The sequence below is a fragment of the Quercus lobata genome, chromosome 3, assembly GCF_001633185.2.
Source record: "Quercus lobata isolate SW786 chromosome 3, ValleyOak3.0 Primary Assembly, whole genome shotgun sequence".
In the NCBI taxonomy this organism is placed as follows: domain Eukaryota; kingdom Viridiplantae; phylum Streptophyta; class Magnoliopsida; order Fagales; family Fagaceae; genus Quercus; species Quercus lobata.
The window spans coordinates 23,065,812-23,137,900 of NC_044906.1; the positions used below are offsets into that span (position 1 = coordinate 23,065,812).

At 36.7% G+C, this 72,089-nt stretch overlaps 1 pseudogene; it reads right to left on the reverse strand.

Moving 5' to 3' along the window:
* Positions 1-7,847: 7,847 nt before the first annotated feature.
* LOC115980581 lies at positions 7,848-52,522 on the reverse strand (annotated as a pseudogene).
* Between the last annotated feature and the right edge of the window lie 19,567 nt (positions 52,523-72,089).

The window sequence follows — 72,089 nt, forward strand, 5'->3', positions numbered from 1 at the left end:
ATTCAAACATTTTAGTACAACTAATCAGAGTAATCACAATAATCAACAAATTTAAAGTGCACCAATAATGTAAGAAATACAAAAGTTTATTATTGGTAAAGTCGATGATAATTCTATAATATAAACCGAAAAGCAAGGTGCTTCCGAAAAACTACTATAAGTACCTGCATGCATCATCATGATTTGCAATTTTGCTTCTGTAGTAGCTGAAATGCAACTTTTTTTTTTTTCCCCAAGTGGATAATATCTAATATCTGAACTCTACTTTTGTTTGTGATTGCTTGTGCGGCAGAAGGGGGGGGGGCGGGGGGACTATTCTCTAAATGTTGTTTGTAGTTCTTTTAAAATACATAGAGAAAAGTATGAGAAGATATATAATATTATTTAAAAATTAAAAATATATTGTTCAAGTAGTCAACCAAACAGGGTCCAGTCTTTCTGTTCAGACACCAATGTTACCAAACAGGGCCCAGTCTTTCTGTTCAGACACCAGTCTTTCTGTCCAGTATCTTCCAGTAGAGTCTTACATGTTCAAAAGTTCTTGCATAAAATATTCCATTCAGTGTAATGACAAAACAAATTTCACATTTTAAAATAGTGATATGTAGGATAGAAATGACATTAACAATAATACCATGTGGAAATTATTTTATACTAATTATAATTAAATTTTGTTAATATGTGTCTTAAGGTATATAATAACTAACTATTTTCAAAAAAAAATTCGAAAATTAAAAAAATATTCTAAAAAAATATTTTTAAAAATAAATAATTTAATATATATCTTAAAGACACGTGTTAACCAAACCCATCATAATTTGATGTTCGATAAATTGCATGATGAGGCCTTCACAGGTCAAAACAACGGGCCACATCGTTACAGTACTTTGATAGCGCTCTCTACGCTGATATGGAACCTTTTTCTTTCCCCTACAAGAAAAAGTAGTGAACCTTTTCCCAAAAAAAAGAAAAAGTAGTGAACATCCGGTTCTTTGTGCGTGGATTCTCTATAGCGACAAGAATAAAGGAAAAAAAAAAAGTAATAACTTGCTTCTTAATGCTTGACTTGATTTCACATTCCTAAAATCCACCGACAATTTATCGAGAGAATTAAACAAATAAAAAAAGACCGACATTTGACCACTCAATGCAATAATATATTTTTTGTTATATTAATCATTTAAATTATATCTTAAGGACACGTATTAACCAAACCTATCATAATCTGATGTTCAATAAATTGCATGATGAGGCCTTCACAAGTCAAAACAACGGGCCACATCATCACAGTACTTTGATAGCGCTCTCTACGTTGATATGGAACCTTTTTCTTTCCCCTACAAGAAAAAGTAGTGAACCTTTTCCCAAGAAAAAGTAGTGAACCTCCGGTTCTTTGTGCGTGGATTCTCTATAGCCACAAGAATAAAGGAAAAAAAAAAGTAATAACTTGCTTTTTAATGCTTGACTTGATTTCACATTCCTAAAATCCACCGACAATTTATCGAGAGAATTAAACAAATAAAAAAAGACCGACATTTGACCATTCAATGCAATAATATATTTTTTGTTATATTAATCATTTAAATTTTTTCTTGGCAAAAATCACATTTTTATTTCTATATTTTTACGTAATTTCCCTTTGGTCTCGAACTTTTTTTTTTCATAGTTTTTAGTTGCTATTCTAAAAAACGCGTCTCATTTTTGTTCATACCGTTACATCAAAGGTGAAAATTACACAAGTAGCAAACAGAGTACACTATTAGTACGCTAAAAGCTGACGTGGTCATTAAAATAATAATAAAAAATGTTATTTGGTATTAAAAAATCCCGCGTTAGTATCTAAATTAAAAAAAAATTATTAATTTTAACTAAATAAAAAAAATTAAAAACAGAATTAAAAACTAAAAATCATATGAATTATGATCTAAGTGTGATCATATGAATTGTGAACTAAGTGTGTCTTGAACAAGAACAACAAAAATACAAACCTAGATCTAAACCCAAATCTAAGAACATAAACCCAAAAATTAAAATTCAAAAATTAAAAATCTCAAAATCACAATTTTCTCAAACCTAGCAAAATCATCAAATCTTAAAGCTCCAAAGTACCAAAATCAATCCAAAAATACAACACAACCAATCCAAAAAAAAAAAAAAAAAAAATCTCAAACTAAGAAAAACCTATCTCAAGCAAGTTGAACCTAGCAAACCCACCTCAAGCAAACCCAGATCCAATGGCCATGCTCCCCGTCGACGAGCTCTTCTCCGACGAAAATCTCGTTCCAAACTGATCCCCAGCCGGTTCCCCCATGCTCGGCCTGCCTGACCGAAAGAGTTGAGCACCCGATTGGCCCCGACCTTCGTGGTGTCGCCGGGCTCGAACAATTTGACTCCGACATCGAGGTTAGAAGCTCCGCCGCCTAGAGCTTCTAGGAGGTAGTTGCAGCCGGTGAAGAAGGTGAGGTTGTCATTGAGATTACAGCGGCTTTGGCGAGCTTCTTCGTCGAAGAGGTATTAAGGGGTGGTGGGGAGTTGGTAGACGTTGCGAACTGGGATCGGGACTTGGATCCCTTGGTATGGGTCGTAGAATCGGGTCTGGGTATTATTTGGAACAAGCTTTCCGTCGGAGAAGAGCTCTTTGGCAAGGAGCATGGCCACTGGATCTGGGTTTGCTTAAGGTGAGTTTGCTGGGTTCAACTTGCTTGAGATGGGTTTTTCTGAGTTGAGATTTTTTTGTTTGGATGGGTTATGTTGTATTTTTGAATTGATTTGGTACTTTGGGGTTTTAGGATTTGATGATTTTGCTGGGTTTGAGAAAATGATAATTTTGAAATTTTTAATTTTTGGATTTTAATTTATGGGTTTATGTTCTTAGATATGGATTTGTGTTCTTATTCAAAACACACTTAGATCTCAATTCATGTGATTTTTGGTTTTTAATTCTGTTTTTAATTTTTTTTATTTAGTTAAAATTAATAAATTAATTTTTTTTAAATTTAGATGCTGACGTGGCATTTTTTAATGCCAAATAACTTTTTTATTATTATTTTAATAGTCATGTCAGCTTTTAGTATGTTAACAGTGCACTCCGTTTGCCACCTGTGTAATTTCTGTCTCTGATGTAACAACATGGACAAAAACGAGACGCATTTTCTAGGATAGGGACTAAAAGCGATGGAAAAAAAAAGTTAGGAACCAAAGTGGAAATCGCGTGAAAATGTAGAGACGAAAATGTGGTTTTCATCTTTTTTCTTTCATTAAGACTCATGACAGGAAGAAATAACTGGGTAATAACTAATAACTTCATTCAAGTTGGTATTTTTTTTTGTAAGTTTCAGTTAGCTTAATTAGTAAAGTTTTTAATGGTTGAATAAGAAATCTGAGATTCAATTCCTGCCTACACCCAAAACCAGTTGATATCTTGATATGATGATAAAGAACAATCATCAGGAACGAACGTTATAGATTAAAGCTCTCTAAAAAAAAAAAAAATTTGTTGGCATTTCTTAATCGCTATTGTATTATTGTTCCTAGAATTTATAGTTGAGTTATTCTGCCTGTACAATTATTGATAATTTTTTTATTTTTTTTTTAAATTTAAGTTATGCATACTTGTTGGCGAGGTTTATGGTGGATTATAACGTACGTGGTTAATCCACTGAGACAGCTACAGCTACGTAATATATATAATCCACCCTTGCAACTGAACTATTCTCCTCTGAAACACAAAACTCATTCATTATAACGCAAGCCTTAATTAACCGCCATATCCATATCCTCACTGAAGCTCGGCTGCGGTGTCAACTTCCCAGCATCTCCAGCAGCTCCAACGTGTTTGATTGATTTCGGTAATCTTTTAATTCACTTAATATATGCTTTTACATGTGGCTACTCATTGCCTTGTTATTGTAAGTAACTTTCCTGAATATTTGAGTTTGATGCTACTCATTGTATTTTTTTTTTTTGGTTTATTCATACCTGTAATTAGGTCTTTTTACATTCGCGGACCATAAACATTTGGGCTTAATACTAATTGGGCCCGTTTATTTTTATGCCTAAATTTTAGATCCACAACTACTGTTTTTTCTTTTATTTATATATTTTTGTTTTTGGTCACACTTTGTTTGGGAGAGGATGAGGGGAGAGTTAAAAAAAAAAAAAAAAAGATGGGGATTTAATTATATTACATTATTTGGATGAGATTTTATAGGATTTATCCATATTTTTTTTGAATAAACAGTAATACTTATTAGAACACACATAAAATATGGATATAGGTGACATAGATCCATACTTAGTAAAGTATATATACTGTCATATTATACCATATATTACATGTACTTATGTATTTTTTAATTTAACTCCCATTCAAGGTTGTTAAACCCAGACCGGACCGTACGGTCTGACCGGGAAACCCGTGAACCGTTTAGTTTCACGGTAAGTTTAAGGTAAGGAATCATTCCATGCGAAAAAAGCATGGACTCGTCTAGACTGCAGTCCAACTGTCCGGTTCTGTGAACCGTGGCCGGTTCACACGGTTTGAACGGTTGCATTGTTTCAGCCTTAAAACGACGTTGTTCCACCCTTTTTTTTCCCCTCCTATACGGCGTCATTCCACCTTTTTTTTTTTTCTTAACCCTCTCTCAAAAATCACTCTCGGCCTCTTCCAGTCTTCCTCACTCTGAAACCCTCTCTCAAATCTCAATCACTTCGAAACCCTCACTCTCTCAATCACCCTCTCATCTCTGCCTCTATCCCTCGTCGCCGTCGCATTGTCTCAGCTCGGCCCAGATCGTCGTCGTTCCTCACTCTCTCAAAGTCTCAATCACTCTCTCGTCACTGCCTCTCTCCCTCGTCGTCGTCGCACTGTCGCAGCTCAGCCCAGATCACAGCTCACTCTCTCACGCTCATCTTTGCCTCTCTCCCTCGTCGCCATCGCAGCTCATTATTACTTCTACTGCAATGACCAAAAAGGGAAGCTGAAAACTCTTTGCCATGGATGCTACGACTCTACCATTCTCATTTGGGACAATAACTCTAGCACCAGCAAGATTATCATCTCTAAACACTGAACCATCAAAATTTACCTTGAGTTTCGGCCAAGGTGGGGGTTTCCAGATAAGATGAGGTGGAGTCTAGCTGGGTTGATCAGGTGGTCATGGAGGAATGGTTCGGACAAAGGAAGCTCTGGCATTTTGCTTGGATCTATGCTTTATGCTTTGAGTTTCAAGGCTGTTTAGCAGTAAGAACCAAATTAGCATTTAGGGAAGCATGAATCTTCAATAGCACTGCATTCCTACTAAAGCTGAGAGCCATGTGACACCGTTTCATTTAATGAAAGAATGATTTAAGAGAACAACGCCATTTCAGTCTTGGATATTAATTAACTTACAACACATGAGATCCACGCGTACTAACTAACTCTAAGATTACTGTTTCAGTCTCTAATAGTATGTTAGATCTGTAAGTGACTGTAATCCTGTAAATGACTATATAAAAATGAATCTAACATAGTTTCTGAGCTAATATAATCATTTAGATATTTTCTTTTATATTTCCTTATTCCTTCGTTGAATCTCACATGGTAGTAGAGCCTTCAGAATTCTCTTTGGTGGTTGGAATCAAAAAATGCTAGTGATGTTTGGAATACTTTGGAGCAACGATTTGCTTCAACTTCGAGGGCTAATATCTTGAATCTGAAGATTGAACTACAAAATATAAAGAAAGGTACTAACACTATCAATGGATTCTTACAGAGAATCAAAGCTGCAAGAGATCGATTACTAGTAGTTGGTGTTACAGTGGATAACGAAGAGTTACTCTGCATAGTCCTTAGAGGATTGCCTAAGGAGTATGCTCATTTTTATTTTATTTTTTTGCAATTAGGACTTGAAGTTAATCAATTTCATAAGAAAAAACTCTGATTGAAACACTGAAGGAAATTTGCATTCTATGGCAATGTATGCCTCATCAAACCAAAAGCAAAATTTGAATCATTCACTGGCACAGATGTGTTTGAGTTCAGGAGGAATTCAAGGTTGAGCAAGAAATTCACATAACCATGGTAGAGGAGGAAGGTTCATATAGGTAATGCCTCTCTTAGCACTAAATACCATAATTTCCAACTTAGAAATGGGTTACATGTGCCTAGTATTGCTTCTAATCTACTCAGTTCACAAATTATGCTCGTGTAAGAATTGTCATTTTGATGCTATAAATTCCAATGTCAGGATATTCTGACTGGAAAATTTTCAACGAGAGTTTGTATGAAAATGGAGAATATCAAATCTACTTAAAACCCTAAGCATCAACTGCATCTTCATCACCTTCACATCTCAATACATGTCCTGGTTCATCTACCCAATCAGAGAATCAAAATCTGCGACGTTGAGTAAATTCTGTAAATAGGTTTCTTTCCAAAAAGTGGATGCCATGGCATCACAGACTAAAACACCCTAGTGATAAAGTTCTTGCCCCGACAGTTCCTTTTCTTTCAAAATCATGTACTGCAAATAACTCTAATGTGCATTGTAGACACTGCCTTTTCTAAATCTGATTTTTCAGTCTTCTAACCTTTAGAATTAATCCACACTGATGAATGTGGTCCAACTCCAATAAAATTATCAATAGTTTTAAATACTATCTTGTACTTGTTGATTGAAAATCTTCTTGATCATATAATCAAAATTCTTAGATCTGAATTGTGGGGGTGAATTCACTTCTAATGCCTTTAATGACTTTTTCTTTAATCATTGTATTACTTACCAATTATCTTGCCCTCACACACCCCAACAAAATGGAGTGGCTGAAAGGAAACATAGGCATCTTGTTGTGTGTGCTTTGACCATGCTTTCTCACTCAAAATTACCTACCACTTATTGGTCATATGCTATTTCTACTGTTGTGCATCTCATAAACAGACTACCCACTCCTTTCCTTCATAATCTTTCACCTTGGTAGCTCCTCTTTAAGGCCAAACCAGATTTATTACACTTGAAAGTTTTTGGGTGTACTTATTTTCCTCTTCTTAAGCCTTATAATACACACAAATATCAACCTCACACTTCTCCTTGTGTATTTTTAGGTTACCCTCCCTACTCAAAAGGTTACAGATGTCTTGAACCTCACTCTCACTGAATTTATGTTACCATGCAAGTTTTATTTAATCAACATGATTTTTCTGCATTAACACAAGTTTCATCCTCACAATCTAGTGCTCCTCCCTCAAATTCTCCCTCACCTGCTCTTTGGCTTACTTTTTATTGCACTCTTGTTCTCAATCAATTCTTCAGCCCTCTACTCAATCTAATTCCACAGCACAATCCTCTTCTACTCTACCTGACTGAAACCTTCACCTTTACCTACATTTCCACTAGTTTCTGCAGAAACTAGTTCCCAACATGCCTATCCTTCTCCACCAGCCACTTCTGCACCAGATATTTCCCCACTAGAACCTTCTCATATTACATCCTTATCTGGCACATACACACATCCTACAGTAACTGGATTACTATACCACATAACCTCCCTCATATAAAATTGCAGCCCAATTCCCACATTGGTTTACACCTGCGAATGAAGAATATGATGCCCTTATGACATGGCCTAAGCAATTATCTTCTTGCATTCATTCGTTTTAGCAAATATTCGCATAAATATTTTCTGAACTTTCTTAATATGGGGGATTGATAAAGAAAATAGAATTGATAAAATTTGGCATATGATCAAATTAACTGGCCATTAAAGAGATCCTCATATCAATTTGCATTTTCTAATCATAAGAATTTATAGCTTCAAACAGCTTGGGAAACAAATAGAAATACACAAAATAGATTTAATGCAATGCGTCATCCAATAGAACATCTTTTAATCTCCTGCAACTTCGATAAGGCTTCTCTCATAGGAAAACGTTCTTTCAATGAATTAGCAGCACAAGACAGTCCAACTCTCACCATAGAAGCCACACACTTGTCACCTCTGAAAGCAATGTTGTTTTTGTTCTTGCTGCTACTATCTTCACTTAGTATTGCTGCTTTATGAAAAAATATTCATTATCCTTGAAAAGCCTTGGATCAGCAATATCCAATATTTTACTCTCATGCACTTCGGAGATGAACTTGTTTATGCTTAAACCTTCCTGGAAAATCCCATCTGTGGGCTTCTTGGCAATGATCATCTCAAGTAGCAGTATCCCAAAACTATTAGACATCCCCATTGGTTGAAGCCTTTCCACCGAAGCCATACTCTACAACAGAATTTCAGGATATTATTATCAAGTATTTCCAACCAGAAATGATAAAAGCTTTAGGAAAGCATGTAGAAACATAGGGTGTTACCTCCCCCCTCAATCCAAATGGGCCCTAAATCCTTTTAAATTTCATAAAGTAAGATCCACAACATACTTGGAGCAATATAACCAATTGAGCCTTTTAGTCCAATTGTGCTACTCCCATTCTGTGATGAATCATGGGAGAGAAACCTTGCTAACCCAAAATCTCCTACATGAACAATCATATCTTCATCTAAAAGCACATTTCTAGGTTTCAAGTTGCAATGGACTACAGGTAGGTCACAATCATGATGTAGGTAGCCTAATGCAGAAGCTACATCAATGGCAATATTCAGTCTCTGGGTCAAGGTCAGAGTTGATCCACACTCAACATCCTCTGGGTACAACCACTTATCCAAGTTACCATTAGACATGAATTCCATAGCTAAAGCCTTAAATTCAGCTCCTGTGTGATCAATGCTGGAGCAAGAAGTGAAGTCCTTAACAAGGTTCCAATGCCGGATGTTTTTTAGAGCTTCACATTCTACATCAAAACTCTTGGAATCTTTGCTTCGTGTCAAGTCAAGAACCTTCACTGCAACTGTGGTGTGGATTCCATTTTCACCAGTACTGAAAACAGCTCTATACGCAGACCCAAAAGCACCCCTCCCTATCAAATTTTTTGTGTCAAACTTTGTTGCAATCTGGGTTTCAGAGTAAGAAAGCCTTGGTGGTAAACCCTTCAGTTCAAATGATGAACTTCAATTTTTTATTGTCTCTCTCTTCTTTTGGGTGATCACTGCACATACTGAACATAATGCACATACAAGCACAATGAAAGAAGAGGTTGGAATAATGACTTTGAGCACTAAATCTGAATTCGACTTTGTTATTGTGACACAAGTAGTGACTCTTAGCTTTTCTACAGTCTCATGGTCAAATGCGCCGAGCTGATTGTTTCCCTGGAGAGAATCCCAACTGATGTTGGCAAAGACACCATTTTTCGGTACTTCTCCTTCCAAGCTATTGAAAGACAAATTTAACATCTTCAAATCAATAAGGTTCTCCAATTCTGTAGGGATTAGGCCAGAGAGATTGTTGGAAAAAAATATCCAAGCTCTCCAGCTCTGTTAGATTTTCCCGTGACTTTGGTATTGAGTCAGTTATCTTGTTTCTTGCAATGTTGTGATGTTGGTTATTGCAGGAATATTTCCGAAGAGCTGGTTTCCAGAAATGTCCATGATGTCAAACTATCTCAAATGGCCAAATTTGTTGGGCAGAGAATTGCTTAAAGTGTTATTTGCCAACAGCAAAAATTTTAGCTGGGAAGCTAAAAAAATTTGCTTTGGAATGCTTCCATTGAGTGCTGTCCTTGCTAGAACAAGCATCTCTAATCGCTCGCATGTTGCTATACTCATGGGAATTCTACTAGATAATCGATTGTCTGTCATGTCAAGCTCATATAGCCGCGTAAAATTGCTAAAGATATCCTGAATTTCTCCAGAGAACAAGTTGTCAGTAACCATAAGTCTTTCTAGTTTCTGAAGTTTTCCAATGAAGTTTGGTATTTTGCCTTTGAAAAAAACTTTTCTCAGTTGATAGGTACACAAGGTTTTGATACTTTTCCAATAATGTTGGAGATTGACAGAGAGATTTGCAACAGAAGGGGGAAGTTCATCAGCTAATTGGTTAGAATTCAGATGGATTTCTGTTAGCAGGGTACAGTTTGTAAGGGAATCAAATACTTGGTAATTGAGCTTTGTTGTAGAAGATAAACTGTTCCCACCAAGGAGTAACTGGACAAGGTGTTTCAAGTCACCAAGTAAAGGAGGCTTGCGTAAATTTTTCTTCTCACGACTGGTGAGCTTTCTCTCCCACAACTGGTGAGGCTTATTCCTTCTCACTATAGGTGAGTACGTTCCTTTTCTTTTTCTTAACTATCTCAGTAAACAGTTTTCCATTAAACTGGACAATCAAACTCTCTTCTGGGGTAGCATGGACATGGATTTTATTGAACGGATACAGAATATCACTCTGACTGAGGAAGAAGGGGAGGTGATTAAGGTTGGAGGAACACACAGAGACAAAATACTTGAGGAATGTTCGCTCAATCTACTTGGACACTTTCCAACAACACGCTCTTACTACCAAGGTGCTGCTAAATCCTTAATTAGGTCGGTGTGGAAGATGGGACCTGATCTGAAGATTGTTGATGTGGGAGGTGGTCTGTTCCAATTTAAGTTTGCACTAGAAAGTCAGCTGAAGTGGGTAATCCATAACGGCCCGTGGAGTTTTGAAAATCATCCTCTAGTCCTACGGAGATGGGAGAGAGGCATGACGGCCAGTACAGTTACATTCATCTCTATCCCACTGTGGGTTCAAGTGTGGGGATTACCATTTGATTTAATTTTTGAGGAAGCTTGTAGGGACATCGGTGGTGGACTGGGGAAAGTGGTGGAGATAGACACAAAGGCTCTTTCATCTGAACAGGCCCGTTTTGTTAGGGTGAGGGTCGAAATTCCTCTTAATAAACCACTACGACGGAGTGGAGTAGTAGCAAACCCCGAAGGAGATAAGGTTCGCGTCAGTTTCAAGTACGAGTGCTTGGTTGGGTTCTGCTATCAGTGTGGGAAAATAGGCCATGAAGCAAAAGAATGCTCCTGCCCAAGGGACCAAAACCAGCGTGGATACCCCTACGGAGAGTGGCTGAAGGCTGGTTTCAAGTGGCCTGCAAAAATCTCAGATAGAAGGGAAGAGCAACCACCATACAGAGACTTTGGTTATGACGGCATTCACGGCACCAGGTCTCCATCTCGCACCACACAGCCACCTTCGTCTGGCGCTGGTAGTGATCTAGCTGGCACCGAGTGTAGTCAAGGATACGTTACAAACATTTCTAAACCGTTGGGTGCGGTAATTAAGGAGAAGGAAAGTCATGTGGGCACAACAGTCTTAATGGACACTTTAATATCGGGATTTACCTCACCCCAAAAGGAAATCGATCTCTCTCATAATGAGGGAGACGTTAGCATGACAGCAATTAGTCCAGAAACTGATCCGGTGAAGACGGTATAGCCATGTGTAACGGACAATCTGATTAGTGTCCCTGTGGGTTACGATTCTGGGGTTTTGAAGCAGTGCACAAACACTAAACAACCCCGTGAGGCAGCACGTGAGTTACATAAAAAACAAGTAGGGCAAATGTGGAAAAGACTAGCCCATAACCCTACCTCCTCCACCTCTGTTTCTTCTGTGGTTCCAATTGCTGTGGGATCAAAGAGAATGTACAAGGACACTGTATCAACTAAGGATGAGAGCTTGGTGGAGGGAAGTTGCAAGAATAGTAAGCGGGGCAGACTTGTGGGAGACAACCATGATACCATTTTTCCAACAGCGGAGGCTGAGGAGTAGCCCTGCCGAGTCCAATGATTCTCTTAAGCTGGAACTGTCGTGGGCTTGGGAACCAAACGGTAGTTGACGTTCTCTCAAATCTAGTGAGGGAAAAAGCTCCTAGTGTTTTGTTTCTGATGGAGACAAAACAATCTGTGGAAGAGATGAGAAAGGTGCAAGCTGATTTACCCTACCGAGGTATGTTGGCTGTCCCAAGTATTCATAGAAGGGGTGGATTGGCTTTGTTATGGAAGGATGATGTTGAGTTGCATGTACAAACTTACTCACCACATCATATTGATGCGTTGATTAAGGAAGAAAATTTGTTTTGGAGATTTACCGGATTCTACGGGTGGCCTGAAGAACAAAGAAAACATGATTCGTGGCAGTTGCTCAGGCACCTTCATGCTAGGAGTCGCATCCATGGTTATGTTGTGGGGATTTCAACGAAATTTTGAGCATGGAGGAAAAACAAGGCCGACTCCCTAGGCCTCTAAGGCCAATGCTAGACTTTAGGGAGGCACTCTTGTTTTGTGGATTAGCAGATTTGGGTTATCAAGGTAATATCTTCACCTGGGATAATGGACGGATGGGCGAGAATTTGGTGCAAGAGAGGTTAGACAGGGCATGTGCAAACATTGAGTGGAAAGCCCTTTTTTCTCATGTCAAGGTTAGCCATCTTCAGGTGTCTTATTCTGATCATGTGCCTATTTTGATACCAACAGCTGAATCACCCAATCTTAGGAGGAATAGAAGGCTGCCAAGGCGATTTGAAGAGAAGTGGGTCGCTCCAAATTGTGAGAGGGTGATCCGTGAGGCTTGGGGGCTGCCTATCCGAAATGGGAGCCCAATGTTTACACTTTTTGAAAAAATCAAGCAATGCCGACATGCTTTGGTGGATTGGAGCAAATTACTTTGGGGAATTCTAAAACAAAACTAGAGGAGAAAAAAGCAGCACTTGAAGAGCTATCAAGGGAGAATAAGGCCGAACATATGCAAAAAATTAGAACATTGAAATCGGAAATTAACAGCATTCTACACAGGATGAACTTTTTTGGCAGCAAAGGTCTCGGTCCATTTGGTTACCTGCAGGAGATAAAAATACTAAATTTTTTCACCAACGGGCTAGCCAACAGCGCCGTAAAAATCATATATCAGGTATCCAAGATGTAGATGGTAGCTGGAAAACATCTCAGGATCAGATAACACAGGTTGCTGAAAGCTATTTCCAGGATCTCTTCACTTCAGAAAATTCCATGAATATGGAGAGTGTACTAGATGTGGTGGACAAGAGGTTTACATCGGAGATGAACACTTCCCTATTACAGCGGTACACAGCTGAAGAAGTCAGACAAGCCCTATTCCAAATGCACCCATCAAAATCCCCGGGCCCTGATGGTATTTCCCCTTTTTTCTTTCAAAAATTTTGGAATATTGTGGGGAGTGATGTAACTGAAGCTATCCTTTCAGTATTAAATTATGGGCATATGTTGTGTAAAATGAATTTCACTCATATAGTTCTTATTCCAAAAAAGAATGATCCTTTGTTGATGGCCGACTATAGACCCATTAGCTTGACTAATGTTGTATCTAGAATTTTATCTAAGGTGATGGCAAACAGATTAAAGCATGTGCTGCCAAATGTTATCTCGGAGGCTCAAAGCGCTTTTGTTCCAAATCGGTTGATCACTGACAACACCACTGTGGCTTATGAATTATTGCACCGGATGAGGAATAAACGGAGAGGCAAGGTGGGACAAATGGCAGTAAAACTGGATATTAGCAAGGCTTATGACAGGGTGGAATGGGGTTTTTTGCGAAGTATAATGTTAAAGCTTGGCCTAGACCACAGATGGGTAAATATGGCTATAGAGACAGTCACTACAGCATCCTATTCAGTCCTTATCAATGGGGAACCGAAGGGTTTTATTACTCCCACAAGGGGAATAAAACAAGGAGACCCGCTATCACCATATTTGTATCTATTATGTGCCAAAGGGTTGTCTGCTTTATTGAGGAAAGCTGAAGAGAGCCGAGCACTCAAGGGTGTACTGTCTAGCCAACAGGGGGTACGTATATCTCACCTTTTATTTGCCGATGATACTATGTTATTTTGCCAAGCCACGGTTGAAGAATGTCAAAGACTGCTAGATATATTGGGCAAATATGAAGCGGCTTCCGGTCAAGCAATAAATAGGCAAAAAACAACATTATTCTTTAGCAAGAATACAAGGCGAGAGGTGAGGAATGACATCCAGCAAATGTTGGGGGCTAGAATAATGTCCGAATGTGAGAAGTATTTGGGCCTCCCAATGCCTAATGGGAAATCAAAGGTGGGGACTTTCAAAGAGCTCCAAGAGAAAATCACAAAGAGAGTCCTAGGGTGGAAGGAGAAATTTATTTCAAAGGCGGGACGTGAAATTCTCATCAAAACAGTGGCACAAGCTATCCCTACATATTCAATGAGTTTATTCAAGCTTCCTAAATCAATATGCGATAATATCAACTCCTTGGTGACTAAATATTGGTGGGGTCAAAACAGGGAGGAGAGGAAAATCCATTGGATAAATTGGGGTAAGTTATGCCCATCAAAGAAGAAGGGAGGAATGGGATTTAGAGACCTCCATGCTTTTAACCTCGCAATGCTCGCCAAGCAAGCATGGCGCTTAATCCACAACAATGGATCGTTGTTCTACATGTTTTATAAGGCAAGGTACTTTCCAAATACCTCCTTCTTGGAAGCTGAGTTGGGCCATAATCCATCATTCGTGTGGCGTTCATTATTGGCTGCTAGGGACATCATCCATGCTGGGTCACGTTGGACAATTGGAAATGGCAGGAGTATCTCCGTGGCATCTAGCTCTTGGCTATCTCACTCACTTGGTTTCTTGAGTACACCCTCACAAGGGATGAAAGTGGCTGAGTTGATAAATAATGACTCACGGCAGTGGGACAGGGGAAAATTATCAGCTACTTTTGATAGAAGAACCTGTGACACCATCCTAGCGCTGCCCCTCAATAACCTAAATTCCCAGGATAAGCTGATTTGGAAAGAAAATAGAGCACGAAAGTTCACGATTTGTTCGGCTTACCAGGTTGCTCTCCGCTTACTACATCCAAACCAAGCTGAGCACTCACTAGTACAAGCCCACGGGTCCACTTGGAGGAAGATATGGAACTTAAATGTGCCACCAAAAGTTCGCAATTTCCTCTGGAGGGCCTGCTCAGGATGTTTACCCACAAGGGAGAATCTCTACAAGAAATGGGTACGAGTCGACGAAAAATGTGAGCTTTGCTGTCACCATTGCGTGACAATTTGTCATGTGTTGTGGGAATGCCCGTTTGCGAGGAACGTCTGGTCTTTGTTCAAAGGTACACTCCAGAAGTGCAGCAATGAAACAGAAGATTTCTTTCTTCTGTTCAGAATGCTGCAGTGGAAGCTTGATCAACTTGACTTGGAGAGGTGGGCAATAACGACGTGGAGTATCTGGAATGCTAGGAATAGGTTCTATTTTAAGCATGTCCAGGCACACCCAAAAGCTATGTTTGACAGTGCAATGGGTTTACTGGAGGAATACCAACGCCTTAATGCAGCGCAACGGGTTTAGGAAAAACTGATATCCATTTATGTATGCAGTCAAGTTTTTTTGTTTTCTTCTTGGGACATCACGGGGTTGGCTTTGCTGATGTTGATGTTCCCCACAATACTAGATGTGGTTTATCTAGTATATACTTGTACCACCCAATTATTTTAATAAATTTCTATCGTCTCTTGCTCAAAAAAAAAAAAAAAAAAAAAAAAAAAGTCACCAAGTAAAGGAATATGCCCAGTGCATTTATTTGAAGAGTTCAATATTTGAAGCATTGGATAAAGAACTTGGTATTGGTCCTTCCAGAAGATTGCATTAGTTTAAAAGAATTAAGCCTTATTAAAAATAAAAAGTTATTGGGTCTTCTCTTATTTACTAAAAACAAAAGTTAGCCCATGTTTCGATTTGATCCAAATGACAAAAGGTGGTCATTTTTTCTTCGCAAAAAACATGGAGTTTGGTATTACTATTAAAAGAAAGGAGCGTGTGGGCTGGTTCAGGTTGGGTCTCATTTTGAACTTCAAAATTGGAAGCCCGACTATATTAAAGTCAATTAACCAACACTTTATTTAAGTTAAAAAGCAGAAGCCCATCTTAGTTTTCTTTTTGTGTTAAAAATTTAAATCCCATGTTTATTGAACCTTTTTTTTTTTTTTTTTTCTTTAAGAAAAAAATATTGAACCATTATTAAGAGCATGCTAAATTTAATAAAGCTTAAAATTTGGTGAAATTGTTTGGTACTTTTTGGAATATTACACATTTCTCTCATTTCAAAATGAACATTACATATAGGTCTCGTTATCATCATATCTAAATTTTACTTTAGATACAAACTAACTGCTACACACACACACTTAATTACACTCTCACCAAGTTCAGACTCATTACTTAACCCAATGTACAACTACAACCTGACATAGAAGGAATTGAATGGCAAGATGGTGTTATTATTTTGGCTCACAGGGCATGTATTATCACATTTAAATTTAATCAATTTGAATGTGTATGTTCTAAACATATATTAATGGGATTGGTGAATACACTTTAAAAAAAGTGCATGACTGTGTGGTGGGGGGGGGGTCCAAATTTTGAAATTTAATGGAAATTGTGGTAATTGGTGAATACATATCCTTGGTCTCATGTTTTATATTCCATTTTATGTTCCACCAATTATGGTAAGCCATTTCTAAAAGAAAAAAATTATGGTAAGCCATGCGTTTGATATTTTTCTATTTTAAACTTTGGTTATTTTATATAAAAAAGTTTAATAAATACATGTCAAATTGTGATTGGTGAAAAATAAAGTGAAATATAAAAAGTGGGGTAGAATATTTGTATTCGGAAGTGGCTGTCCACAGTTTAAATAGCTATTTTTATTTTTTTCAAAAAAAAAAAGAAAAAAAAAAGAAAAAGAGAGAGATCTGAGTTAGGGACTGGGCTACAAGTCACCAACTATGAAATTCGTATGATAACAGTTTAGTTTTTTTTGAGGATAAATGGTAGATTCGTATGATCATAGTTAATACCTTTATTACGCCATTCCCATTCTTATTTCTCTCTCTCAAAAATCCATTCAGAAAAATCTCACTTTAACGCTTACAATTCCTAGTTCATCTTATATTTCTTTCTCTTGTTCTTTTTTAAATCTTTTCAACTGTCTATCCAAATCACTATGCCTTTTCCTCCATCTATTTTTTTTTTTTTCCTTAGTAGTTGAAAGTTCAAATAGTGTAAAAACACCCTTGAACATTTAGACCCCCAATTTACAAATTAACCAATTCAAGCTTTATGTCAAACAACTAGTATGCGGAAAATGAACAAAAGCTATAATATAGAATTGGAAAAACTATCTAAGCCAAATTAAAATCACAACCCACAGCAGATAATAAAAGGCAAAGATAAAAAGGGAAGGAAGATGCAAACACAAAGACAACACGCGATGTGTTATCGAAGAGGAAACCGAAGCCCTCGGCGTAAAACCTCTCCGCCGCCCTCCAAGCGGTAAATAATCCACTAGAAAATGTAGTTGGGATACATGGATAGCAATAGACCCTCCAAACCTAATCTACCCAGTGCACCTAAGCCCTCCAATCTTCTTGCTCCAACGAGGTTGCGCCAAACCTTTTTCTTTTCTAGCTTCCCGGATTCCGCTACTAGACCACAGCATCTACCAATGTAGATTGGTTCCTTCCTAACTGCTTCCCAGAACACCAAACAGCCCTCTCACAGTGATGAATATGGTGAGAACAAGATTTTGGTAAAATGCCTCTCAAGGATTTGACAATGGAGAGGAATAGAGTTGAGGAATTTGAAGAGACTCTAATGTATAGATTGTAGGTGAATCAATCTTGTTTTTGTCTAGGGTTTCTGTAAGGTTGAATTTATTCAACCATCTAATTGGCTTTATTCCGTGCCAAATTTGCTTGTAATTCAGCATTTAGTAACCCTGTATTTAGGTGGGTTTGTTGTAAGGGTAGTGAGTGAGATAGAGTGAAGTTTGCTCAAGAGTGTGCAAGAAAACAGAGACTCGCGGCTTGGCCTCGCGGGTGACTCGCGGTTGCAAGCCGCCAAACGCAGCACACTTGCCAAGCATGCCAGAAGGTGAACAGTCATGCTAGCTGGAGCACTACAGGACAAAACAGGACAACTGGCCATACGGTTATCTCGCGATTGGATCTCGCGACTTAGTCAAGCCGCGAGCCACCCCTGTTTTGTAAATCCTGACGTTTCACATTCCTCTCCCACTCCAGTATAAATACCCCTTTTACCCACAAATGTAAGAGAGCTTGCAGAGAGAATTTTGAGAGAGAAACCCTAAAGAAAAACAAGATTGATTCACCCATAATCTATACATTAGAGTCTCTTCAAATTCCTCAACTCTCTTCCTCTCCATTGTCAAATCCTCGAGAGGTATTTTAGCAAACATTGTTCTCACCATAATCATCACTGTGAGAGAGCTGTTTGGATTTCTGGGAAACAGTTAGGAAGGAACCAATTTTCATTGGTTGATGCTACGGTCTAGTAGCGGAATCCAGGAAGCTAGAAAAGAAAAAGGTTCGGCGCAACCTCGTTGGAGCAAGAAGCTTGGAGAGCTTAGGTGCACTGGGTAGATTAGGCTTGGAGGGTCTATTGCTGTCCATGTATCCCAACTATATTTTCTAGTGGATTGTTTACCGCTTGGAGGGCGGCGGAGAGGTTTTACACCGAGGGCTTCGGTTTCCTCTTCGATAACACATCGTGTGTTGTCTTTGTGTTTGCATCTTCCTTCCTCTTTATCTTTGCCTTTTATTTTCTGCTGTGGATGTGTTTTTAATTGGCTTAGATTGTTTACCAATTCTATATTAAGCTTTTGTTCATGTTCTGCACATTAATTGTTTGATATAAAGCTTGTAGTGGTATTTTGTATATTGGGGGTCTAAATGTTCAAGGGTGTTTATACACATATTTGAACTTTCAATTGGTATCAGAGCAGGTACACTCTTATTGGTTTCAATACCATTGTGTGATCCTTGACTCCCTTTTGAGATGGATCGGTCTCAATCCCTAAATGCACCTCTATATTTTGATGGTAGTAATTATGCTTTTTGGAAGGTTCGCATGAGAGCTTTTCTGTGTTCTATTGATGAATCTGTTTGGGATGCTGTTGAGATTGGTTGGACCAGACCTGAGGCAGCCAAATCCACATGGGATAAGGCAGCACGTGCTGCATCTAATGCTAATAGTAAAGCACTCAATGCTATTTTCTGTGGTGTGTCTCCAGATGAATTTCACAGGATTTCTCACATTACCGTTGCCAAAGAAGCATGGGAGATATTGGAAACCACCTATGAAGGCACGAAGAAAGTGAAAGACACCAAGTTGCAAATGCTGATCACTCGGTTTGAGGAGCTCAAAATGAGTGAGGATGAGTCCTTTGACTCTTTCTATGGGAAGCTAAATGAGGTGGTTGTCAGCAAGTTCAATTTGGGGGAGAAAACGGAGGACTCTAAAATTGTAAGGAAGATCCTTCGATCTTTGCTGGAAAGTTTTCATGCTAAAGTGACAGCGATTGAAGAGAGCAAGGACCTTGATGACATCAAAGTCCAGGAGCTGGTTGGTTTTCTTCAGACTTATGAGATGTCGCTGCCCAATCAACGGAAGAGTAAATCTCTTGCCCTTAAGACCATTAATGAGAAGGTGGAAGATCAAGACTCATCGCGAGAAGATGTGGTTGACAAAGATGTTGCATACCTTGTCAAAAATTTCAGAAAGTTCTTGAAATTCAAAAATAATGGCAAATTTGATGATAAAAGAAAATTCCAAATTTCTGGAAGGGAGAAAAGGGAATTCAAAAAGAAAGATGGAAAAGAATCCCAACCTACACAAGGTGTCACTTGTTTCGAATGTAACGGGCATGGACACTTTAAGAAGGAATGTCCGAACTATTTGAAATCGAAAGGCAAAGTGTATGCCACGACATTGAGTGACTCGGATTCATCTGACTCAGAATCTGAAGAAAGCTGTGATGGAGAAGGGAACTATTCAGCTTTTATGACTATTGCTCATGATGAGTCTTCAGATGAGTTGAATCTGCTTGTACGAGACCTTGGAGAACATAGTGATGATGAATCACTGGGAATTGTTGAAGAATCAGATGCTGAAGAAGATGAAAGCACAGCAAATCTTCAAGAGAATTATAACTCACTTCTGGAGAAGTCGGGTGAGTACACAAGGGTGGCCAAGGCTGCTGTGAGAAAAATGAAGAAGGCAGAGGAGGATTACAAAAGTATCCTAATCCGATATAGGGAGGCCAAATGTGAGATAGAAACACTGAATGGTGAGCTGTTCGAAACTTACACAAAAGTGAGATTTCTTGAGCAAGAGGTTGTGTAAGCAAATGCTAAAATAGAGAGGGTCACCACCAAGAAGCTAGATAATGTTATTTCGTCTCAAAAGAACTTTTCAGACAAATCCGGGTTGGGATATACTGGAGGAAGTAGTTCATCTGGAAATGTCACTAAAGAAGTGAAGTTTGTAAAGGTCAAAGATCCAGTTGTAGTTGACCTTACTGATGAGAAGCTCAAGATGGAGGAGAAGAAAAGTGTGGTGAACCAACGGTTGTTGAATCCCTGTAATCAATCTGTGGGCAGGTCTGAATCTCGTGCCAAGTCACGCCCACGACCACAAAGAGGTCCTAGAGTAACTTATGTGTGTCATTATTGCGGACTTCAAGGGCATACTCGACCAAATTGCCAAAAGCTGAGAGCAAAGAATGGTGCAACTCCTCAAAGGTCAGGAGGACCTAGAAATGATAGAAGAAATTGGGCAGGTGAACAATCTAGAGATCAGAATGGTGATCCCGGAATGATGAACGTGATGAAGATGATTGGTGCATTCACCAACTGCTTGGAAAGCTTCTCACGAAGGTTTGAAAGCCCTAACTCCCGTACCCAATCCTATAAGGAAATCACCCCAAACGCAAGTGACGTGTGGGTCAAAAAGGGCACTCATGCATAAGCATTACAACATGTCCATGCATTAATACTTCCTATGCTTTGTGACGATGTTTGTTTGTTTGCTTGGTGTTTTTGCTGTTGGTTGTTTGCTTGTCTACTTGTGCATACTTTTATTTTATTTCGTTTCTGATCAATCTTTTTCTTCTAGTGTCAAAAATCCAAAAATCACATAAAAATTAGAAAATCAAAAAGTTTGATTGACATTGTCGAGTTTTTGTCTCAAAACCTGTTTTGCCTTGTACCTTTGTGCTAATGGCTTTGTGCATTTTCGAGCATTGCTTGTTTCTTTGCACTCATATCTCAGTGGGAGAAATCTTGAAATCTATGTGATTGTTGTAAATAGATCTTCAAACTTGTCATGAATGATTAGTGAATGGTTATGTTGATCTTGAGACATGCATAGACTTGTGTCTATATATCTTCCCACTATTTATTTTTGTTTTTGCTAAAAAGAGCTCACCAAATGTAAATCTCCAAATGAAAAGAGATATTGAGCTGCAAAAGCCTGTCGCACATTCTAGTATTCTACTAGGAAAAAGGGTAAGCGACCTTATATTAAAGAAAATGTTTATTCAAAAAGCCAAAGGCTTGTTCATTAAAGTGAAATATCAAATATCACTCTCACAATGAGAGGTGATTGCCTCAAAAGATCAAAAAGATCAAATGTTATGATTAAAAGTGGAGTCAAATGTAAAGTTCCAAGTTATGTTATCAAGTTTTGTGGGAGGTCATATATACATATTTCTATAATTGAGATGGGTCACATGATTTAGTGCTAATTGTGTATGTCTTGGTTGAATTGATCATTGAATCTTTACATTAGACTAAGGACTATCTCGTTGTTGATATCCACACACAACACACAAGTTTATGTTCAATAAATGCCATATTCATTTGTGTGATTGTACTTGATGAAATGTGTTTTCACATGCTCAATCTTTGTTAATTCAAGCACAAAAAGATTTTTGAGTGTTTTAGGTGTTTTTGGAAAGTATTTTGTTTGAAAATTTTGAAAATTTCAAAAATCCAGTTTTGCCCTGTTTTGGCGACTCAGTTGCAGGTAAGTCAAGTCGCGAGCCTCAGTCGCATCTTCGCGGGTCATTTTTGGCGACTTGTTCGCGAGTGGAAGGTCCAGTCGCTAGGGTTACTCAGAGATTTTCGCGGCTCAGCTCGCGACTCACTCGCGGGTAGACCTTCCAGTCGCGAAAAACACTTAGAAAATTTTTCAAATTTTTGTCCTTGAGTGTGTTGGCGGCTTGAACTGGCGACTTTGTGGCGACTCACTCAAGTCGCAAAAAACGCGTGTTTGGCTAAGATCGGGGCAGTTTTTAAATCTTTTTCAGTTTTCCCTCGAACTTTTGTGACTGTTCATCTTCTCTCTAAACTATCTCCTTTCCAAACACTCCGGGTATCCATTTTCAAATCTCATTGGTGCTTCATTTCTTATCCAAATCATCAAGAAAAGTTATGGGTCTTGTTTTCTTAATCTCATTTCCCTGTTTCATAGATGTTTCTACTACCATTTGGATTGTTATTGTGTTCGAAACATTCCTCTCTTTGTGTTTTGGGTATGGCTTGTTATGATTGTTGTTGTTTTCATCCGTTTTCATGTTGAGTGGTCACAATGTGTTTTTTCATTGTTCTGATATTTGCCTGGTGTTGATTCTGAAAATCTTTTGTTAAATGGGTTTGGTATTTATATGACTTGCTCATTTCACTTGTTTATGTGTTGATGTTGGTTTACGGCATTGGTTTACTGTGCTTCTATGTTAACATAAGGTGTGGGTGCTGGCATCTTGAAAGTATTCCTTTACAAATTTTTTTTTTTAATGTTGTGTTTCACAGTCATGTGCTCTAGTTTGGGTGTTCTGTTACTTCATTTTGAAATTTTTTTTTCCATGTTCATATCTTATGTGGCATGTTTTATGATATCTACTATTAATGTTCGAATGTTGTATTTGTTTGCATATCATGGTCATGGTAAACTGTCTCATTGACAGTTCTGTTTGAATTTGTCTCTTTATGCCTTTTTGCGCTATTTCCATTTTGCTGCACCTGTCATATTGTGCTCCTTAGTTTCGATGGAAGTTTGGTTGGGTCTGCACTATCATCAGTTTGTATTTATGTATTGAAAACTCTGTTTCTCTCTTCTATTTGCATCGAATCGTGTTGATATTTATCTTGTGTGGTACTGTTGTTGGTTCTTTGCTGTGGGCTTATTCTCTTGCAGATGTCTCGTCGATCTTCCAAGGGTAAAGACATTGTTGCTGACGATCCAGCAACACCAGTTGCTAAAAGGACTCGACTATCATCACAGGCATCTCAAGACCCCAATGAGGAGAGGTTTAGAACTCTGTTTACCTCACACATCTACTCAAACATCTTTGACAAGTCAACTCCTATAGTGGAACGGGTGGTGGAGTTTAACACCTTAGGGACCACTTTTATCCCTCGAATCTTTGAGAAACGAGATTGGGCAAACTTGTTCGGGAACTTTGATGATCCAATGGATGAGCTGGTCAAGGAATGCTTCTCTAATGCAACTGATCTTGGAGCTGAACTTATTTTCTAGGTCAGAGGAAAAGAGTTTGGCATTTCCCCAAACTCCATCACAGATCTCCTCGGCATCACCAGACCTCAGAATGTGGATCTAACTCCTTACGATGATCGAACTCCAGAGGTTGAAGAAATTCTACAAATCCTAGGATCCGATCATGAAGTATCCAATACAGGAACATCCATCAACACCACAAAGTTTGCACCAGAGCTGACCACACTGAAGTTGATCATGTTCACCAATCTCTACCCACTGTCCAACACTACATTCATCAATCTTGGGAGAGCTCTATTCCTTTGTGATCTTATTACAGGAGCCCCCATTGATATATGTGCTCACATCTATTACACCTTGAGGAAGACCGTGGTTCGAATTGCAGCTCGAGGAATCATTCCATTTTGCAGTCTCATCATGAAGCTCATTCTTCGTGAAGGCATTGTTCCTCCTACAGATGGAAAAATGTTAACCCGTCAGCGTCCTATTTCCATGTACACTCTTCAAGCTAGCAGAAGTCACTCCTCTAAAACACCAAAGAGTGCACACATCTCTCCGGTTACTCCATCTGCCCCTGAGTCAGAGACACCTGCACATACCACATCTACTTCGCATGCTGCTCCTGAAGTTCCACAAGCTAGTACCCCGCAAGCACAGACTGCTTCTCATACTGATAGAGTGGGCAGTTTACTTGAGCATATTCAGAAACGCATTGATGAGATTGTGGCACTTCTCTACTCCACAAACAACCATGTCCAAATGCGTCTTGAGACTATGGAGAATCAGCTAGACGCTATTCAACAAAAGTTGGACGACAGCCTTTAGCTATTCGTGCCAAAAAGGGGGAGAGCATTCAGTAAGGGGGAGAAAGTTCAAAGGGAAGTGTGCATAGTGATAGGGGGAGTACACACATACTTTTGTCATACTTTTGTTTTAAGTCTTATCCTCTAAACTTATAGGTTTATGTTTTTGGACTATTTTAGTGTTTATATGGTTTTGATACACTGTGGTTTTGGTGTATAGTTGTTTCTAACTCATAACTTATACTCTTGGTTTAATCTTTTATATATCTTGATGATGATATTCAGGATGTATTGTAGTTTGTACCCATGTGCTTAAGTAAGCTTTTAGGGTTAATGTTTTATGCATTTGTAGGCTTTATGGTATGTACCTTGCTTAATGCAGCCTTTTTTTGCTATGTTGAAATCAGTACTTTAATCTAAATGTCTTGCATTTTGATTTATGTACTGTCACTCTTGTGCCCTTGTAGGATTGTTCCTAGATGCATATACTTAGTGTATTATGCATTGGTTGAGTGTTGAGCATACAAGTATCTTGCCTTGTGCTTGTTAACTTGTATGTCCTTGTATTCATTCCAAGTGTGAATGAGCACTGTGATCACTACCTTGTGGTGTTCACTTGGTTGATCAAGCCATGGTTTGTTTCTTAACTCCATCTTTGCTTGATCACATATTGCATGTTTCATATGCATTTCACGATTTTCTGCTTAACAATGATCATGGTGTATTGTTGTGTTTCAGGAGTCTTATGTTCATATGATTCAAGTGTTTCACAGCTTCTAGAGTTAGGTGTGAGTGAGTTTTGTTCAACTGTTCCCAACTCACATGTTAAGTCTAGAGTCTGTTTTAGGGTTTTGTCACGGAATAGCCAAAGGGGGAGATTGTAAGGTTGAATTTATTCAACCATCTAATTGGCTTTATTCTGTGCCAAATTTGCTTGTAATTCAGCATTTAGTAACCCTGTATTTAGGTGGGTTTGTTGTAAGGGTAGTGAGTGAGATAGAGTGAAGTTTGCTCAAGAGTGTGCAAGAAAACAATGACTCGCGGCTTGGCCTCGCGGGTGACTCGCTGCTGCAAGCCGCCAAACGCAGCACACGTGCCAAGCATGCCAGAAGGTGAACAGTCATGCTAGCTGGAGCACTACAGGACAAAACAGGACAACTGACCATACGGTTATCTCGCGACTGGATCTCGCGACTTAGTCAAGCCGCGAGGTCAAGCCGCGAGCCACCCCTGTTTTGTAAATCCTGACGTTTCACATTCCTCTCCCACTCCAGTATAAATACCCCTTTTACCCACAAATGTAAGAGAGCTTCCAGAGAGAATTTTGAGAGAGAAACCCTAAAGAAAAACAAGATTGATTCACCCACAATCTATACATTAGAGTCTCTTCAAATTCCTCAACTCTCTTCCTCTCCATTGTCAAATCCTCGAGAGGCATTTTAGCAAACATTGTTCTCACCATAATCATCACTGTGAAAGAGCTGTTTGGATTTCTGGGAAACAATTAGGAAGGAACCAATCATCATTGGTTGATGCTACGGTCTAGTAGCGGAATCCGGGAAGCTAGAAAAGAAAAAGGTTCGGCGCAACCTCGTTGGAGCAAGAAGCTTGGAGGGCTTAGGTGCACTGGGTAGATTAGGCTTGGAGGGTCTATTGCTGTCCATGTATCCCAACTATATTTTCTAGTGGATTGTTTACCGCTTGGAGGGCGGCGGAGAGGTTTTACGTCGAGGGCTTCGGTTTCCTCTTCGATAACACATCGTGTGTTGTCTTTGTGTTTGCATCTTTCTTCCTCTTTATCTTTGCCTTTTATTTTCTGTTGTGGATGTGTTTTTAATTGGCTTAGATTGTTTACCAATTCTGTATTAAGCTTTTGTTCATGTTCCGCACATTAATTGTTTGATATAAAGCTTGTATTGGTATTTTGTATATTGGGGGTCTAAACGTTCAAGGGTGTTTATACACATATTTGAACTTTCAGTTTCTCTCTCAAAATTCTCTCTAGAAGCTCTCTTTCATATGTGGGTATAAAAGGTATTTATACTGGGGTGAGAGGAGAATGTGAAACGTCAGGTTTTTCAAAACAGGGGTGGCTCGCGGCTTGGCCTCTCGACTTGACTGAGTCGCGAGATCCAGTCGCGAGATAACCGTATGGCCAGTTGTCCTGTTTTGTCCTGTAGTGCTCCAGCTAGCATGACTGTTCACCTTCTGGCATGCTTGGCACGTGTGCTGCATCTAGCGGCTTGCAGCCGCGAGTCACCCGTGAGATCAAGCCGCAAGTCTCTGTTTTCTTGCACACTCTTAATCAATCAACACTCTATCTCACTCACTACCCTTACAACAAACCCACCTAAATACAGGATTGCTAAATGCTGAAATACAAGCAAATTTGGCACGGAATAAAGCCAATAAGATGGTTGATTAAATTCAACCTTACAGTAGTCTTGAGATACTCATGAATATTTTGATTGAAAAAAGAAAAAGAATCACTATTGTGAATTCTGAAACTACTTACATTGTTTTATACACCCATTTACGAAATTGTAGGACTTCCTTAGGGATTTGACTCTACCTTGGGGTCTTGATGCATGGAAATGCAGCAGTAAAATTATTCACAATTCTATGTGTTGTACTTGGATCTATGCATATGCTACGAGTTTCAAGGCTGTTTAGTCAAGAATCAAATTAGCATTTAGGCCTGATAAGCTGAATAAGAACTTGACTATCAACGGTAATGACGATTACTACCATTAATAAAAACTTGACTATAAACGGTAATGAAGATTTGTTGTGGACTGTGTGTTTGTATTGTTTTAGAATATGACAACAATTTTGAACAGAGCAAGAATCTAGAAGGAACAGAGAAAGAAAGAAAATATTGGTGACTAGTGACCACAGCATTTTATCGGTATTTTAATGTATGAAGAGTTAAAGACACGCGCAGATAAAAAAGAATATTAGAAAAAAGAAAAAGAAAAGAAGAAAGATATTACATCATTTAAGATTTGATTTTCAATAATGGGTTGGGTATCCTCAACCCAGAATGGCAACTCTGACTATGATTTTCATTAATTGTGATGATGCCGAAAAATCAACATTAAGTCACACGGCCTTATGTGCTCGAAACAATACCTGCAAAAAAAAAAGAAAAGACCTAACAGAGAACACCGGTGTGGTGTCGGCTAAATACCCTCTAAAGGTTAAGTTAGAACTTCTCACAACTTTAGAGTGCTAGAGCTAGGGTGAATTATGTGTACCTTGGTTAGTGAGGGTATTGGGGCTTTTATAGTAGTAAAGGGTTGACATGTTTTCCTTGATTTAGAAGTCTTTTCGTTATAGGAGTCCTTTCCGAGCGTATTTTACGGAACCCTTTCCTTGTAGGAGTATTTCTAAGCGTGTGGCACAAGATATTTCCTTACATATGCATAAGTGGAGGCCAAGTTTAGGTTACGTCGGGACCGTCACTCTCATGCATACCCTTCAGCTTAATGTCGTCAGCTTTCCATCTTCAACCTAGGTTGACCTTGTCAGTATGAAGTCGTAGACTCCATACTATTGCCATGTGTCAGTGGATACAAGGCCGACAGGTTTGTCTGGAATGTTGCTCTACACCTTTATATCAGTAAGTATATTTACAATATTACCTCTATCAAATCGGGACTAAGATTTGATTCTCAATAATGGGTTTGGGTATCCTCAACCCAAAATGGCAACTCTGACTATGACTTTCCAATTAGTATTTTCTTAGCCTCCACGTTTGGGCCATCCAGTCGCCAACTATGAAATTGCAATCTCTAAAATGTGAATCGGTCTACCAACAGTATTTGCACAATAATAGACTATCATATTCTTATTGCCCTCACAGGAACATAAATTCAATTCCTTTACTCTGCCATTCACTCTCTCTCTCTCTCTCAAAAATCCATTCAGAAATATCTCACTTTTACTCTTACCATTCCAATTTCATCACATCTTTCTTTCTCCTCTTCCTTTAAATCTTTTCAACTGTCTATCCTAATCACTATGGCTTTTCGGACTAACAAAGGAGACTCCTCTTCCACTTTCTTTCATCGATGCAGATATGATGTGTTTTTGAGTTTTAGATGTGAAGATACCCGCAATGGTTTTTCAAGTTATTTGAATGACACTTTGCGTGATAGAGGTATTAACACCTTCGTAGATGATGAGCTCCTTGGTGTTTAGATGAACTTGTCAAAAGTGTAAGAAAAAAGGCCAAATTGTGCAACCAATCTTTTTCAAGGTGGATCCATCAAAAGTACGTAACCAAAATGGAAACTTTGGAGAAATTTTGACAAAACACAAAGAAAGATTCAAGAATAACATGAAGAAGGTGCAAGGATGGAGGATAGCGCTACATGAAGCAGGCAATATATCTGGTTGGCATTACAAAAATGAGTATGTATTTAATGACAACTTTTTTTTTATATCACCAATAAATTTTTCCGTTTAAAAAAAAAAAAAAATCCCAAGCTTTATTGTTTGTGTTCTTAGATGGTTTTTTTTGGTTGTTGAAAGTATAAAAGTATTATATTTTGTTCATATTTTTGAAAAGTGAGCTTTTTGTTTTTTTTTTTTTTTTTTTTTTTTTTTTGGAGAATACTAAGTATTTTAACACACACATACAGGGAAAGAAGAGAAGGTCTTAAAGAAAGTGACAGTGGTGTATATCCAAAAAAGCCTAGTTAGGAAATGGAAGAGTATATGATCAATAATCTTTGTCATCAAGTAATTAGAAAGTGCAGTATGAAATTTGGTTTTTTAAAAAAAGCAAAGCATTTTGTAAAAACTATCAAAAAGTGTTTTTTTTTTTAAAGTTTAGTGTTTGGCTAGCACTTATGAAAGTGGCAGTTTGAGTTGTAAATTACCAAAAATGACAATATATATATATATATATAAAGAGAATTTGTTATGTTAATTACCTCAATAATAATAATAATAATAATTATTATTATTATTATTATTATTATTATTATTATTATTGTGGGGGTGGCATTTACAAAATGAACCAAGGAGCCCATACCAATGTATATGTTGGGCCAAGGGCCCAGTCCAAGGAAGAACTCCTTCTCGGCCAAGTACGGCCGAGGACAAAGGGAACGGCCTATCATTGAGAATGACACTCCGGACCATTCCATGGAATAGGATAAGTACTAAGAAAGAAAGGACAAGGGAAAGCATGGAAATATCTAAGAGAAAGCTGCTACTATTGCATTAAGTGCTCTGCAACTAACAGAACCATGCTTTTCAACCTTTACAACCACTCCCAACGACTTTGGGAAGGGGCTGATGGGACAAGTATCAACACTATCAATCTAAATTTACATGTGGATGGTGGAAATGGAAAGAAGATAGTATAAAATAGAGGACCGGACTGGTAACAAGAGAGAGGTGGGGGCGGGGGGGAGAAGAGATTAAGCACCAACCTCCTCGGATGAAATCCAAGGACGTCTCTCCCTAGTAAACCAATGTTATCCTTCTTTTTCTATCACTTAGACTTGTTGGACGATCGTCTGATTCGGTAAGATCCAAGTTCCCAACCCATTCTCCATAAATTCATTGTATTGGGCTTATTGGACCAAGACTCCATACATTTTGGGCTTGGGCTTCAAATTGTGACCCTAAAATTGGTGCCGTCTGTGGGAAACCTGGTGTTTTTGCAAGTTGAATGCTCAACATACAGAGGCAATGCAACGATATATTGACCATTGGTAGAGGAGACCATTTTGGCCATGGCGCATGCTACCCAGAGGGTTGCTCCATACGAAACAATATTGGGGGCTTTCAACGTCAAGTATACATCTTATGGCTCTGTTAAGGGCCAGTCTCTCATGGACCTGGCAGCGAAGACCGCTGAACGCTTACCAGATGAAATGATAGAAGCACAGCACGTAGATGGAAAATTAGTTGACAGGGTCTTACGGCATGGAATCCTTTGCCCAGAATGGTGCATGTTGATAGTACTACAAATCAAAAGATGATCCGAAGTGGGGCTAGCTATAACACCTCTATAAAGTGCTTAAACGGAACCCAAGGCATGCCTGAGTCCTTGGACCAGATGCTTGGGGGAAATTAACACTTTGACACCTCTATAAAGTATTTAAACAGAACCCAAGGCATGCCTGGGTCCTCGGACCAGATGCTTGGGGGAAATTAACACTATGACACCTCTATAAAGTGCTTAAATAGAACCCAAGGCATGCCTAAGTTCTCGGACCAGATGCTTGGGGGAAATTAACTATGACACCTCTAATAAAGTGCTTAACAGATGCTTGAGGGAAATTAACACTATGACACCTCTATAGAGTGCTTAAACAAAACCCAAGGCATGCCTGAGTCCTCGGACCAGATGCTTGGGGGAAATTAACACTATGACACCTCTATAAAGTGCTTAAACAGAACCCAAGGCATGCTTGAGTTCTCGGATCAGACACTTGGGGGAAATTAACACTATAACATCATCATAAATGTTGAACAGAACCTTAGTACACGATGGTCCCCTCGGATCACTTACTTTAAATTCCACATTCTTTGATGGTTGCATTGTTCGCAGCATAGAGCACACGGTTGTTTTCCTGATTAGTCCTACATAGTTAACTTATTTAAAGTTAGCGGCCGGGTGCCACTATCAATTTCGATAAAGTCAAGGTGACAACTTTTCATTACCATCCACAGCATCGATTCTAAGTCCTATTTGAAGGAAAAATACCAACACACCCATTCATGAAACAATTATTGCAAAAAAAGGAACGACTCATAAAGTAAAAATGTAGTTCTCTTTGTATTAAATAAAGGGAAATTACATCATATAAAAAATGGCTTAGGCAAACCTGTTTCAAAAGCTAACTACAAAAAAAAAAAAAGAAAAATGAAAAAAGAAGCTTATAGGAATGGTAGATCCACAATCTTGTTCTAGCAGCAACCGAGCTAATATGGATGGTACCGGCGATGAGAAAGAAGAAAAGGCAGAGGCGCTAGATCCACAATCTTGTTCTAGCAGCAATCGAGCCAGTATGGATGGTACCGACGATGAGAAAGAAGAAGAGGCGGGAATGCTTAATGGACCCCTCTTGTCCTAACTACAAGATGTTTTGCTATCAAGGCTGAGAAACAGGAAACCTATCTATCCATATTCTTGTTGATTTTCTTGATCAACCTTGGTTCATCTTCACATCTACGCACACATGATATACATTGCCAGGTGAGACCCAAATTTTGTCACACCAAAAATTTGATGCGATCTACACCTGCTTTGGGTCTTGGCTGAAGGAAGAGGGACTTCTTTCTTGCTCGGTTGAAAGGAAAAAATGTCTTTGGCCTCTGCTTCCCTTGCCTTAATTGCATCATCCTGGATCTTGGCAACATCCTTGGCTTCTGAGGAGGGTTTGGTTTCCTTACCCTCACCTTTATCCTTGGCCACTTCATTCCCTAGACTTCGATTACCATCTTGGCAGGATCCTTGGGAATGCTTGATGAGTTAAGAGCTTGAGATTCCCACAGAACTCAAGGATCTGTAAATGAGGAAGAACGACTCCCCCAAATGTGTCTTATATAGAAGGCAAAATCTGATGAAAATTAATTTGCCCGAATCTCAAAGAAAGAGTTACAAGTGAGATAAATCCCACTTAATTCCCAAAGAAATCTTCAACCGTTGATCTGCATCACTTCGTAAAAGGCCTTAATAAAAGTGCGCCTCGTGTACCGAAATGGCAAGAGCATAGTTTGGATAAACTAAAAGAATATCTTGCAATCAGAAATGGTGTGAAATAGGCGCGAAAGGGCTATTATCACATTGAGATCCTTCTTTCCTCCCATGGAAAAGAAAAGAAGAATCCTGATGGGCTATTGTGGGGGTGGCATTTACAAAACGAACCAAGGAGCCCATACCAATGTATATGTTGGGCCAAGGGCCCAGTCCAAGGAAGAACTCTTCCTCGGCCAGGTAAGGACGAGGACAAAAGGAATGGCCTGCCATCGAGAATGACACTCCGGACCATTCCATGGAATAGTATAAGTACTAAGAAAGAAAGGACAAAGGAAAGCATGAAAATATCTAAGAGAAAGCTACTACTATTGCACTAAGTGCTCTGCAACTAATAGAACCATGTTTTTTAGCCTTTACAACCACTCCCAACGACTTTGGGGAGGGGCTGATGGGACAAGTATCAGCATTATCAATCTAAATTTATGTTAGGACATATGTGTTTCACTTGTTAAGAACATATGTCATGATTTTATATAATTGACTTATCTTTTGACAAAACACACTTTACTTGTATTCGGGTAGATTAAGGATGTTTTAAATACTTCAAGAAACCTTGTTTCAAGATCAAGTATTGAAACTTTCAAGTCTATTCAAGAAAACAAGTTCAGAGTGCAAAATCATTAAAGCTCGACAGCTAGTTGACAACTGCATTTATCGAGCTTAAGGAAGCTGTTCTACATTTGGTGTGCTCGACACCTGCTCGATAGCTGCTCGACACCTGCTATCTGTCGAGGTTTAATATTTTCAGAATTTCAATATGATTTTCTTGGGATCTGTGAATATGTCTTTGGGCCTTCTTTTCTCCTAAACCTAGACATATAAAAGGATTAGTTTAAGGGCCGTCAAAGTGTTCACGAGTTGCACAAGCATTGAGCAAACTCTGTTCAAGCAAATTGTGATCAGAGACGAAGTTCTTGCACTAGTTCATCTCTTTCTCTTGAAGAAATTGCTGTGTATATGCACCATAGGGTTTTGTGACCAAGTATCTTCTTGATCTTCATCATGTGGATGAACTGAAGAACTTTGCAACCAACAACCTTCTTAGTTGGTGATTGAAGTTGTGTACTGGGATCCACGCAATTAGTTAGTCACGTACTGGGAGTTGTGCATCTGAAAGGGGAACTATCACTACAGAATAAGTCCAATTGGGTATTGGGGTAAGGGTTCAACTATAGGTTGGTAAGGTACTAGGATTCCTTTACTTGTAACCGCTTGTTGTGATAATAGTGGAGTTTCGAGAGTGGTGACTTGAAAATCACCCGGTGGGGTTTTTGCTGTTAGGTTTTCCCCATTCGTAAACAAATCACCTTGTTATTTATTTTCCGCTACATAAATTAGTTTATTGGTGATTTGTTTGTGCTACCATGCGTTTGTATGATAAATTGATTAATTAAGAACTTAGCTAATTAATTAATTAATTTCTATCACAAGGGGTTATTCAATTTGTGGCCTATCAAGTGGTATCAGAGCGGGCACACTCTGATTAGGGTTTAATCTTTGCTGTGTTGATCCATTGACCCCTGTTGTCATGACTGTAACCAGCTTGAAAAGATCTATGTTTTCAAATACATCTTGTTTTTCTAATCTCTTTTTGATTGAGTGTTTTAGAAAGTACAAGTCTAAGAGTTATTTGAATTCTTCTATAATTACTATGGAAAAGGATCTCAGTTTGGCTAAGAAGAAACTAGACTGTCTTAGAATGAAAATGTGCAAAGGAGTTCCTCTAAGAAGAGTAAACATTAAAGGATTAGCTCGAAAAAGGCAGATGAGAGAAAGCACCATTCCCACTGATCTGTCATCTAAACATGAAATGTGTTTTATGATGATGAAATTTGCATTTAAAGTTATGGACACATGTCTGTGGTACCTCGACAGTGGTTGCTCAAGACATATGACTGGAGATAGATTTCTCTTCAAGACCTTTGCGTCTAAAAAGGGTGGAAATGTAACTTTCGGTGATGGGAGCAAATATCAAATTAAAGGAAAGGGAATTATTTCTCTACCTGGACTGCCAGACATTGCAAATGTTCTTTATATAGATGGTCTAATGGTGAACCTGTTCAGCATAAGTCAGATATGTGATCAAGACTTCATGGTGCTTTTCTCAAAGGGAAAATGTCTAGTTATGGATGAGTCTAGAAAGAACCTCATAAGTGGTGTTCGCACTTTAGACAATTGTTATGGATTGGTTCCTGATGCTGATATTGTGTGCAACAATATTCGTTTGCCTAATGAAGATTTATGGCATCAACGGATGGGACATGCTAGTCACAAACATCTTTCTATTGTATCTAAGCATGAATCAGTCTTGGGAATACCAAAGCTTAGTAGAATGAACAATGTGGTGTGTGGACCATGTCAACTTGGGAAACAGACAAAAGCTAAGCATCCAAGCACTTAGGCATCAGCTACATCTAGGCCATTGGAGCTCCTAAATTTGGATCTTATGGGTCCAACTAGAACCGAGTCTCTTGGTGGTAAGAGATACATCATGGTTATGGTAGATGACTTCACCAGATACACTTAGGTCATTCTCTTATGATCCAAGTTTGATGCTCCTAAGCACATTGAAGCCTTATGCACAAGATTGCAGAATGAGAAGAACCTGAAGATTGATCGAATTCGTAGTGACCATGGTAAAGAATTCGAAAACTCACATATGGAGTCCTTTTTCCAGAGATCAGGTATATCTCAAGAATTCTCTGCTCCTATTACTCCTCAGTAGAATGGTGTGGTAGAAAGAAAGAACAGAGTTATTCAAGAGATGGCCAGAGCCATGTTATATAACAAGGACTTGGCTAGAAACTTTTAGAGAGAAGCTGTTAACACTGCTTGTCATACAATTAATAGGGTGTACTTGAGACCCGGTACCAAGAAGACTCCATATGAGTTATGGAAAGGAAGAAAGCCGAATGTGAAGTACTTCAGAATCTTTGGAAGCACCTGTTTCATCCTCAAGGATAGAGAGAATGTGGGAAAGTTTGACTCTAGAAGTGATGAAGGTATATTTTTGGGCTACTCCTCCACAAGCAAGGCTTATCGAGTATACAACAAGAGAACTATGAAGATAATGGAGACAGTAAATGTTGTTATTGATGAGTCTTCAGATTCTAGTTCTCAGAAAAGTATTGAAGAGTTACCCAAAGAAATTCTTCATCCTGAGCCTAATGAAGTTCAAGAACTTATTGAACAAGAACCTGCTTCTCCAAGTACTCCTAGTACTCCTAGTGTTTTGGAAGATTCTGTAGACATATCCACTTCACTAGATTCTGAGTCTCATGAAGAGAAAAGACCTTCATCTAGGGTTAAATTAAACCATCCTCTAGAAGATATTGTGGCAAATATGAATGAACTCACACTAAGGAAACGAACTGTTGATAAATGTGTTGTTAACTTTGTGTCTTATTCTTGTTATTTATCACAGGTTGAACCCACAAAAGTTGAGAAAGCTCTTCAGGACGAAAGTTAGGTTGAAGCAATGCATGATGAACTTCTTTAGTTTCAGAGGAATGATGTTGGACCTTGGTACCTAGACCGAAGGGTGAACACATCATTGGTACAAAGTGGATATTCCACAACAAGACTGATGAGGAGGGCAATGTAATCTGGAACAAGGCTCAGCTTGTAGCTCAAGGATTCTCTTAAATGGAAGAAGTAGACTATGATGAGACATTTGCTCCAGTTGCCCGTATGGAGTCCATTAGAATTCTCCTTGCACTGGCATGTCAATTAAAGTTCAAGCTTTATTAGATGGATGTGAAGACTGCTTTCTTAAATGGATTTCTCAAAGAAGACATTTATGTGGAGCAACCAAAAGGGTTTACTGATCCACACTTTCCAGATCATGTACTGTACCTCAAAAAAGCACTCTATGGGTTAAAGCAAGCCCTCAGAGCTTGGTATGATCGACTTATACAATACTTGGTATCACATGGGTTCACAAAAGGAAAGGCTGATCAGACTCTCTTCATCAAAAGAGAAGATAGCAAGCTAATAGTTGCCCAAGTCTATGTTGATGACATCATCTTTGGATCAACTAAGGATGATCTTGCTCATGGTTTCTCAAAACTCATGCAAGCAGAGTTCGAGATGAGCATGATTGGAGAGCTGACTCACTTCCTTGGGTTGTAGATTTGTCAACAAGATTTAGGTATGTTTCTATCTCAATCTAAATATGCTAAGAATCTTGTGAAAAAATTTGGTTTGGAATCTGCTAGTTCTATCCGAACCCTTATGAGCCTAAATGTTAAACTCACTGTTAACTTGTTAGGTAGAAGTGTTGATCCTTTTCTTTATAGAAGCATGATAGGTAGTCTCCTTTACCTTACTGCTAGTAGACCTGATATTAGTTACAGTGTTGGAGTCTGTGCTAGATATCAGGCTAATCCCAAAGAGTCCCATATGACTGCTTTAAAGAGAATCATAGAGTATGTCAAAACCACTACTGAGTTTGGTGTGTGGTACAGTAAGGATACAAGTGATTTCCTAGCTAGGTACTCTGATGCTGATTGGGCTGGCAATGCTGATGATAGAAAGAGTACTTCAGGGGGTTCTTTCTATGTGGGTAATAATCTTGTCTCTTGGATGAGTAAAAAGCAGAACTCCATCTCATTATCCACTATAGAAGCTGAGTACATTGCTGCTGGTAGCTGTTGCACCCAACTCCTACGGATGCAAAAACTCCTCCATAATTATGGTATTTGTCAAGAACATCTCACTATCTACTGTGACAATACCAGCGCCATTAATATCTCTAAGAATCCGGTTCAACACTCTAGAACCAAACACATAGAGATTCGACATCACTTCATTAGGGAGCTTGTCGAAGATGGTACTCTCACTCTTGAGTTTATTCACACCAATGATCAGAAGGCTGACCTGTTTACCAAACTTCTTGACAGTAAACGCTTCAAATTCCTTCGTCAAAATATTGGTGTTATCTCTATAGGATGATCTTCCTCTCTTTTTCCTTCTTCCTCATGCATCTGCATCTAGTTTTTATGCTTTGTTTGTTTAACATGTTTTTGTTTGGTTATTTTTCAGTTTTTGCATTGTTTTTGTTTGTCTTTATAAAAATAAAAAAATTGAAAAATCAAAAATATACAAAAACAGTGTGTGTTTTGTACATTGGTACTTGTGTACCTTGGATGGCCATTGAAACAAAGTCTTCTAAACTTTATATCATTTGTAGCTTAGATGAGCATCTCTATGCACAACTAAGCAAGTGAGCTTTGTGACTCATGTTTGTGATGAGTATGATTAAGTTGTCTCTTAAACTTAACATGCATATCACTCTTTTTGATGGGAAGGACTAAAAATTCCTAAGAGAAAGGCATAAATAACCATCTTACCACTGTTGCCCGCTAATCATAATAAGACACCTGTATGCTTTGGCATAGCAAAAGTGCAGTGTCAATGACATTTGTGTGCCTAGGCATAGCAAAATTTAAATGTCAATTATCATTGGGTATTTCTTTTCTCTCTATAATAAGCCCATGCATGATATGTTTAAAAGAAAATATGCAAAGAAAATCAAAAGCAAAAAGATCAAAAATGCTTTAAATATGATTGCAAGCGTGTATTTTAGGAGATGTGGGAGTTATAGGATGTACCTCAAAGGTGATAGTCCCCATCAAGCAGTTATGATTATGTGTGGGTTAAAGTGATTTTCTCATATCTCAAATCGTCATAACATGTATACATTTATGCAATCTTGCGATGTTTTTTCACACACAACACGCAATATTCTTTGCTAGTCTTGATACATGTGCAGGTACAATGTGATTTGGCCATCACGAGGTTTTACATGTATTAATGTATGCTCACTAAACTGTCTAGACTTGTTTTTGAAATATAAAATTGGTTAGACTTGTTTAGTATGTGTGTGTGTTTGTGGAGATCCATGTGCTTAAATTTTCATTTGAGAGACTATTTTAAGAGCTTAATATGTTGATTGGATCGTTGGTTGAGTTGCATGTTGGATTGCATTCATGTTTGTGTTTTTCACATCTCGAAAAGCTGCTTTTAAAAGCTAGCTCGACACCTCCTCGATAGCTGGCTATCTGTCGAGCTTCCTTATGCTTTTTCTTATCGTAATCTCGCTTGCACCTTGATACCTGGTGGATCTATCGAGATTGGGTCTGTATGCTCGATAGTTTCTCGATACCTGGTGGATTGATTGAGCTTCTGTTCTAAAAACTGGCGTGTTGATCCTCGATACCTCATCAACACCTCAATTGTCGACGAGCATTTTCTCGACACCTCCTCAACAGATATCTCAATACCTGTCGATACCTGCATTTGTCGAGATTTACTGGCTGCATCTGTGCGATCCGGAAATCATTTTCTTCGATCTCTCTCTCGATACTTCTCTGTTTTCTCTCCCAAAACACTCTCATCTCTCTCCAAACTTGTTCCTCAAGGATTCTTCAAGCTTTTTCAAGCTTCTCTTTACTTGGTAAGCTTCTAATCTCTTCTCATACATGCATTTCATGTTTTGAAACCTAGGATTTAGGGTTTTTGGAAATTTTTGGGGTTTTTCAAAATTGATGAAATTTCCTTGAAATTTTGGGTTGGTTTTTTCACTTAAATGTGTTTAAAACCTCATACATTGCATCGCATTAGCATTATAATGGTCTTGCCATGCATTTAGATGTGTGCTATATGATTGTGTGCTGGTAGGTTTGGATTGGGCTGAGCCCATGATGTAATTACTTTTGCATGTCACATGTTCATGCATTTCCCATGCATACGTAATTTCTTTCAATATATTTGATATATTTGAAAACGTTTGGGACTTTTCTGATTGTTTTTCTTTTTCTCCCTCTCTGTTGTTTACATTAGTCGTGTCTATGGCACATAGGCGTAAATCCACTCCAACCCGAAACCCTCTTCATTCCGGTGCTTCTTCTTCATCTGATCCCACCTTATCTCATATCTGGTTCCGTGATGATGATGCCTTTAAGGCATTTTCAGAAAACTTCTCTAGACGAGGCATTCATTCGGAACACCGAGTCATCTTGTCAGATTTTGCTGACACCAACCTACCCTCTGTCATTCACAGTAGGGGATGGGAGTCATTATGTGATGCCCCAATCACCTGTCCTCTCGTGCTAATCCAGGAGTTCTACTCCAACATGCACAGGATTGATCGGTCAGTACATCTTTTCTTCACTTGTGTTCAAGGTACGTGCATTCCTGTCACACTGCAGTTAGTTGATGATGTGCTTTAGGTTCCTAGGATAGAGTTTCTTGACTATCTTGGTTATGAGCATTTGAGGACTGTGTCCAGGGATGAGCTCATGTCCGCTTTTTGTGAGCGTCCTACTTCTTGGGGTGAGCGTCTTTTTACACCATGTCGACTTTTTGCCAAAGGTCCTAGATTCATAAACATGGTGATGACTTTTATTTTGCATCACCTCTCTCACTATAACTCCATCACAGAGCCTCGTGCTCGGTTTTTGTTATCCCTTCTTGAGCATCTTACCATAGACTTCCCTTCTCATTTCATTTTGTCTATTATAGATGTTTATCTAGATTCGGTGACCCATGATAAGCTCATCTTTCCTTCCGCTATCATGAGGATTCTACGCTACTTTTCTGTTCCTTTTCCCTCATCCGACCACTTCACCGTTATGTGTGCCATAGATTACGCTACCGTTAAACGTAACAAGGCCCATCTTCGGTCGTGGCAGTCGGATTCAGCGGCTCCTTCCTCTTGTTCCAATCCATCCCGTTCGGCTCCATCCACATCGGCTCCTCCTTCCTCTTCGAGCGATGTGTCTCTAGGAGATATTATGGCGCAGCTGCAGCACATGGATGCTCGCCTCGATACACTCTCTACGGAGTTGTATCAGGTGAACGTTCGTGTTGGTCGTATTGCTCAACGATAGGCGTCTATGGGTGGCTTTGTTCCTGAGGCTACTCCTTCACCGCCTTCTCTTGTGGCTTCTACTTCTAAGGATGAGGATGATGATGATGGTGATGACGATGATGTTTCAGATGATGATGATGGAGATGCTAGCTCTGTCGATGAGATGTCTACTTGACACTCTTACCCTTTGTCATTCGCGACAAAAATAGGGAGTAGTTTTGGTATGAGAGTAGTCCATCTTAGGGGGAGAGTTAGTATAGGATCATTTTGTTAAGGGGAGTATTGATAGATTTTTTTTAGGGATGTAGTGAGGGCAGTATGTATCTTTTCTTTTCTTTCTTTTTTAGATACATTACTTTTGTACATGAGGTCGTGTGACTATTTCCAGACATACATTGTACTTATCTCTTTACTTATATTGAGATATGTTTTTCTTTCACCCACCCCTTTATGTGTTGGTTCTTTTCGCTCTTTATACACATGTCTCTTATATTTGTATGCAATCTATTATTTCTATTTCACACAAAGATACCTTGATGAGTTTTGTTTAAAAGTGTTTCAGAAATACTGGTTGTCAAAGTCTACTCGCTATAAACTCTCTTCTTGCAAAGTTTTTCAAGAGTTTGTGTTAGGATAGATTTTATTGTATTCAACAAGTGAATATTAGTTGAGTGATTTATGACTTCTCTCATATATTCATTTGTTTGTTGTGGTTTTGTCATGGATTGCCAAAGAGAGAGATTGTTAGGACATATGTGTTTCACTTGTTAAGAACATATGTCATGATTTTATGTAATTGGCTTATCCTTTGACAAAACGTACTTTACTTGTATTCGGGTAGATTTAGGATGTTTTAAATACTTTAAGAAACCTTGTTTCAAGATCAAGTATTGAAGCTTTCAAGTCTGTTCAAGAAAACAAGTTCAGAGTGCAAAAGCATTAAAGCTTGACAGCTGGTCGACAGCTACATCTATCGAGCTTAAGGAAGCTGTTTTACATTCGGTGTGCTCGACACCTGCTCGACAGCTGCTCGACACCTGCTATCTGTCGAGGTTTAATATTTTCAGAATTTCAATATGATTTTCTTGTGATCCGTGAATATATTTTTGGGCCTTCTTTTCTCCTAAACCTAGACGTATAAAAGGATCAGTTTAAGGGTCGTCAAAGTGTTCACAAGTTGCATAAGCATTGAGCAAACTCTGTTCAAGAAAATTGTGATCGGAGATGAAGTTCTTGCCCTAGTTCATCTCTTTCTCTTGAAGAAGTTGCTATGTATGTGCACCGTAGGGTTTTGTGATCAAGCATCTTCTTGATCTTCATCGTGTGGATGAACTGAAGAATTTCGCAACCAATAACCTTCTTAGTTGGGGATTGAAGTCACGTATTGGGATCCGCGCAATTGGTTAGTCATGTACTGGGAATCGTGCATCTAAAAAGGAAACTGTTACTATAGAATAAGTCCAATTGGGTATTGGGGTAAGGGTTCAACTGTAGGTTGGTAAGGTACTAGGATTCCTTTACTTGTAACCGCTTGTTGTGATAATAGTGGAGTTTTGGGAGTGGTGACCTGAAAATCACCCGATGGGGTCTTTGCCGTTAGGTTTTCCCCATTCGTAAACAAACCACCATGTTATTTATTTTCTGCTACATAAATTAGTTTATTGGTGATTTGTTTGTGCTACCACGCGTTTGCATGATAAATTGATTAATTAAGAACTTGGCTAATTAATTAATTAATTTCTATCACAAGGGGTCATTCAATTTGTGGTCTATCAATTTACACGTGGTCGATGGAAATGGAAAGAAGATAGTATAAAATAGAGGACCGGACTGGTAATAGGAGAGGGGGGGGTGGAGAAGAGATTAAGCACCAACCTCCTCGGATGAAATCTGAGGATGTCTCTCCCTAGTAAACCAATGTTATCCTTCTTTTTCTATCACTTAGACCTGTTGGACGATCATCTAATTCACTAAGATCCAAGTTTCCAACCCATTCTCTACAAATTCATTGTATTGGGCTCATTGGACCAAAACTCCACACATTTTGGGCTTGGGCCTCAAATTGTGACCCTACAATTATTATTATTATTATTTTTATTATTATTATTATTATTAATGACTTCTCAATAGTAATTGACCCTTTTAATTTTTCTTAGAATGGGATACACCATCATTATCTTAAAATTTAATAATTTTAGTTGTATAAATCTTTGCAATAAGTTTTTATTGAGACTTATATTTTTCTTTTTGTAATTATTATACTCATTATTATTAATAACAACGACTCTTTTCAAATTACTTTTTTGCTGAAAGCAAATTGTTAATAGTAGATAAAATAATAATAATGTCAGTAGTAGGTCTAGATGTGAACCAATAACAACTTGTTATGAAAACTTTTTTATGAAATTGTTATGAAAATATTGTGTAAATAGCACTTTTTTTTTTTAAAGAAAAATAGCACAAATTTAAAAATTTTAGGGACACAATAAAATATCACAATATTTTCATAGTGTTATCTGTTTTTTGTTTTGATCAATCCTAGTCTAATATTTTGTTAATTTATTTAAGGATAAATTACAAATTACACCCCTAAAATTTGGGGTGTTTGGATTATATACCCTGAAGTTTCAAAATTTAGATTTTATCCCCTAAAGTTTTAGAATTTGGATTTTACCCCCTGAAGTTTGAGAGTATTTGGATTTTACATCCTAACATTTAAGAATTTGAATTTTACCTCCCAAATTTTGGAGGTGTTTAGATTTTACTCCCTAAATTTTGGAGGTGTTTGGATTTTACATCCTAAAATCCAAATTCTAAAATGTTAAGATGTAAAATCCAAACACCCCCAAACTTTGGAAGGGGGGAGTAATTCCAAATTTTGAAACTTTATGGTGTAAAATGTAAACACTCCCACCCAAATTTTAGAAGTGTTTTGTTTTTACTCCTTAAAGTTTGGGGGCATTTGGATTTTATACCTTAAAATCCAATTTCTAAAATGTCAAGATGTAAAATTCAAACACCCCCAAACTTTGGAAAATGGGGTAATTCTAAGGCTGTGTTTGTTTTGACTTCAAATCATTTTTGGAAATGTTTTTTTCGTAAAAGTGGGTCTTTGGCAACACACGGAAAATACGGTCAATGGTAAATGATTTCCGCTTTGACCGGAAAATACCCTTGTTTTGGTGTAAAATGATTTCCGTTGCTATTTTCACTTTAAACCATTTCCAGACTCGAACGCACAGAGAGAGAGAGAGAGAGAGAGGAGAGAGAGAGAGAGAGAGATCGCAAACCTAGAAACCGACTCCGATGAACTCAGAAACCGACTCCGACGAACCCAGAAAACCTAAGACCAAGCTCGTTCGTCGAGCAATGCCCAAACCCATTCGTCAAACCCAGAAAACCTATTCTATCGCACCATCTTAGACCCTCATCGTGCCGATCGCACCACCGGCGAGATCGTTGCACCCCAACACTGATCCACCCAAGACCGATCGTTCTCGTGCTATTTTTGTTGGGTATTGAGAATTTGGGTTTTGTTTCTTTTGTTTCTTTTGGGTTTTGATGAATTTGGGTTTTTTCCTCAACCCAGCTTCGTCGTCCTCAACCCAGATTTGTCGTCCCCGACCCAACTTCGTCGTCCCCATTCATCAAACCCAGTCGCCTCTCTCTCTCTCTCTCTCTTTCTCTCTCTCTCTCTCTCAATTTGACCGGATTTGATGAATTTTTTTTGTTGGGATTTGTTTCTTTTGCGTTTATTTACTGAGAAATGATATTAATATTTGTTTGGAAGTTGAGAAAATGTGAGAAACATGATAAAAATGGGTTTTCTAGAGTATTTTCAGCAATACAACCAAACACTAGAAAATATTTTCCAAAGCATTTTTTGGAATGCAACCAAACAATTGAAAATATTTTCCTTACCCAAAAATAGCATTTCCAGAAAATATTTTACATAAACCAAACACAGCCTAAATCTTTAAACTTCAGGGTGTAAAATGCAAACACTTCCACCCAAAATTTATATATTTGTAATTTGTAAAATCCAAACACTCCCACCCAAATTTTAGGGATGTAATTTGTAATTTATTCTATATTTAATTTTATTTTGACATATGAAATATTTGACACCTCAACTATTGTGAAATATGTCGTGATAATTTGTTGTGTCTTAATACATGATGAGACACTTGTCCCACTCAACCCACTTTTCATCTACCCGTTTCTTCCCAGTTCTCCATCAATTATCTTTTTTTTTTTTTTTTTTTTCCCTCCTCCCAACATATCTCTTCCTCAGCTCTTCTTCTTCACCTAAATGACAAGAAGAAGAAGAAGAAGAAGAAAGAGATACATCAGACATAAAATATATAAATAAAAAGGAGAGAAGCCCGAAGAAGAAGAAGAAGAACAGAGGAGAGGAAACTTAGTGGCAGCAAAGGGAGCCCCGTAGATTTGCTCTAGTTTTGGGACTACACCATAGATTTGTGAGATCTCTGGTTCTGGGGCTGCACCGTGTAATTTGTCTTTTAAGTAAAAGGGTTAAAATTGGATTTTAAGGAAAAATAGTGGGTAATTTGGGAAATTGGCTGAACCTTCCAATGGTAATATTGCAAACACGCTTGTGGCCTTTTGCAATTGCAGCTCCCTTGCTGCTACACGATCTTGTGCGTCTCCTTTGTATTTGGAAAAAAGACTTTTTTACAAAGCGTGTTTGCAATACGTTACCAAACATGTAGTTTGGATTTTCAGTAGGAAAAAGTGGAACCGAAAGCACACATAAATTTTGAAACCTAGGTGATAAATTTTAGGGCTTTTTAATATTTAAATATTATTTATTCAAATTTTGATATTATATAATATTTTTTCTTTTTTTTCAAAAACCATTCTTGTTTTTTTGAAATGCAAATGTCAATTAAATTTTTGTGTTAAAAGTATTATAAACATCTCTGTTATAAGTTGTTAAGAAAATTGATTTTCAATTATTATTAAGTACACACGTAACAAACTTTTTTTGTCAAATTGTTTAGGTTTAGGTTTAGGTCTAGTACCGTCTGTCGTGCCCACCAATATAATGTTTAGAAACTTCCCAAAAAATTCTTAATAAATTCATTCAAGCTAGTATTATAAATATTGAAGAAGTTTGTTTCATTAGTACATAAGCAGATCTTCCACGCGTCTTTGAGCTAAAAGCCTAAAATTGATTTCACAGCTGAAAAAGAAAAGGGTTCATAATTTCATACTTAATTTTATTCTTAGATCTATAAATTTCATGTTTCTCAAAAAAAAAAAAAAATATATATATATAAATTTCATGCCACTTACTTGTATTAACAATATTTCAGTAATAGTGCACAATATTAAATTTTGAATTTAGTTCGTGTACATATATATTCTATTTTCTAACATGTTTTTAATGCTTTGTAATTGGCAACTATCCTCAACATAGATTTATCCAAGAAATTTCTGAAGAGATCTCACGTATTAAATTAAATTGTACGCAATTATTTGTTGTTAAATACCCTATTGGAATAGATTCTCTTGTAGAGGAAATAGTTAAATGGCATTTAGATATTGAGTCAAATGATGTTTGCATGATAGTGATCCATGGCCTTCCAGGAATAGGAAAGACATCAATTGCAAAAGCTATTTTTAACTTAGTTGCATATCATTTTGAAGGAAGTTGCTTTCTAGAAGATGTTAGAGAAAACTCAAGAACAAACAATGGTGTAATTCAATTACAAGAGATACTTTATTCTGAGATCTCATGGGGTCAAAATTTGAAGATGCATGGTGTATTTAAAAGAATCAATGTGATAATGGACATGCTTCACCACAAAAGAATTCTTTTAATTCTTGATGATGTGGACAAAGTAGTTCAAGTAGAAAATTTTCTTGGAAAATGCAATTGGTTTGCTTCTGGAAGTAGAATTATTATCACAACAAGAGACAAAATGTTATTGTCTACCCTTCAAGAAGATTGTCATTTAACCTACTATAGCTACAAGGTCAAGGAATTAGATGAACATGAATCTCGTGAACTCTTTTGTCAACATGCATTCAAAAGAAACAAGCCTAAGGAAGATTATTTGGAACTCGTAAACCTATTTATAAGTTATGCCAAAGGTCTTCCATTAGCTTTAAAAATAATAGGTTCTAATTTGTATCAAAGAGATATTCATTGTTGGAAAAGTGTACTAGATAAGTATAAAAGAATTCTTAATCCAGATATTCAAGAAGTGCTCAAAATAAGTTATGATGGATTAGACCAAGCTCAATGAGATATTTTCCTTGATATAGCATGTTCCTCAAAGGATTACAGTTGCAATTCACATGACTCATTTAATGATATTCAAAGACTTATAGATAAGTCTCTCATAGTTGTTAATGCTAAAAGTAACAAATTATCAATGCATGACTTTATACAATAGATGGGCTGGGAAATTGCTCAACACGAATCAGAAGTGTCAAAGAAGAATAGAAGGCTATTGTGTTATGGGGTTGCTCTTGAAGTATATACTTTGAATATGGTACAAGTCATTTTGATTTATCTATTCCCTTGTTTCTCAAGGCATAAGTAGTGAATATTTTTCTCATTTCTTTTTTATTTTTTTAGTGGTGAAGAAAATATAAGTTTATCCACATTTATTTTGTTTACAATTTAATAATTGTAAATTTTGTTATGTAATGCAATTAATGTAATTCTTTGTCCAAATTAGGGGTTGGATGAAATTCAAGGCATAACATTGTGCTTACCACAATCAGAAAACATGGAATTGGATCTCGGAAAAATGAAAAATCTCAAATTCTTGATAGTTCATAATATAATTTGTGAAGATCTTAAATATCTTCCAAATGAGTTAAGGTTAATTGATTGGAATGGATTTCCTTTACCTTCCTTGCCAGCAGTGACTAATCTTCAGAAACTTGTTGCACTTAATATGCAAAATCTTAAAATAATTCCAATGAACCTCAAGTTGAAATCTCTTAAATTGTTTTTTCTCAATGGCTGTGAAAGTCTTGGGAAGTACCCTAATATTGGGCAAAGAATGGAAAGATTAGCTCTGCCTTCACCAATTGGAAATCTCACTAGCCTTCATACGTTATGCTTCGGTTCTAAAAATCTTAAACATCTCCCAAGTAACATCTCTAAGTTACAAAATCTTAGGAAACTCTATATTTATAAGTGTGAAAATTTCACGAAGGCCTTCGATACTCTTAATTGCTTTCCCAAATTAAAACTTTTTATTTCTTTGGTACAGCAACACTACTACCCTCCCTGACATCGCTAACATATTTCCTCAATTAAAGACCTTTGATATTCACGGCTGTGGGAGTCTTCAGAAAATTCCAATACTTCCATCATGTACACATACTGTATTTATAACAAGATGCAATTCGCTGGATTCTCAATCAAGAATAAGATTTTTGAGTCAGGTTCATCTTTCTTTCTCAATTCAAAGTTCTAAACTGTAGTTTCTTTAATTTGCTAATTGCATTGAAGAAAAGGTTGGGCTTCCACGGAATATTGTATGTTCAAGGGGATTATCGCTTCAAGACAACCCATCTGAAATGGACTTTGCTCGTAAAATGGAGTCTTCATTTAAACTTGATGGTGGTGGATACAAGCTTGTACTTCCAGGAACTAAAATTCCAATTTATTTCAACCATAGAAGTGTTGGAAGTTTCGTATCATTCTCGACTGATCGGAAATCTCTAACATTTGCTTGCTGTATTGCTTTAAAAATGGAAGTGATACTATGCTAAGAAATCAAATTGGATGGGGTACTATTTCATTGCTTCTTTAAGGAAAAAAACTATGTTACCTTTATCTTGTTTAATGTAAGGGTGCCTGTTTTGTCAGTGTAGATTGTTATGTTTAACCCAGTGTCTCACAGGCAAGGAGGTGCCGAGGCAAGCATGATCATCCATCATGCATTTCAGAGAATAAGCCAAAGTAGAGTAATAGCCAAAGGCATAAAATTGCCACCACCACAATTGTGACTAATGGAGAGACAACACCAACAGGTGCGTTGAAATATGTTGGTGCTGAAAATCCCTAATTATGTCCACCACAATGTCTCTACTTTTCAAATTTCATGGATTTCTTGAAGTTATGGATAGCAAAAACAGCAACAATCAGAATGTTAGCAACAATAATACTCCCACCATGAAACTACCCATCTTTCCAGCCATGCTGTTCGATACCAAAGGCCAAGAGAGTATGGAGACTTTCAAAGACATAACAGGGGTGTCCTAATCTACTTTAAAGAGATAACTGTAAAAGCCTTTTACAGGTGCCTTTTCATACTGATTGGCACCGACATAATATTATGGCAATAGATTATGGTTGAAATTTTGCTAAAGTGTTTGCTCTATTTTCAAAAAATCTACAACTTCCTTTGTTTGTGAGTTGTGAGAATGGGTCAATATTTAACACCTGTTTTGTATGTAGTGTTTGCAATCCTGCCACTTGCTCGGCAAAACCAACCTATGCTCATCAATAGAATAATTATATTTCTGTTAATGAAGTCTACAGTTGAAAGTGTTATAGGTTATTAAAGTTGAAGATGTGCAGTTGCAATTCTTCCTCTTCTTATGCGTAATTGAATTGGCGAAGATGTAAATATATCTGTATGTACTTCATCCATTCAAATAATGCAAACTATTCCAATTTCTTCATATCTCATTTTCCTCTTTTAACTTCTTCTTCCTTTTTCTACATTACTGAATTGAGTTGAACTAAAAAGTTCTCATGCAGGAAGCCTTTGCCTGTGAGCAGATAGGTTTTTTGTTTTCCTTCCTAGTTTTGAGATACTCATGAATATTTTCATTGGAAAAAAAAACTAAAGTGAAATTAAACATTTGAAAGTACTTGTACACCAATTTACGAAATTGTATGACTGCCTTTGGGTTTTGACACTACCTTGGAGTCTTGATGCATGGAAATGTAGCAGTAAAGATATTCACAGGTCCATGTGGTTTACGTGAATCTATGCTTTATGCTTTCAGTTTCAAGGCTGTTTAGTCAAGAACCAAATTAGCATTTAGGGAAGCATGAAACTTGTGATAGAGATAGAGATAAATGACTGTCGACTTAAACAGCACAAATGGCACTGCATTCCTACTAAAGCTAAGAGCCATGCGACACTGTTTCATTAAATGAAAGAATGACTTAAGAGAACAATGCCATTTCAGTCTTGGATATTAATTAACTTACAACATGCGAGATCCAAGTGTACTAACTAATTCTAAGATTACTGTTTCTATCTCGAATAGTTTGTTAGATCTGTAACTGACTCTAATCCTGTAAATGACTATATAAGCATTATTTTAACACATAGTTTCTAAGATAATACAATCATTTAGATATTTTCTTTTATATCTCTCTATTCCTTCATTGAATCTCACATGGTAGCAGAGCCTTTAGAATTCTCTTTGGTGGTTGGAATCAACAATGCTAGTGAAGTTTGGAATACTTTGGAGCAACGATTTACTTCAACTTCAAGGGCTAATATCTTGACTATGAAGATTGAACTACGAAGTATCAAGAAAGGCATTGACACTATCAATGGATTCTTACAGAGAATCAAAGTTGCAAGAGCTCGATTACTAGTGGTTGGCGTTACAGTATATAACGAAGAGTTACTCAACATAATCCTCAGAGGCTTGCCTAAGGAGTATGCTCACTTGTTTTTTGCAATTAGGACTTGGAGTTAATCAATTTCATATGAAAAAACTCTGATTAAAAACACTGATGGAAATCTGCATTCTATGGCAATGTATGCCTCATCAAACCAGAAGCAAAATGTGAATCATTCACAGGCGTAGATGTATCTGAATTCAGGAGGAAATCGAGGTCAAGCAAGAAATTCACATAATTGTGGTAGAGGAGGAAGTTTCATGTAGGTAATGCCTCTCTTAGCACTAAATACCACAATTTCCAACTTAGAAATGTGTTATATGTTCCTAGTATTGCTTCAAATCTACTTTTAGTTCACAAATTATGCTTGCATAACAATTATCATTTTAATGCTTATAAATTCCAATGTCAAGATATTCTGATAGGAAAATCCTATACTAGGGTTTGAGTGAAGGTGGAGTTTATCAAATCTACTCCAAAACCTTAGCATCAACTGCATCTTCATCACCTTCACATCTCAATACATATCCTGGTTCATCTACTAAATCAAAGAATCGAAATATGCAGCTTTGTGTAAATTCCGTAAATAGGTTTCTTTAGAAAAAGTCTTCCAAACCTTTAGAATTAATGCACACTGATGTATGTGGTCCAGCTCCAATACAATTATCAATAGTTTTAAATACCATCTTGTACCTGTTGATGATTTCACCAAATTTGCTTGGATTTTCTTGTTGAAATTGAAATATGATTTCCAATCTACTTCCAAACATTTTACAGGCACCATTGAAAATCTTCTTGATCATATAATCAAAATTCTTAGATCTGAATTGTGGGGCTGAATTCACTTTTAACGCCTTTAATGAATTTTTCTCTAATCATGGTATTACTCATCAATTATCTTGCCCTCACACACCCCAACAAAATGGAGTGGGCAAAAGGAAACATAGGCATCTTGTTGTGTGTGCTTTGACTGTGCTTTTGCACTCAAAATTACCTGTCACTTATTGGGCATATGCTATTTCTATTGTTTTGCATCTCATAAACAAACTACCCACTCCTTTACTCCATAATCTTCACCTTGGGAGCTCCTCTTTTCAGGCCAAACTAGATTTATTACACTTGAAAGTTTTTAGGTGCACTTGTTTTCCTCTTCTTATGCCATATAATACCCAAAAATTTCAACCTCACGCTTCTCCTTTTGTATTTTTAGGTTACCCTCTCTACTCAAAAGATATGTCTTGAAATTCACTCTCATAGAATTTATGTTACCAGGCATGTTTTGTTTAATCAAAATGATTTTCTGCATTAACACAACTTTCATCCTCACAATCCAGTGCTCCTCCCTCAAATTCTCCCTCACCTACTATTTGGCTTACTTTTTTGTTGCAGTCTTTTTCTCAAACAATTCTTCAGCCCTCTACTCAATCTAATTCCACTGCATAATCTTCTTCTACTCTACCTTTACTGAAACCTTTACCTTTACCTTTACCTTTAGTTTCCCTAGTTTCTACAGAAACTAGTTCCCAACATGCCTATCCTTCTCCACCAGCCACTTTGGCACCAGATATTTCCCCACCAGAACCTTCTTATACATACTACATCCTTATTTGTCACAAACACCCATCCTATGGTAACTTGATTACTATACCACAGAACCTCCCTCATATAAAATTGCACCTATGAATGAAGAATTTGATGTCCTTACAACATGGCCTAAGCAATTATCATCTTGCAATCATACATTTTAGCAAATATTCACATAAAAAATTTCTGAACTGTCTCAAAATGGGGGATTGATAAAGAAAATGGAATTGAAAAAATTTGACATATGATCAAATTAACTGGCCATTAAAGAGACTCTCATATCAATTTTCTGTTCTAATCATAAGAATTTATAGCTTCAAACAGCTTGAGAAATAAACATAAATGCACAAAATAGTTTTAATGCGATGCTTCAGAATCCAATAGAACATCTTTCAATCTCTTGCAACTTGGATAAGGCTTCTCTCATAGAAAAACGTTCTTTCAATGAATGAGCAGCACAAGACAGTCCAACTCTCACCATAGAAGCCACACACTCATCACCTCTGAAAGCAATGTTGTTTTTGTTCTTGCTGCTGCTATCTTCACAGAAGAATAATTGGTACTACTGCTTCACAAAAAAGGTTCATTATCCTTGAAAAGCCTTGGATCAGCAATATCCATGATTTTACTCTCATGCACTTTGGAGATGAGCTTGTTTATGCTTAAACCTTCCGGGAAAATCCCATCTGTGGGCTTCTTGGCAATGATCATCCCCAGCAGCAGTATCCCAAAACTATAGACATCCCCACTTGTTGAAGCCTTTCCACCCAAGCTATACTCTACAACAGAATTTCAGGATATTAGGATCAAGTATTTCCAACAAGAAAAGACAAAAGCTTGAGGAAAAAATGCAGAAACATAGGGTGTTAATTTTTTTACTAATATGTTCTTTGGGATCAAATTTAGCAAAAGAGGTAGAGTAGAACATTGTTTGAACTGTGAATGTAATCACTAAATCCTTTTAAGTTTCATAAAATAAGATCCACAACATACCTGGAGCAATGTTAACCAATTGAGCCTTTCTGTCAAATTATGCCACTCCCATTCTGTGATGAATTATGGGAGAGAAACCTTGCAAACCCAAAATCTCCTACATGAGCAGTCATATCTTCATCTGAAAGCACATTTCCAGGTTTCAAATCGCAATGGACTACAGGTGGGTCACAATCATGATGTAGGTATCTAATTCATAATCTACATCAATGGCAATATTTAGTCTCTGGGTCAAATGCGCCAAGTTGATTGTTTCCCTGGAGAGAATCCCAGCTGATGTTGGCAAAGACACCATTTTTCGGTACTCCTCTTTCCAAGCTATTGAAAGACAAATTTAACACCTGCAAAGCATTAAGGTTCTCCAATTCTGTACGCATTAGGCCAGAGAGATTGTTAGAAGAAAGATCCAATCTCTTAGGTGCTGCTAGATTTTCCAGTGACTTTGGTATTGAGCCAGTTATCTTGTTTCTTGCAATGTTGAGACGTTGCAAAATTGAGTATTTCTCAGTTATTGCAGGAATATTTCCAGATAGCTGGTTTCCACAAATGTCCATGATTTGAAGCTGTCTCAAATGGCCAAATTCGTTGGGCAAAGAATCGCTTGAAGTGTTATTTGCCAATAGCAAAAATTTTATCTGGGGAAGCTAAAAAATTTGCATTGGAATGCTTCCATTGAGTGCTGTCCTTGCCAGAACAAGCATCTCTTATTGCTGACATGTTGCTATACTCATGGGAATTCTACCAGATAACCTGTTGTTTGCCATGTCGAGTTCATATAGCCACGTAAGATTGCAAAAGATATCTGGAATTTCTCCAGAGAACAAGTTGTCAGTAACCATAAGTCTTTCTAGTTTCTGAAGTTTTCCCATGGAATTTGGTATTTTGCCTTTGAATTTTTTTTTCTCAATTGATAAGGACACAAGGTTTTGGTACTTTTCCAATATTTGAATAAATGTTGGAGATTGACAGAGAGATTTGCAACAGAAGGGGGAAGTTCATCAGCTAATTGGTTAGAAGTCAGAAGGATTTTCCTTAGCAGGGTACAGTTTGTAAGGGAATCAAATACTTGAAAATTCAGCTTTGTTTTAGTAGATAAATTGTTCCCACCAAGGGGTAACTGGACAAGATGTTTCAAGTTACCAAGTCAAGGAATATGCCCAGTCAAATTATTTGGAGAGAGATCAAGGTGTTCAATATATTAAGCATTGGATAAAGAACTCGGTATTCGTCCTTCCAGACTACTGCATTGGTTTAAAAGAATTAAGTCTTATTGAAAATAGAAAGTTATTGGGTCTTCTCTTATTTACTAAAAATAAAAGTTAGCCCATGTTTCGACTTGATGCAGATGACAAAAGGTGGTCATTTCTTCTTCGTAAATAACATGGACTTTGGTACTCAACTTTGTCTTACTTCAGTTTATCCTACACTTTAAAATAGACTCAAAAGAAAGGAGTGCGTGGGCTGGTTCAGGTTGGGTCTCATTTTGAATTGAAAATAGGAAGCCCAACTATATTATTAAAGTTAACGCAAAAAAACATTTTTGGTCCTTACATTTTGGGCCGATTCTCATTTTAGTCCCTGTTTTGATTTTACTACTAATGTAGTCCCTAAAAAAATAAAATCAATTTTATTTTGGTTATTGCTATCAACCCACTAACAAAAATCTCCTACATGGCAAACGGAGTGCTTACGTCAAACCTACCCATTTAAATAATAATTAACTAATCCTACATGTATCCTGAAGCTAACATGACAGATACGTGACCCACACCTCACCATTCCACGTCAGCTTCCCGTCACTTAACCCCACACGTGACCTTACTCATCAACTACCTCACACATTACCCAGACCTAAAACCCTTAAATTTCAAAGGAACCCTAAAATCCCCAAATCAAACCCATTGTCAATAAAAAACCTAAATGTGAACTAAGATACTGACTCACACAAAAATCACACCAAACCTCGTGATTTGAAGAGGGAACATTAATGTGATTGGACGAGGGAGAACGTCGCAAGAATCAGTGCGTGAAGTTTCAAGTGTGTAGCAGTGGGTCTAAGTTTGAAGCTCGAAAAGGTAACTTCTTTTCACTTTCTCTCTGTCTATGTGTATGTATCTATGTCCCTCTCTCTCTCTCTCTAACTTTTAACACATACCATATCTGTCTCTCTCATGGGTTAGGGACCACTATTTAAATGTTTGTTTATGCTTTTATTTTGATATTGTTGTTCATTTGGTTGGTATTTTTTGTTTGGCCTTTAAGGGATCAAGTTGGTCCATGTGTTCCCTGTTAGCATTAAGCTTTATTTTATATTGTTTTGTGTTCCATGTTGGAGGAATATTGTTTTGAATGTAATAGTGTCGGTGCATGTTTGACCGTTTGGTTGGGTTTTCTCTTTATTGGATTAAATAATGTTTACTATATGTTTCATGCATGCAGAATGGATGAGTTCTTTACTTTGTATGTGCATCATGGCGGGTCTTTCAATGAAAATCCTTAGGAGTATGTGAGGGGTGATATGGGGGTAGTAGATGATTGTGATCCTAATAAGTGGTCTAAGGTAGAAATTGAGGCCATCTGTAAAGAGTTTGGGTATACATCTATGAATAGGTTGTGGTACAAAATTGGAGATAATGAGGGTAGGATGTTCCACCTGATTGATGATGATCTAAAGCCCATCTTAGTTTTCTTTTATGCATTAAAAATCTAAAGCCCGTGTTTATTGAACCATTATTTTTGTTTTTAAAAGAGAAAATATTGTGCCATTATTAAGAGCATGCTAAATTTATTAAAGCTTGAAATTAGGTGAAATTATTCAGTACTTTTGGAATATTACACATTTCTCTCCTATAAAATTGAACATATAGGTCTCATTTAAGGCTTACATTTATGTAAGAGTAGAGTGTAGTCTATTGAACATACTAAACAAAATAATATGTCCATCAGTTTTTTTTTGCCCCCTCTCTTTTCTCTTTCTTTTACAAAATTTAGACTACACATTTGACACTATACTTTCATATTTACAAATTTATTTTTTATACTATAATTAAGGTATTAAATGACAATATAATTTTGTTGTTGTTATTATTATTATAAGTTTAAGAAGCTAGTAGAATATCAGGAAGAAATATAATGAAAAATGATTAAAATAAAAGAACAATAAGACATAGTAAATGTTGATGATGATAATGATGAAGGAGATGTCGTTGAATAAATAATTTCACAATATAATGAACATGATGATAACATTGAATGGCAAGATGATGTTATTATTTTGGCTCATAAGGCATGTTTATCACTTTTAAATTTAATCAATTTGAATGTGTATGTTTTAAACATATATCAATGGGATTGGTGAATACACTCCAAAAATAAGTGTTACTGTAGGGGAATAAAAACTAAGCATATTCCCAAGAAATTTCTCTCCACTTTCCTCCTTGTCCAAATTTTAATATTGGGTTTCATGGATGTAAGTACAAATAATATATCTAGTATCACCCACTAATATTTTCATACATTTATTTTGTGGAAATAATCGATCACTGACATACTCCATCGAGTCTTTGAACAGTGTATCAGATACAACATTCCCAAATAAAAAATTAGCTTCACTTAATTATAAAAATTTATGTACTTAACTGTTGACTTGTATCAAAATTTTCGTTGCTGTAATGAATGAAAAATATTGATATAACTAACAACTATAATAAAAGAATTATTTTTGTGCCACCTAGATGCGAAATGGATTGCCAGGTGGCATAAGAAAAACCTAAATAGAAAAATGAAAAGGAAATTAAAATAACCTGAGAATTAAAAATACAAAATAGAAACAAACAAACAAAAAAAAAAGTCAAACAAATAGGCAAGCAAATATTTACTCGAGAAAAAAGAAAAAATATAAAAAGACACACAACATTGGTGGCCTCCTCATCAATATTGAATACCACTGCTACAAATTTAGTTGCAAAACCAAATCTTAGTAGCCCATAATTTATAACTCAATAAATTTGGGAGGGGGTCGAACTTGAGACATTATAAAGACAGTATTGCCCATGGGTGAGCCCATCAAAGATCCATCAAGAAAGTCCATGGATTGCCCATTAGCCCCATAGTTGCCTAGTTGCTAAAGATAAAATGGGATTTAATTTGTCCATGGATAGGGCCATGGGCTAGGATATTCTTCTAACCTAGCTTGTTGACTAGTCAATGGTCCATTGGGTCTAACCTACTAAGCTCATGGACTAAGTAAAAATGAGCTAACCCCACATGTCCAGCCTATTGTAGATCCCCAAAACCATTATTGAGAGCACCCTAAATCTAATAAGCCACAAAACTAGGTGAAATTATTTTGTACACCCAATATACTACACCCTTCTCTCATATAAACGTGAACCTCACATGTCAGTCCTGTATATGAGATTCACATTTATGTAAGAGGGGAGCATATTCCACGTGCCATGGCAAGCATGAGCTCCCTAATGAGGGGCTCAAAATGTATACAATCCATGAACCCATTCTAATTTATATCAAACATTTTGAAAATTACTTCATAGAGATAACTTATCTCTTCCTCTTGGTTCGTAGCTTATGGACCCCATAAAGCACTTTTCTTGAAAGCATACCATTACCATCAATATCTAGCATCTCAAAACATTAATAGGTGCAATTGTTGAAAGTCTTTGTGACTTGGATGAATCCCGTTTCCGAGGAGCTATACTTACTTTGAAAGAAGAAAATTGGACTCAATAATTGCTGTAACCTGTTTTTTTTTTTTTTTTTTTTTTGGACTTAACATATAGATGTGGACTTTGTAATTCCTATATTTTAGGGTTTCCAATTGTTAATTAGCCTTTAATTTAGAGTTTCTGGATAGTGCATAAAGCTAAGGACACAAAATTTTCAAAACAAATTATAAGTGGCAAACTATTATATGTAGGTAAAAAAATGATGTCAATGGTTGGCCAAAGTTAAAATTTGTAATAGATTGCCACTTAAGTTTTGTAATGAAATTTTTGTGAAAATATTATGAATTTAACATTACCTTTTGGACATTAGAGGTGTATTGCCCTCTGAACATCAATGTGCCATGAGGCACCCTCTAATTTTTGTAGGTGGCTTGTTGGTGGTGGCTTCTTGTTGAAATTGTTGGTCAATACCTCAAGCATTTGCAGGCTCTTATTTGGCCCAGCGAATTTTTGTAAGATCTAATTTATTTACCAAAATTAATTTGATATTTGGAAACATAATTAAATTAATTTGAAGTCGCTTAATTCATATACAATCTTTATAAATAAAGGATTAGGAAAACAATACATAATGTCTCTGGAAATAGTAGGAGGTGCAATTGAGTTACAAGGCTCTCCATTCTTCCAAGCTCCAACTATCAAATTATATACGAAAAAAAAAAGGGTTTTGTGTTTTTATTTTTATTTTTGTTTTAATCTTCACATTCCTATTGCACTCATCGTGAATCGAGATCCTGTCAATTGTCATAGCAATAGACCATATATCAACTGCGGAGATTGACAGTCTTGGGACTTAAATGGTAGTTCTGCTTAGTTCAAAAGTGAAGGTTTAGGATTCAATTAATTATGGGTGAAGGGTTTGTAGGATAAGGTTATTTTAAGAGTGGGTAAATTGCACTGACCTCTCTTGAGGAGAGGTGGGTGTAATAACCAAAGAGAGTTTAGTGTAATTTTCCGTTAAAAATGAAGAAACATTAAAGAAGAGATTTTATTAGAAGATTGTATTAACTTTAAACCGAAATTGACTTGCAATGCCTGCCAAATAATTTACAGGATGCTCTCCACGTAGATACATGTCATTTTTGCGACGCTGCCACTATTGAGTTTGTGTTTACAGTCCTACTTATCCCACCTGCCCTGCCAAGTATGACCACTGCCACCGCAACATATTAACAGTATGCATATTGATGTCAAGGCTGACTTAACATCATTTGGAACATTAGGCGATAAATTTAAATAAGATATTTTATATTTGAATATTAATTAATTAAATATATTTATTTAATACAAACCAAATTATGATTGTTTTGATCAATTAATTTGATGAAATAATACTAACTAAACTAAGGTTGACTTCATATTGAAAAATGAATATCATAATTATTGCATAAAATTTAATAAAAATAATTGATTTTTTTTTTTTTATATGGCTTACTTTATCTTGGATATAAGGCATGCATAGTTAAGAAGTTGTAATCTAATTTTCATTTTATATCAAGGGAGAGATTGAGATTGTTATATGACCATATGGGAGAGTAGTTGACTAAAAATTAATGATCTCACTTGTAGGATATTTAAATGTTTACAAAAATTAAAATCTCAAACTAATAGGGGAGTTAATCATCATTGACAATCTAACACATTTATAACATTTTTTTTTTATAACCATTTATACCATTTTTTTATTCAAACGGATTTTAATTGGGTTAGGTTTCTATTGATATCATATTTTGTAGGATATAAGAAAAGAAAAATGTAAAAGATATTATGAATTTTACTATAGAATATTAACAAATCGCTGAGATAAAGAATATAATTGATGAATTTCAACAAAATAATTAAAAATAAATTATTTTTTTGTAATTAATAATATATTATAATAAAATTTGTCGTAGCCTTGACATTACTTCTGAGAAGAAAAATAAAAGCACAGCTATTTAAAAAAATTATTATTTAAATTTTAAAATGAAAGACGGAGTCTATTTTTTACTATTAAGGGGTTGAATCTTTTTGTAGTGGGGCCTTAGGCTGGGCCTGCTTGATGTACAAAGACGTATGCAAATAAAAATATAAAATAAGAGATTAGAAGAGGAAAAACTAATAAAGGATAATGTTTTTTCTTTTCTTTAAAGTTTTGAAAATGACTTTCAGAATAAGCGGGTATGACGTAGCCAAGAAATTCCTGTCCAGATAGCATTTTCACCGGTCTTCTCAGCCTCTGCGTTTGGGTGACCAATAATAAGTTCAGTGTTGTTGGATGTAGTTTTTGGATAATACATACATGACAAAGCATACCATATTATATATAAACAATTCACACAGCCATACTTAATCAATCAGGCAACAAAACTCATTAGAAGACAACTATTTTCTATTTATTTATGTTTGCTAGGCCAAGTTCTTTATAGACTTTATACTAAAGTTACTTTCTTTTTTGCATATATTATAGTATTCTGGCTGAATTTCAACAACTAATCACCTTCAATTTTTTATTTTATTTTGTTTTTTGTTTGGTCCTATTCAATAGTATACTTTGCCTGCATGACTTTATTTATTTCTAGTCTTTCTCTACAACATGGACTCCTAACAAAAAACGAATATTTTAGTTTTAATCTTATCTGAATGAACTTTCAGGTTCTTTGATTTTTTTTTCTAACATGTGCCAACCATAATTCTAAGGCCAGGTTCGATTTCTTCTACGTCAACCCAAAAACTATAGCGTTGGGTGTTAAAAATTGCCTCGACTATTGGTGAACTCTGTATAGCAGATGTTGGTGTTGGACCCAGAAAAGGGTTTTTTTTTTTATCAACAGAGGAAATGAAATATATTAACTAGCCATAAAAGGCGAAGTAATGAATGTGTCAAGGAAAACCCCCAACAGCTCATATACATCCCTTCTTAATGACTGCAGGTACTTACTCGGGCAGCTTCAGTGGACCATGGTCAGGCGTGTGTTTAGGGAGGCCAACAGAGGAGCAGACAGCCTCGCTAGAGGAGCTTGCTCCTTAACTTCTGATTTCGTTGTTCTAGATGCTCCCCCTATCCCAGAAAAGGGTTTGTCGTATTAGAAAACCAACATTATTCAGAATATTATTTTTTAAAGCCTATTGAAACATTGCAGATATACCCCACACGAATAATTATCATCATTTGTGTTTTTATTTTTAACTAGATATTAGAAGAAGCCTTATCCAATGTCCAAACCAACACATATAACAAGTTAGATCCAACATTCTCAAGTTCCTCCCTTTAAATAATTGAAAAGAAAAAAAAAGAAAAGAAAAGAGGTGTCCATGGCAAACAAGCGTATTGGTTTTTTTATTTTTTTTTATTATTATATTTTTTTTTAAGGTGTGTATATATATATATATATATATATTCTTATGTAAAATCTTTCAATAATTTTGTTTTTGATCTCTCAACAGACCTAACAAAAGATGCATTAAGTTTGTTTTTCTTACTAAAAAGAGACCACACATATGTAGTAGTATTTGATTGATATCTTGCCGGTTAGAGCCATGCACATTGGGTGCTCCAAAATTATTATTGTGAGAGGACTTTCGTCTTAGCCCCCAATCAGGTATTGTTTGCTTTGGGATAGGCAAGAATTGACCTAGGTCTCACCCGTATGAATTTGCTCAATCTCACATTGGGGAGAGACGCTTTCCACCCTTGCCTTATAAGCCTTTGGCCTAAGGAAGGGTGTACCCATCAATTGATCACCCTTGTGAGCAAGAATAAGATCTGGGCTTGGAACTCACTTGATGGCACTCCTTCACGTAAGACCTCATGGGCAGTGCTAGGGGGAAGGTGGGGGTTACCCCTTAAACCCCAAAATGCGCCTTTTTCTTGGTGGTTAGAGCCATGCACATTGGGTGCTCCAAAATTATTATGTGGGAGGACTTTCGTCTCGGCCCCCAATCAGGTATTGTTCACTTTGGAATGGGTCAAGATCAACCTACGTCCCACCCGCACGAATTTGATCAATCCCACATCGGGAAGAGATGCCTCCCACCCTTGCCCTATAAGCCTTTAGCCTAAGGAAGGATGTACCCATCAGGTGATCACCCTTGTGAGCAAGAATAAGATCTGGGCTTGGGACTCACTTGATGGCACTCCTTCATGTAAGACCTCATGGGTAGTGCTAGGGGGAAGGTGGGGGTTACCCCTTAAACCCCAAAAGGCGCCTTTTTCTTGGTGGTTAGAGCCATGCACATTGGGTGCTCCAAAATTATTATTGTGGGAGGATTTTCGTCTCGGCCCCCAATCAGGTATTGTTCGCTTTAGGATGGGCAAGGATCGACTTACGTCCCACCCGCACGAATTTGCTCAATCCCACATTGGGGAGAGACGCCTCCCACCCTTGCCTTATAAGCCTTTGGCCTAAGGAAGGGTGCACCCATCAGGTGATCACCCTTGTGAGCAAGAATAAGATCTGGGCTTGGGACTCACTTGATGGCACTCCTTCACGTAAGACCTCATGGGTAGTGCTAGGGAGAAGGTGGGGGTTACCCCTTAAACCCCAAAAGGCGCCTTTTTCCTGGTGGTTAGAGTCATGCACATTGGGTGCTCCAAAATTATTATTGTGGGAGGATTTTCGTCTCGGCCCCCAATCAGGTATTGTTCGCTTTAGGATGGGTAAGGATCGACTTACGTCCCACCCGCACGAATTTGCTCAATCCCACATTGGGGAGAGACGCCTCCCACCCTTGCCTTATAAGCCTTTGGCCTAAGGAAGGGTGCACCCATCAGGTGATCACCCTTGTGAGCAAGAATAAGATCTGGGCTTGGGACTCATTTGATGGCACTCCTTCACGTAAGACCTCATGGGTAGTGCTAGGGAGAAGGTGGGGGTTACCCCTTAAACCCCAAAAGGCGCCTTTTTCCTGGTGGTTAGAGTCATGCACATTGGGTGCTCCAAAATTATTATTGTGGGAGGACTTTCGTCTTGGCCCCCAATTAGGTATTGTTTGCTTTGGGATGGGTAAGAATCGACCTACGTCCCACCCGCAGCGTTTGGCCTAAGGAAGGGTGTACCTATCAGGTGATCACCCTTTTGAGCAAGAATAAGATCTGGGCTTGGAACTCACTTGATGGCACTCCTTCACGTAAGACCTCATGGGCAGTGCTAGGGGGAAGGTGGGGGTTACCCCTTAAACCCCGAAATGCGCCTTTTTCTTGGTGGTTAGAGCCATGCACATTGGGTGCTCCAAAATTATTATGTGGGAGGACTTTCGTCTCGGCCCCCAATCAGGTATTGTTCACTTTGGAATGGGTCAAGATCAACCTACGTCCCACCCGCACGAATTTGATCAATCCCACATCGGGAAGAGATGCCTCCCACCCTTGCCCTATAAGCCTTTAGCCTAAGGAAGGATGTACCCATCAGGTGATCACCCTTGTGAGCAAGAATAAGATCTGGGCTTGGGACTCACTTGATGGCACTCCTTCATGTAAGACCTCATGGGTAGTGCTAGGGGGAAGGTGGGGGTTACCCCTTAAACCCCAAAAGGCGCCTTTTTCTTGGTGGTTAGAGCCATGCACATTGGGTGCTCCAAAATTATTATTGTGGGAGGATTTTCGTCTCGGCCCCCAATCAGGTATTGTTCACTTTAGGATGGGCAAGGATCGACTTACGTCCCACCCGCACGAATTTGCTCAATCCCACATTGGGGAGAGACACCTCCCACCCTTGCCTTATAAGCCTTTGGCCTAAGGAAGGGTGCACCCATCAGGTGATCACCCTTGTGAGCAAGAATAAGATCTGGGCTTGGGACTCACTTGATGGCACTCCTTCACGTAAGACCTCATGGGTAGTGCTAGGGAGAAGGTGGGGGTTACCCCTTAAACCCCAAAAGGCGCCTTTTTCCTGGTGGTTAGAGTCATGCACATTGGGTGCTCCAAAATTATTATTGTGGGAGGACTTTCGTCTTGGCCCCCAATTAGGTATTGTTTGCTTTGGGATGGGTAAGAATCGACCTACGTCCCACCCGCAGCGTTTGGCCTAAGGAAGGGTGTACCTATCAGGTGATCACCCTTTTGAGCAAGAATACGATCTGGGCTTGGGACTCACTTGATGGCACTCCTTCACGTAAGACCTCATGGGCAGTGCTAGGGGGAAGGTGGGGGTTACCCTTTAAACCCCAAAAGGCACCTTTTTGTGGGAGGACTTTCATCTCGGCCCCCAATTAGGTATTGTTCGCTTTGGGATAGGCAAGGATCAACCTACGTTCCACCCGCACGAATTTGCTCAATCCCACATCGGGGAGAGATGCCTCCCACCCCAAATTCGTGCGGGTGGGACGTAGGTCGATCCTTGCCCATCCCAAAGCAAACAATACTTGATTGGGGGCCGAGACTAAAGTCCTCCCATAATTATGATTATGATGCATGCATATAGATTATAGAGAATGTAAAGAAAGGTTGAGGCCCCCTTGAAATCTTAATTTGGATTCACAAATCACGATTTTATATTTCCATTTACAAATGCACATGATTCATATCCTTTTTATATGGCTGATTTTGGGCATACGGGGGGATGTTTGATTGTTGGGGAATCAAATAGTTTTGAATACTCTTTTCCAAATATATATATATATATATATATAGTATATTTGAATAGAGACTATAGATAGAGCATAAGAGTGATTTTCTATATATATATCCAATTCCAACTTCCAAGATTACTTGGGTTGCACAATGTTATGAACATATCCGGCAAATCCCCATATTTACGTGTAACTATCAGGCTATACCCCATTTATCATGAGATTTGCACTTCAAAATTTCTTCTCTACTTTGTTTTTTGATAGGTTTCTTCTCTCTATTTTTTGCTGTGGTAATTGCAAATTCTATTGAGAAAATAAAAAAATATTTGCAAAGGTACCACATATTCCATCATATATGGTAGCTGATACTGGTTCTTAATATTGATTTTTTTTTTTTTTTTTTTAATCTTTGCCAAAATATAAGGACCAACTTTCTTTCTTCCCTCAGAGATGAAATATAATTAATATATATTTATTTATCGAAGGTTGAATTGATCATCAAAAGAAAAGTTAGGAATTTAAAAGATACCCTTCCTCAATGGGTCTGGTATAAGTAAAACTAGTCGCTAACCCGTGCGATGCACGAGAAAGTTTTTAGAAATGCTAAATATTTTTTTTAATCAAATTAAATGCATTTTTGTCAGGTTAAGAGAAATTTAGTCAACTTAAATGAACCTTTTCGCTTTGAATTTTAAGGAATAACTCACACAAAAAGGAATATAAAAATTTCATTAGGATTTGAGCTAGTCAACCAAGATAGGTGTGTGTGTCTATATATATATATAGTGACCTTGTCAAATATTTCTTAATCTACCAACAAAGCAAATTATTGCTCATTTGAAGCAATTTACAATGTTCATTCTAGGCAGAAGCTTACATACTTTTTGTTGTTGTGATTTACAATTTGTATAGATGAAAAATAATATGATGTTCTATCATTGGTTATTGCCTTCACAACAAAAAGGGTAAAATTTCAAATCAAAAGATTGCATATCACATTTAAAAGAAACACTAATAGAAAGTAATATATATGACATGCACTAATAACAAATAATCATAATATTCAAAGAGTATTGTAAATCAACTACAAAATCTTATTAAATTGCTGGGGGCAGCTTCACTAACTATATTTTATCAATAAAAATAATTTTCTTCATAAGACTTGTTTAATTTATCATATTAAATATGAGAAAACAGGTGCAAGCATATTGTTGTTGACTCTACACTGTATCACAAAGAGTCTCTCTTGGATTGCTTCATTATTCTCTGTGCTCTGCAACTAAAGCTCCCCCATCATAAGCTTCCTGCCTTGCAAAATTGTGCAAACAAAAGCAGAATTCCAGAATTTTCATTTCCTACTTTTGCAGCCCTCAACAAAAGTTAAGATTCATGATTTTATCAAAATCTTGCATGCCTTTATTATTAAATTTCTCAATATATACACCATTAGCATAGATACAAATTGATTTAAAAGCAGCCTTATTTTAAAAACACCATAATGCAGAAATATCACCAACAAATAATTGTAATATTTGAAGAGAGATGAATGAAGCTGACAGTTTTTAGACCCCTTAAACAATTGATTAACCCTAGTTAATTAGCCAAGTTGTTACTTAGACAGATTAACAAATCTAGGTTATCACAATAATAAAGATCAAATCATGCAAAGCAGCGGAAAATAAATAACACACGATATGATCACCCAGGAAACCAAACCGGTAAAAACCTGAGGAGGATTTGACCTAGCTATCCTCAAGGTAAACTTGAATCCACTATCAGAAAGAATCGAAGTTCATACAAAAGGACTTACAAGCACCCCCGCTCGACTTCCTAATGCTACCAACCAGTAGAACTTACTGACACGACCACGTGCAAGCTCCGAATCCACGGACTCCTTCTTTCTTTGGATTCCACCAGCTACAAGCACCCCCGCTTGTGTATTCTTTAAGCTTTAATGGCAGCAACTGTTTTGATCATCAAGGTTTAGAGAATATCTCTTCCTTGAAAACCCTAAGTTTGTGTAAAGGAAAGCTCCTCTAGATCTCACAAGAGATTTACACAAACCGCAATATGAGCAACACTAAAACGTGGCTAGGGTTTGCCTTTTATACTTAGGACAAATAAGAAACCCTAAAAATGTTTTAAACACATAGGGCTGAGTTGGACGAATCTGCAGAAAAGCAATCTGCCCGATGTTCGATCGGTCGAGCCTAAGCTTCGATCGATCGAGCCAGGCCGAAAGCCACACTGCTTTCTGCTTTACACTCAATTCCAACTTTACATTGACATACAACTTTGAGCTAGCTTTAAACACTTCTAAACACATTGTTTTGATCATGGTTTGCCAACATTACAAATTAGAGTTCTAAAATACATAATGTCCTAAACTTTAGAACCTAACAGAAGCAAAATAAAAATAATTAAAATTCACAAAATGAAGAACCAAATATCAAGAACATAGACGGAGATTGTTGGAAGCAGAATTAACAAACCTAGCATAAATTGTTAAGATTTTAGACTTAATTGGAAAGAAAGTAATAACTCTAAAAGTTTTAGCTCGCCAAGATTTCTTACAATGTTTTATACCTCCTAGAGTAAGGATATCAAGGGAGTTACAGGATGAGCAGATAACAGACCAAGCAAATTGGCACATATATCAACCATCAATAATACACCCAAAATTATAAAAATCCAAATAGATTAAAATGTTAGATTGAGAAAGAACTTAACTGTTTATTATAACTGCCAAAAATGTTTAAAGATTTCCAAAACTACTAAAGCTAATTTGTCAGGGTTAACAAATTTTATACACCTATGGGAATCTAATTCTTTTCAATCCAGTCAAAGAATTAGATAAACAAACAAAAAGAATAGAAAGATATAATACCTGTTTTCAAAGCTTTCAAGGGCTTTAACTAATTCCCCATACTTATATTCCTTTATCTCCACCTCTACTTCTACTTTCTTCACCGCTCCTGCACATTTTAAAATGCCAAAATAACCCAATGACATCGTTTAATGCAATATCTTTTAAATTAAAGCATGGACACAATAAAAATGAGTGAAAAAGATCATAAATTTATGTAAATATTCAAAAATTTGGGAATTTAGATTCAAATTATGTAATAAGAACAAAACAGTCGGGTATATTATCTTAAAGGTATTGTCTAACACAAAACAGATTGGCTTGCCGAGCTGTTTGATTTTTCCTTTACAGATGATGTACAGTTGCTGTTTTTCCTTTCTTTCCCACTTACAAAAGTAGTATTGTTTATGAGAAAAGTTTGAGTTGAAGCCAAGAGAAGAATTTTTATAGATACAAAATATTCAAGGGCAAGTTGTATGATTGAAAACAAATATTTTCCCTTCCATATTTTACCTTCCAACCATTTAAAAGAAATATTTTACCTTCTCACAATGAATTATTGGAAAAACAACTAAAAACAATTATAATGAGTATAACAATCGCGATAAACAATATGTTCCAACTGTTTAAAAGAAATATTTCTTTTATTTTGTATAACAACTCAGGTGAGTTAAATATATTTTTTAAAATGAAAATAGTCTAAAAACAAAAGTCATTTTTTTTCTCTTTTTTCTTTTATTTAGCAAGTATACAGAATAATGAACAAATATAGATTCCATAAACAAAACTATCTACATCAGACAAATAGTGCAATACATGTATTATTAGCAAAGTAGTAAATGATCTGATTAATGGTTTTATATTGACTATATATATATAACTTTTATGCAATAGGAACTTTTTAAATTTTTTTTTTTTTTTTTTTTTTTTACAGAAATTGTTAACAAACCTTGAGTCGATGCAGTTAAGTATGCAACTCTTTATCCAAAAATGAAAGTAGAACCTGCAAAATAAGTATTTTTTTTAGTTGTTTTAATTAAAATAATTTGTAAAAAATAGAATAACGAAGATCAATAATAGTGCAGTAAACGACCACCTAAATCAAGTTAATACCTACTCACAAAAACAACAGCGAGAGAATTAACTCCTACACCCTTTGCAACTCCAAGCACGCAAAAAAGAAAGTAACATAATATATATTTCTAAACCTAGACATGGATCAATGTATGTCTGTCTGTATGGAGTACCAAAATGTTCAATTTCTTAGAGAAAAGAGGTACTGGCTTTACAATCTTTAATAGTTGGAAACTGATTCACATGCTCAAGTGCATTATGATTGTAGAGGTATAGAACTATAGAGATTGCAATCTTTAGGAGGCAGCAAACAAATGTGAAAGATCTAGAAGACAGCATCAAAAAAGGTCATTCTAAACTTTAGTATTTGGAAACAGATTCACATGCTCAGTTGCTAATGTGATATTAGAACTAAAATCAAAAGTCATATCAAGCATAATTTAACATGAAATAAAAATTGCAAAGTTGAAAAAACATTAGAAATTAAGATACCATAAACAAAAATGTAATCAAAAGAAATCATAATACCATCACTTAACTGGGAAGAAGCCCAAGCTTGAAAAACCCCACTAAAGTATTCGATTTGTACCACAATAAGACATAGAAACAATAAATATATTAGTAAGTATATGAAAAATTGATAATCACAATCAAATTCAAAAAACAAATGGAAAGACATGTCAATCTCACCGTCCATAGGATTGTTTTTGTAAAGAGAAATGCATGTTTTAATTTACTGTGTAGTTTTAGAGAAACAAAAAAAGAAAAAAATAGTTCTTGACAATATCTGAGGACCTTAAACAATCATATATTATGAACATTCTCTATTAACAAAAAGAAATTTTCTTTCAAAAAATCACATGCCCAGACATAAGCCTAAATTTTTTATAAATCCAAACATAAGCCTAAATTAAAACAAATTCAGATAAAAACGATAATTAAAAACTCCGGTAACCCGAAACTGAAACAAACCCCAGCAACAACCCAAAATAATTTAATTAAACAAACCCCAGCAGCAGCCCATAACTATCTGCAACACATAGCCCATACATATCACTGAAAATTCTAAAACCACAATCTACAACAATATGAATTGATTTTTCAGCCAAAATAAATTAATCATCAGGCCGACTCTTAGGCCTTTCAAAAACACTGGAAAAAAAAAAAAAAAACCATTAAATCGATACTATCTCCACTATGAAACCCATCGATATTTACAATATTTTCTTACAAAAACTATAGAATTTGAAATCCCTAAATCGATAGAAAAACTAATTGAAGACATATAATTAAAACATAACTTTGAGGCTCTGTTCCATTTAAACCAATTTCAATGTGAATTTTAACCCATATCAATCAAATAAAATTGAAACTTGAAAAAGATCAGATTGGAATTCTTCATACCTGAAAAATCGTCCAATATCATAAACGAAAAAGGATCCAAATTCGTCCAACATCAGAAACGAAAAACGATCCAAATTCTTCAAGTCAGCCCTAAAAATCAAATGCCCAGAAAGGAGGCCAAAAAATAATCAATGCCCAGATGATAAAAACTCAAGAACAAAATAACCATGAATCAAAATTGACATCAACCAGAGGAGTTGTGGCTGAAAAAAGGAGGGTGCTGCACTGAATGAGAGAGTTAAAGAAGAAGAAGGAGATGGGAGTGAGCTTGAAATAGAGAGAGTTTGATCGAGGGTTTTGTAAGGGCTGAGTTTGCGTTTGAGAGATAGGTTTGAGATAGTTGCGGCTAAAACCTACGGTTTGTAATTTGTATTTAGTGGGAAAAAAAAAAGATTTATTACTATTTATTTAAGTATTGGCTGAAACCTACGGTTTGTAATTTGCATTTGGTGGGAAAAAAAAAAGAATTATTATTATTTATTTAAGTATTGCTGACGTGGAAAATTGTGAGAGCTTAAAAAGTTTCGGTTTTATATATATATATATATATATATATATATATAGATTAACCACAGGACTACTCAGTGAAACATGAGTAAGGATGACAATGGGGTAGAATGGATATATTTATCCATTCCTCTCATTATTCCATGACTTAAAACCTCCCTCCATACTCAAAATATTTATCACCATGCCCAACTTCACATGAAAATTTTGATACTCACATAATCACATCTAACTCGTCTTTTTTATAATAAAAAAAATAGTTCAAACTGTGTAAATTTAATTAATAGGATAAATAAAGTCAAATTAACCCTTAAAATTATTAGTTTGAAATTAGAAATTAACCTCAACTTTGAGAAATACCAAATTTGATCATTCTGCCTAAATTTTCATTTCTTTGTGATTAATTTTTTTATATTAAAATGTAAAATTAAATTTTAATTAAAGATTTTTTTCCCTCATGCATTCACAATGGAAGGAGACGAAAATTTAGGCAAATAAAATTAATTTGGATATTTCTCAAAATTTAGGAGTTTCTAATTTTAAATTAGAAGATCAAACAGTAACCGCCGTGCATCCTTGGTGCGGTAGTCACTCTATAATTATAAATGCTTGTGGGGTGTGGGGGGTAAGGACTGGGTTTCAAGTTTCCAGGAGTGAATTTCACACACATATACACTTAGATTAGGCTAGAGTAGAAATTCTATTTTGTTAAAAAAAAAAAAAAAAAAAAAAAAAATGAAAGAAAGAAAAAGAAAAAGAAGAAGATCAAACAGTAAGTTTGATTTTGACCCAAATTAAAATCAAGATATGTATTTACATTTTACCCAATTTAAAAAGAAAGTTAGATTAAAAAGGCAAAAGAATTAATCATGGCTACTGCTGTGCAATAAGAGGGGAATGATGAGGCTCGAGGGCTATGATTCATTCTCTTACAGATATAATAAAGTAACCTCATAATTTATCTTCCATTTTTCAAGCTTTTTACCAACCCATTAGGGGTGGGGTATATAGGACAGGTTTTTTTTAATAATCCCATTGCCATCGATGCACACAGACCCAAAATATTAAAAAATACAACCCTCATAGATTATAAACGAAATTGAAATCCCACATATTTGCATTTGTCAATGAATGTACTAACCCTAGCCAAATAGTCAAAACTTGGTTACTTTCCCCATATATATATTTGAAAAATCTGACTATACATATATCCCTGAACTATAGGATTTCTACTATATCTATCATCAATTAGATAGTACAAAGTTATTTATTATTTAAAGAAAAAAAAAAAAACTAGTATAAACTTTATGTAATTAGCAGATTTGATTAATTTATTGAATGACTTTCCTAGTTTCTTTCAATGATACTATAGACAACAGTTGGGAATGCTTTCTTTGATATGAAAATCATTTCAATCACTCCATAACAACCATAAGATCTAATAATCCTTTCACTTTTTTTTTTTTCTTTTTTGATGAAATGGTCTTTTCACTAAACAACCAATTTCTATTCTTATTATTCCCGATTCTTTCTGCCAAATAATAATTATTTTTTCTTTTGGAATAGAATTTTTTGCATGAACAGAAACATTACAAAGCATAACGATGTCATATGATCTTCCTTACTACCACATATGGAACAATCCACAAACAAACTAAAGGTCCTATGAATCATGTTATTATTCTTTGTTAATCAACAAATACATACATGCACACACACACACACATATATATATATATATATATATATGTATATGATGGACGACATTTTTTGTTGATTATATATATAGTTGAATCTCAGGTTTCACCCTCAAAAAAAAAAAAAAAAAAATAATAATAATAATAATTTGACCTACTATGGTTTTTTTTTTTGGGGGGGGGGGTGGGGAGGTGTTGAGAGATTATGAACCAAATGGGAGACAATGCTTCTTATGTGACTCAAATTCAAGACTTTGTAAATTTGTGATATAACTGTTAGGTTATAAATATTTAGTCATAAATGTTTAGGTTTTGAGGTAGGACAGAATATTCAAATTAATTTATGTAATTTTTATATTTGGTATTTTTATGTAATTTTCGTTATTTTAGGTTTAGAGCATTTATTTCCTTCTTTTTAGGTGTTTTTAATGTTCTTTAGTCAAATTAGGGTTTTATTTGCTTTTGTAGCCGCCTTAGGGTTTCTAGTTGCTCTACGTTTTACTATTTAAACACATTGTAGCCTCCAAACGTAATTCTGTTTTCATCCTATTATCAATGAACACTGACTTTTGTCAAATTCTTTTTTTGGTGAATTTCAGTTTATCTCCTTGTGGATTCAGGGAAACCCTTAGTGGATTCGAGGTTTACTACCAAAAGCTAATAGTTTAGTTTATGTTCTATCAAGAGAGTATCGTGTGTGCTTTCTTCAGATTTCCGCAACATTAGTTGGTATCAGAGCCTTTACTTACCCTGGTTTGATTGCTAACTGGCGAGACGTTAACCACCACCACAACAACAGTGAATAACTTAGCGAGTATTACATGACGTACAACAAGCACTCACAAATATCTATGCTAGGATGGCATCATTGAAGAATAGAAATAATAGGGATAACTGCAATAGAGACATAACTCACGGGAAACCTATTGGTAAGCAAATCTCATATAGGCCTTATAATAGAAATTCAAGTTTTAATGGTTATTTTTGAAAAGAAGATTTTCTTGATTGGTTTCTTGATCTAAATGATTTATTTGACTATGAGAATATTTGTTATGAGAGAAAAGTTGGACTTGCTTTGTATAAACTCAATAAGTATGCCTTATGTTGGTGGGGACGAGTACAACCTGATAGAATCCGACAACGTAAAGACAAGATTCGTTCATGACCAACAACAAGCACTCACAAAAATTTATGCTAGGATGGTGTCATTGAAGAATAGAAATAATAGGGATAATTGCAACAAAGACATAACTCACGAGCAACCTATTGGTAAGCAAAT